The sequence below is a fragment of the Papio anubis genome, chromosome 5 (genome assembly GCF_008728515.1).
Source record: "Papio anubis isolate 15944 chromosome 5, Panubis1.0, whole genome shotgun sequence".
NCBI classification, from domain to species: domain Eukaryota; kingdom Metazoa; phylum Chordata; class Mammalia; order Primates; family Cercopithecidae; genus Papio; species Papio anubis.
Window position 1 is genome coordinate 143,803,578 of NC_044980.1, and position 71,269 is coordinate 143,874,846.

Consider the following 71,269-nt stretch of genomic DNA (forward strand, 5'->3'; position numbering starts at 1 on the left):
GTGGCTCAAGCCTGTAATCCCAGCACTTTGGGAGGCTGAGACGGGTGGATCACGAGGTCAGGAGATCGAGACCATCCTGGCTAACATGGTGAAACCCCGTCTCTACTAAAAAATACAAAAAACTAGCCGGGCGAGGTGGTGGGCGCCTGTAGTCCCAGCTACTCGGGAGGCTGAGGCAGGAGAATGGCGTGAACCCAGGAGACGGAGCTTGCAGTGAGCTGAGATCACGCCGTTGCACTCCAGCCTGGGCGACAGAGCGAGACTCTGTCTCAAAAAAAAAAAAAAAAAAAGAAAACAAACACACGCGCCGGGCACAGTGGCTCACGCCTGTAATCCCAGCACTTTGGGAGGCTGAGGCAGGCAGATCACCTGAGGTCGGGAGTTTGAGACCAGCCTGACCAACATGGAGAAACTCCATCTCTATTAAAAATACAAAATGAGCCAGGCGTGGTAGCGCATGTCTGTAATCCCAGCTACTCGGGGGGCTAAGGCAGGAGAATTGCTTGAAGCCGGGAGGCGGAGGTTGCAGTGAGCCAAATTCGCGCCATTGCACTCCAGCCTGGGCAACAAGAGCGAAACTCTGTCTCAAAAAAAAAAAAAAAAAAAAAAGAAAAGAAACACACACTAACCTTCAATAAACTAGTCTGGTCAGCCAGGGTAGGGAATTGTGCCCTTTGGACAGCAGCCAGCCCCATGCCATGGCCATTGGACAATCTGAGACCGAAACCGCAGACCAGAAGTAGGGCTGGGGGCAGGAAGGCAGAGGAACTGCAGTTGCGCCTACTTGCTTATCAGTGACCTGCATGAAGGAAACTTTCCATGCATCTCTCCAGACCAAGATCGCATCGGGTGCCCTTGCACAGTTCAAAACAGGAAGTTTGGGCTTGGTTGAAATGGATGAGGAGCATACAGAAATGTCCAGGCAGCGAGAGGGGATGAGGGGGGACCTGAGGCCCAGAGCACAGCTGGGCCAGCCTTCCCAGGCTTGCTGCAAACTCAGATTCTCCTGTGCGCTTCCTGGGAAACACCTTGCAAGAACTGAAAGACATGACTCGCTCCTGGACAGACTTTACAACCTCAAGCTCTAATGAGGAAAATCGTGTCTCCTGGACAGACTTTACAACCTCAAGCCCTAATGAGGCTCTAGGCAGAAGACAGAGGCCCTCACTGGAAATGTGTTTATGTGTTTGTGCATCTCTTTTTATTTCTTCCTTAGAAATAAAAAGTGTCAAGGGAATGAATTGGAGGCATACTTTAGGATGTTAATGTTAGAAAGGAAACCAAGATTTTTTTGTCCAACTCTCTCATTGTAGATAAGAAAATAGAGACTCAGGGAGGGAAAGGGGCTGGCCTAAGGTCAGAAAGCAAGTGCATGGCAGATGCAGATTTGAACCCAGGCATCCCAATGCCTGGTCCAGTACTCTAGCGCGGCCTGGAAGGGGATGGGTGGTGAAATGGATGGGAAGATTTGTCAGTTTGCCCCAGCACATTTACTACCCTTTCCACCACCCCGCTTAGCACATTCAACTGGCCCCTGCCACCAACCACATCAAAGTACAGACACAACTCATTTTACAGACAGAGGTTCAGGATGTTTTTGGATCTGACATAGCCCAAATCAGGGCAGAGGCTGTAGCAAGGGGAGGAAGCTGGGAAAGGCTGAGGAGTCCGAGGGGAGTGGAGGTGGACAGGATCTATGGCTACGGTTTTTCAGTCGCTCAGTCGTGCTGGGCCCTCGATGGCCCGTGGGAGTGGGAGCCTTTCCTAAGCTCCACTGAAGATAAGAGCCCAACCCCAACCCCTCCCCCCACCCCTGCCCCTTCCTTAGTCTCTGGAGCTGGAACAATCAAGCTTGGCCGTGGCGGCTGGTGCTGATGACCATTTCTTGGCAGAGGTGCCCACCAAAGCTGTGGCCCTAGTCCTCGCCACCACAGAGAGCCAGCAAGGCCTTCAGGAAGTCTCCGGAGGTGTCACCCTGGCAGAGGCAGAGAGCAGAGTGAGTGAAAACAGTCCTTCCAGCCTCAGTGCCCCCTCCTGCCGGCTGCCCATCTGTCTGGACATCTCCCTCGGCTTCTCTCCATGGCCAGCATAACTGCCACAGGTAGGCCAGAGGGATCTCCCTGACACATAAATGTGACCACATCCCTTTTGTTTATCCCCAGGAAGATGTGCAAGCTCTCGGCCTGGCTTCAAGGGCCTCTGGGATCTGACCTGTGCACAGCTCTGCAGCTTCACCTGTTCCTTTCCCCCAGGAGCATCTCAGTCCTCTCTCCACCTGCCACTCCCCTGTCCAGCACGTCCCTGTGCACCCCCCAATACCGTCTGCCAGCGGGGCCCTCTCCTCTGAGAAGCACCCTGACCACTCTCTTGCCTTGGGAGGCAGAGTGAACTCCTGCCTCCCGTGGTTCCTCTGGCACTCTGCTGATACCCTCCACCTTGGCATATCGTGTTAGGTGATTCCTTATTTGAACAAACACTATTGAGCACTAACTGCCAGGCCATTGCTGGGAATGGGTGCGAACACCATCACGCTCACCACACATCACAATGGTCTGCCATACGTTCAGACTGGGGAGGCCAAACTTCCTGACCCATATGGTATGGATCTCCTTTCTGAGGGACTCCCATCGTTGCTATGAGACATGGTTTTTGGGATTTTGTTTGTTCTGGTATTTTTTGAGTTTTGGGGATTTTGTTTGTTCTGGTATTTTTTGATGTATGATTTTAAAACATAATATAGTATCAAAATGTGCTAACAATTTGCTGACATTCCTACTAAGTCTAAGAGACTGCCTGTGAGATGCCCATAGTCTTGTTAGCCAAGTAGAACCAAGCATCAAACTTTAAGATCTTGGCTGATCTCAAAGAACAAAAATATAAGCTCCATATGTCAAAAAAGTCAGACACAGCCAGGTGTGGTGACTCACACCTGTAATCCCAGCACTTCGGGAGGCCGAGGCAGGTGGATCACTTGAGGTCAGGAGCTAGCAACCAGCCTGGCCAACACAGTGAAACCGTCTCTACTAAAAATACAAAAATTAGCCGGGCGTAGTGACATATGCCTGCAGTCCCAGCTACTCAGGAGGCTGAGGCAGGAGAATCACTTGAACCCAGGAGGCGGAGGTTGCAGTGAGATGAGATGGCACCGCTGCACTCCAGCCTGGGCGACAGAGCAAGACTTCATCTCAAAACAAATAAACAAACAAACAAAACAAAACAAAACAAACAAACAAAAGTCAGACACAAAAGGTCACATATTAGGTGATTCCATTTATATGACATATTGAGAAAAGGCAAATCTACAGAGACACAAAGTAGTTTGGTGTTTGCCTATGGCTGGGGATGGAACTAGATAAACAGGTATGAGAGAGCTTAGTGGGATGATAGAAGTGTTTGGAAACTGGCTGCATTATGGGGATGGTTGTATAACTCAGTAAATGTACTAAAAACTGTTGAATTGTACCCTTAAAATAGGTGAATTTTATGATTTGTAAGTTTTTTGTTTGTCTGCTTTTGAGACGGAGTCTTGCTCTGTTGCCCAGGCCGGAGTGCAGTGGCATTATCTCAGCTCACTGCAACCTCCACCTCCTGGGTTCAAGTGATTCTCCTGCCTCAGCCTCCCGAGTAGCTGGGATTACAGGCATTAGCCAACACACCCGGTTAATTTTTGTATCTTTAGTAGAGACGGGGTTTCACTATGTTGGCCAGGCTGGTCTTGAACTTTTGACCTCAAGTGATCCACCTGCCTTGGCCTCCCAACGTGCTGTGATTACAGATGTGAGCCACTGCACCTACCCATGATATGTAAGTTACACTTCCATAACATTGTTTTAAAAAAAGCAAAAAATGGGCTCTTGTTTTATTTGGAAATCTTTAATTATAAACCTTTGATTCTTCTGGAATTGATTTTGGTATAAACAATGCAATACAGACCCCCTTCATTTCGATATCCTGGCTGTTCTAAGCAGTAACCCACTGGGAGAAAGTCCATGGGAATGAAGACTCCTAATCTTACATTAGGGATCTGACAGTCACCCCCTTCCCGCTAACCTCTAGCCCCTCTGCTTACCTCAATGGCTTGGTGGAGAGACTTGTCGTATTTCTCAATGAATTCCCGCCGGATGTTGAGCAGGTCAATCTCACTGCGGGAGACCATGATCCTGGTGAGAGTCTTCTCATCTGTGCCAGCACCCTGGTGGAGCCAGGCAGGAGGGAGACACAGGCAGAAGGAGAGACAGAGCCCAGTCAGGCAAGAAACAGTGGTATCCCATCTGCCTCTCTCCCTTGTTCCTTCCAACAACAGGGTGTATGTTCTCCCTCTGTCTTCTGCAAATAGTCCTGACCAAAATCCTCCTGTGCCCAGGACTGGCCAGAATGACATGCAAAAAAGACGTGTATGGGTTGAATAGTGTCCCCTCCAAAATTCATGTCCACCTGGAACCTCAGAATATGATGTAATTTAGAAATAAGGTCTTTGCACATGTAATTAGTTAAGATGAAGGCATACTGAATTAGATTGAAGCCTAAACCAATAACCAATATCTTTATAAGAAGAGGGAGAGCACAGACATACAAACAGCAAAGAGACGAGGTGAGGACAGAGGCAGAGACTGGAGTGATGCACTCACAGCCAGGAAACACCAGGGACTTCTGGCAACCACCAGAAGCTAGGAGAGGCAGGGGAGAGTTTCTCCCCCAGAGCCTCCAGGAGGACCCAACCCAGGCAACACCTTGATTTTGGGCTTTTGGCCTCCAGAACTATGAGAGAATAAATTTCTGTTGTCACCCAATTTGTGGAATTTGTTATACCAGCCCTAGGAAATTACCACCGAGCCCAAAGAGTAGGCACAGGGCACGGAATGTGTAGGCAGCCAGAGCTGCCTCTGCCCCCAGGGAGCTACAAGCACCAGCCTAGGAGTCAGAGCTAGGTTCGAGTCCCAGCTCTGCCTCTTAGGAGCTGCGTAAATGTGGGCTACGTTTTACCCTACCTAGGCCTGAGTTTCCTCCTCTATCAAATAAGGATGCTACCACAACTTCACAGGACTGCCATGAGGGTCAACTGTGGTCAGAGAGATGAAGCCCTTAGCACAGGCTTGACACACAGTGAGTGCTCAATGAACGGTTGTCACATTTGGAGACAGTAGGCTGAGAGTCTCAGGCTCCTTCCTACCCTCCTGCCTGCCCAGGCTGTCAGCAGTTGAGACTCCAGTGGCGGAGAGGGTGGTCAGTGTGGCTTGGGCTCTCCCGGAAGGGCAGGCCTAGACTCAGAGGGGAGCACCTGTGACCTCTGATGACTATTTGTCATAGGAGACCCTGTGTCACCTGATAGGCTGTGAGCTCTGAGAGGGCAGAGACTGTGTCCTACCCAGCCCTGTGCAACCAGAGCACATTTCTCAACTTTGGCATTTGGGGCTGGATCATTCTTTGTTGCGCAAGCTAATCCTGTGCGCTGAGGCTGTTTAACAGCATCCCTGTTCTCTCTCCACCAGCATCCCTGTTCTCCCCCCGCCAGCATCCCTATTCTCTCCCCGCCAGCATCCCTGCTCTCTCCCCGCCAGCATCCTGCTCTCTCCCCTTCTAGCATCCTGCTCTCTCTCCCCATGGCATCCTGCTCTCATACACCAGATGCCGGTAGCAACACCCTCCAAGTTGTGATGACCAAAATGTATACAAGATATTGCAAATATCACCTCTGGAGAAGGCAGGGAAATCGCAATGAGGGAAATACCATTCTACAGCCAGAAAAGGGCAGATGCTGATAAATGTCAAATGGGAAGAAACAGCTGCCAGGAATCCTGATCTGGGGGACGGTGCACATCAGTGTGTGTGTACATAAGTCAGTGCTTGAAGGGAAAGGAACGCCAGCACGTTTTCTTACCTTCATGGATTTGTAAAGTTTGTCGGCAAAGAAGAGAGGCTTGTTCTTGACACTTTGAACTGGTAGGAAGAGCAGAGAGATGCGGGGAACATGGTCAGAGGCTGTGAACCCAGACTCTGGACTGGCCTCCCCCATCTCCCCACCTCGTCTATCCTTTCATGGGTCTGCAGATCACTGTCAACCCCAGGGTCATGCTCAGGCAACACCTTCGCTCCCCTTCCCCATGCTTCCTCCTCTGGCTCATCCCTAGGCCTGGCTCTCACTTGGCTGCAACTCTCTTCCTTCTAAGGTGCTTAGAGCTAACCAAGGTTAGGAGAGGATTCAAAGGTAATTAACTCCTCATGAACCCAAAGCACAGGGCCTCAAAACTTTTAAATGCGTCGGAATCACCCAAGAAGCTTGTTTAAAACTCAGGGTTTAGGCTCCACCCTGAAGACTCAGATTTTAGAAAGATCTTGAGCAGTGGTTCTCAAAGTGTGGTTTCCGGACCAACAACATTAGCATCGCTTGAAAACTTGGAAGAAAGGCAGATTCTCACACGTCACCCCAGATATGCTGAATATGAAACTCTGGAGGTGAGTGACCAGCTTGTCCTAGTTTGCCTGGGACATTCCAGCTTTTGTTAGGTTGGTGCCAAAGTAATTCCAATTTTTGCCATCACTTTCAATGGCAAAACTGCAATGACTTTTGCACCAACCTAATAGCACTGAAAGCCTTGTGCGAATCAGGATGGCTGGCCAACCTGCGTTGGTGCAGCCTAATGCTTGAGAGTTACTGATGTAGAGACATACTGCTCCAAAGAATGGCTGTCCGCTGGTAAAACTTAAGGGACCATGTAAATCCCTGGGGCTGAGTGTTGCCCCAGGGCCTGAACAATCTTGCAGTATTGGCAGCCACTGCTCCCTACCCTGACCCCAGATAATGCCTGCCTGGTTTCACCAACCCCGCCCTTTCTCAAGGCCTAGGGTTCTCTAGCCCTTCACAGCTGCTTGACTGCAAGGCTCCAGAGCCCATGCACGCGTGTCTCAGACAGCTTAAAAAGGAGAAACCAGACACCAGTACTATAGCTGGAATGACTCTGGATATAACGAGAAGAGATGGCAAGAGGCTGGAGTTGTGTAGTCCAGTGGCAGAGTCAAGCAAGAGACTCCTCTGCCACAGGCTCAGGAATCCCGTGGGAAAGATCACATCACACATCTCCCATCTCCAGCTCCTTACATATCTCCCTACTACCTCCCAAACAAATCCCAAGCTCCTTGGCTTGAACGTCAAAGCTCCTGGCCTCCTTTGCAACCTCATGGCCCTTGCTCCTCCATTCCCAGAACTGCAAATTCCTGTGTCCCTCTGTCCTTCCTGGATAGATGCATTTCCTATCTGCCCTTCACTACACTCTCTCTCTAAATCAAGTCCCATCCTGCAAGGCTGTACTTGATGTCCACGTCCCCAGTCATGACACCACCTCCAGGAAGCCTCCCCTGACTTCAGACCTAGGGCTTTATCAGTCTGGCTAAGAAGCACGCTGGGCAGAAACTTCTCTCCTTTGTAACCAACCCCACAAGCCATCCTAAGAACTGAGCCTGTCCATCTGTCACAGGGGACCCTGATGCCTGACACTAGATGGAGGGGTGTGAAATGGTGTTGTGGTATGTGTTTGCATGTGTAGACCTGTTAAAGGTGGGAGGAGAAAGGAAAGAGGGAAATACACGAGGAGGGTAGGAATCTCAAAGTGTCTCCAAAGGCTACAGAACATGAGCTTTGGATGTAGGCAGCCTGTGGTTTGAGGCCTGGTTCTACTACTACAAACCTCTCTGAATGCAGTGTCCTCTTTGTAAGATAAGCTGGTAAGAGCACCTGGTGAGAATGCAACTAAACCTGTGTGCAACTAACTTTGCACAGGGCTTGACGTGAAACAACAATAACAACTAACCCTTGCCCAGTGAGTATTACATGCCAAGAGGCACCGTTCCAAGTGCTTTACGTATAATTAGCTAATTTCAGCCTTACAAAATCCACCCTATGGGCTGGGCACTATTGTTATCTCCACTTTACAAAGGAGGAAATTGAGACACAGAGGTTTCGTGACCTGCCCAAGGATACACAGTGAGGAAGTGGCAGAGCAGAGATTCAACCTGGAGTCCATGCTTTTACCCACTGGGCTATCCCGCCTCCTAGATATTGGTCCTGGGTGGTAAAGGCCCATCACATGCTAAACAACCCCCTACCACCATCTCTACTTCACCCAATCTAACACACCTTTCCCCCACATTTTAGTGTCTCTGAAATCAAGATGTGTTTTATAATTGATGGCAATTATGTGAAAATCTTCCCCCGACACCTCTTGGTAAGATTTTTAAAAAGTGCATTGATGCAATGCGTTTTATAGTAAATGAAACAAGATACCACTAATGATGAATACTAATGAGAATAACTTCAGCCCCAACCCATATCCACTCATCCATATTTATACACGGTGAAATTAAGATCCAAAAGGAAAAAACCTTTTCAAAGTCAAGAGCTCAAATTATATAAGTGTAACCAAAAAGCCAGGTACTGAGAGGAGACGAGGGTGTGTGTGTGTGTCGTCTGCATCAAACGTGTATGTGTCTTGTATGTGTGTGCATGTGTGGTGTGTATATGTGGTGTGCGTGGGTCATGTGTGCATAGTGTGTGAGTGGTGTGTGTGTGCAGGTGTAGTGTCTTGTGGGGGCATAGCATGTATGTGTATGTATAATGTGTTCTGTGTGTGAAGTATATGTGTATGTGATGTGTGTTTGTGTGGTATGCACCTGTCACATGCATATGTAACGTGTTTTATGTATAAGTCACATGTGAGAATGTGTGTATGTACAGTATGTGTCTTGTACATGTTAAGTGTGTGTGTCAAGTGTGTGTATGGTGTGTGTGTGTACACACCCTAGTTGTGCAGGACAGCGTGCCCCTCCCCTGCCTGCCCCAGTCTTCCTGGTCCTTCCCCAGCGACAGCTATTTTCTCACCTTCTCCTGCAGCCTGGAACAGACCTCATGACACTCCTGCACAATCACACATTTGGCAGCACCCCTGGAGGTGAACTGTGGCAGTGTTTACTTTCCAGTACTAGCTTCGGAGGCTGCCAAGGTTCTATTCTTCCAGAGAATCTGGGCAAGTTGCCAGTGCCCCCAGCCCTTCCCTTAGTCCCTGCCAGTTACCAATGGCCACGAATGCGTCCCTGACATCCCCAGACATCTCCTTCTTGATGGTGTGCTCCACGTCATAGTTGGTCATCTTGATGAACTCCTGGAAGACTGGCCACAAGAGAAGCCCCAGAGGTGGGGATGAGCTTCAGTGCAGGAGGGGGAGGACCCCTCCTCAGCCCCACCCAGTGCCTCCCACAGGCTGTGCCTGAGAAAGTGGAAGGGCAGCAGATATGGCCACAGCCCAGGCCTAAATGCACTGGGCAAGATCATCCTGATAGAGAAGCTCTGACATCAAGGCTGCTGTGGGCTCAGAGCCAAATCTGTCCCAAGTCAGTCCCCGTGCCTGGCCAATGGCCTCAGAACCTCGGCCAAGTTCTGGCAACCCAGGCTGGGGTAGTAAAAGGAGCATGGGTCCTAGTCATGGTTCTGCCCCAGCTCATTGAGGGACCTTGGGTGAATCCTCTCCTTTCTGGGCCTCTCTTCCTCCCATGTCCGGTTGGGATAAAGACACATCGATAACACTCAGGAAACACTCACTGAGTCAGGCATTGTGCCAGTGCTTTATGTGTGTTGTTTTTTGTATCTTCACAACCGTCATGTGAGGTGGAACTAAAACCCTGATTCCTACGTAAGGGAGCTCAAGCACAGAGATTCGGTAACTTGCCTAAGGTCACATGGCTGTTAAGTGGGTATTCAAATCAAGGCGGTCCAGTGCCCAAGTCCATTCTTTTAGCCACTATGCTAAAGCACCTTAAATACTGCGAAGTGCCAGACAAATGCATGTTAAAATGTACATGTCTCAGTGCAAGACACTTCATGATCACTGAGCACCAGGGTCACTGCATACAGGTGTGCCCTGTGCATGTGGCAGTCTGTGGTTCAAAGACGTCTATGTGGGTCTTGTGTCGCCACCACCTCTCACTGCCTTGCTCCTGGCAGGCATCACCAGTGAATCATGACGCGGGGTCCCAGAATCCTTCTCAACCCAGCATTCTAGGCAGCTGCTACCAATCTGTCAGAGTTGGCCTTTGAGGTGAAATCCAGTTGCTATCCCTAATCCCCGCCATCCCACCTGCTTCCTTAAGGAGGAGAAGGAAGGTGAGGTATAAGCGGTAGAGCCAGGACTAGAATCCAGGGCTCCAGAGTCGCCGTCACCCATGATACACTACTGCTGGGTTAAGGAGGGGGTGGGTGGGAAACTGGCTCCTCTTGCCACAGAGAGATGAGAGGCTCTCATCAGATTCTGGCATCTTCCTGCTGAGCTGGGAAGGGAGGAGGTCAGGCCTCACCTCTCCGGAGGTGCGGATAGCTCCGGGTACACAGGATCGTCATGAACCGTGTCTCCAAGGAAGTTTTGTCTCCGCTGGGTGTGTCTGCTATTTCCTGCAGAGCCCCAATTGGAGCAAGGATTTGGGAGGGGAGACATGAGAAAGCCTTGGTTATTATTCACTTTCATGTCTTTGCCTGGGCTGAGGGCAATCAGAAGCTGGGCTCACACAGCCATCCAAGGGGGCTAAGACTGGTCCCCTCTTCCTTCCTCAAGCACAATGGCTTCTACATTCCCCTCTCCAGTTCACAAGGACCCTGTGATCTGACACAGATGGGCTTAGCACTGGGAACTTCCATCCTAGCCTCGGGGCCATGGGACCGGGGCTCCTGGGAGGACCCGCACAGGCCCTGAGCGTAGCAACTGGGAGTTCCCCTTCCATCCCTCAACCTTTCCGCAAGGCCCTCTGGGAAGTGTGTATGGGGTCATATGCAGGGAAGATGGCCTGGCCAGTGTTTCCCCAAGCGGCGTCAAGGGCAAACATACCCGATCACACTGCATATTAGTGTTTCCACGGTTGTCTTCTAGCCAGCTACTAGTTCTATTTATACTGATACTAAATTCCCCTTAACTCATTTTGGGTTTAAAAGTGAGTCGATTTAAAGATCAGTATTAACAGTTGGTGGTTACACAGCACAAATCATGCCAGAGATGATTAGCTGAAGTTTGGGAAACACTTGCCTGGCCTATCTTTTACCAAGCAGGGTCCTTAAGGCGCCCTGAAGGGGAGAGAGAGAAGCCGCACAGCAAGCTCCCAAATCACTGCTTGATACTGCCCCGCTTGGCCCAGTAAAGGCGGACTTTACTCAGAGGCCGTTAAAACCCAAATGAAGAACAGGACACTCACCAAGATCTCAGCAGCCACCTGAGAGCAGGGAGGGGAGAGAGGAGGGAGAGAAGGGAGGCAAGAGTCAGAGGAGGCCGGGGAGGCTGGTGCTGGGGCCCTGGGGTGCAGGGTGAGGGGCCTGGCTGGGAGTGGGAGATGTCCCAAGAGACTGGAGAGAACCTGGGATGCGATGGGAAGTGGGGCAGGGACAACAGAAAAATACCTTCCTATGACCTTTTGGGCTAGAGCTCAGAATGGGGAAAGGCCTGGCAATAACTAAAAACGTGTTCACCTGAGGGATAAGAGAAAGACACAGAAACGGGGAACACTCTGCTCTTCGCACCCCAAAACCTAGAGCAGATTCCAGGCCTCGGTTTCTTTGTCTGAAAGTGGAAAGAAATAATCGCTGCCACTTCCTTACAGAACCACTGAGATGTAAATGTGAGCAGTGCAAAGTTCTCCGCACCCTTTAGCATATTCAGAGTTCCAAGGCAAGAGACATGTAATTTTAGCTTTCATGTTAAAGACAGGAAAGACCAGACAGCTGAGGCCTTGAGGGGAGCTGACCTGCCTGGGGACAAACAGCAAACAGTGATGGGAAAGTCATTTTACAAGGGTTACTTTTAATCACTGGACTATGCAGAGCGCAGAATTCTGTGGTTAGGACACAATTTTGCTAGGCAAATAGCTGTGACTTGGAGAGCCTGGGAACAAAATACCCAGGCTCGTGTACCCAAGCTGCGTATTGCTTTCGCCTTTCCCCCAGAAACTTGGCTGACTTTATTCTGTTGGATAGGCTGAACTCTTTATAAACTTCACTACAGCCTATGCTCTGGAAACCTTCCTCTTCTTTTCATTGCATAATTGGCAATGTCCATTAAAAGTTAAAAGGCCTATGACATTTGATCAAGCAATTATATTGCTAGGAATTTGCCCTACAGATATTCTGGCAAAAGTCTTCCATGATAGAATACAAGACTATTCACTGCAGCATTCTTTCTTCTTTTTGGAGACAGGGTCTTGCTTGCTCTATTGCCCAGGCTGGAGTATGGTGGCACAATCACAGCTCACTGCAACCTTGACCTCCTAGGCTCAAGTGATTCTCCTGCCTCAGCCTCGTGAGTAGCTGGGACTACAGGTGTGTGCCACCACACCCAGCTAATTTTTTTATTTTTTGTAGAGAAGGGGTGTCACTTTGTTGTCCAGTCTAGCCTCAAGCGATCCTCCTGCGTTGGTCTCCCAAAGTGGAGATCATAGGCATGAGACACCGCACCTGGCCCATAGCAGCATCTTTCTCTTCTCTTCTCTCCCCTTCCTCCCTTTCTCCCTCCCTCCCTCCCTCCCTTCCTTCCTTCCCATGGCAGCATCTTTCTTTCCTTCCTTCTCCTTCCTTCCATTCTTTCCCTTTCTCTTTCTCTCTCTTTCTTTCGTCTCACTCTGTTGCCCAGACTGGAGTGCAGTGGCACGATCTCGGCTCACTGCAACCTCCACCTCCCAGGTTCAAGCGATTCTCCTGCCTCAGCCTGTAGCTGGGATTACAGGCATGTGCCACCACGTCCAGTTAATTTTTTTTTGTATTTTTAGTAGAGATGGGGTTTCACAATGCTGACCAGGATGGTCTCCAACTCCTGACCTTAGGTGGTCCACCCGCCTCGGCCTCCCAAAGTGCTGGGATTACAGGCTTGAGCCACCACGCCCGGTCAGCATTTTTTGTTAACAGAGAAAAACTGTAAACCATCCTGAGATTGACCTGTTCAACAGGCTATGGATTATCTAATCAATGGTAACAATCCATGCAATTCTTACAAAGGATGAGATTAATCTACAATGCTGATAACGAGAGTTTCCATTTAAATTAAGTGAAGAAGTAAAGTATAGCATATTTTTGTGTAAAACAGTGTTTCTTTCATCTAGATTCAAAAATAAATAAATAAATAAACACTCACTTTCTCATACTTCCTGGGAAGTACTAAGAAACTGTCAAGACACCTTCGAGGAGAGGTACTATGCAGGAAAGCTTTTGCATTTCTTTTTATTCTTCCTGAAGTTTTATTTCTTAAATATGCAAAAATATTATTTCATTTTAAATCTTAAATAAGAGTTATCAAGGCTACTAGGATTATAGGCTGTTTCTGGTTTTTAAAATATTTTTCTGTATTAAAAACAACCTACACCAGGTGCAGTAGCTCACACCTGTTATCCCAGGACTTTGGGAGGCCCAGGTGGGAGGATCACTTGAGCCTATGAGTTTGAGACCAGCCTGGACAACATGGAGAAACCCTGCTCTACCAAAAAATTCGCTGAGCATGGTGGCGCACGCCTGTAATCCCAGCTACTTGGGGCACTGAGGTAGGAGGATTGCTTGAGCCTAGAAGGCGGAGGTTGCAGTGAGCCAAGATTGCACCTCTGCACTCCAACCTGTGTGACAGTGTGAGAACCTGTCACCCCGTTATGGCTCAAACGTCACAAAACAAAAACCTAGTTGAACCCCGAGGACATCATACTAGGTAAAGGAAGCCAGTCATAAAAGCATAAATACTGTATAATTCCACTTACATGAAGTCCCTAGAGTGGTCAAATTCACAGACATAGGAAGAATGGTGGTTGCCAGGGGCTGGGGGAAGGGAGAATGGGAAGTGACTGTTGAATGGGTCCAGAGTTTTGGTTTTGCACGATGAAAACAGTTTTCGAGATGGCTGGTGGTGATGGCTGCCCAACATGTGAATGTACTTAATGCCACTGAACTGTATACTTTAAAATGATTGGCCAGGCATGATGACTCATGCCTGTAATCCCAGCACTTTGGGAGGCTGAGGCAGGTGGATCACCTGAGGTCAGGAGTTTGAGACCAGTCTGGCCAACATGGTGAAACCCTGTCTCTACTAAAACTACAAAAAAATTAGCCAGGCGTGGTCGTGGGTGCCTGTAATCCCAGCTACTCAGGAGGGTGAGGCAGGAGAATCGCTTGAACCCGGGAGGCAGAGGTTGTAGTGAGCCAAATTGCGACATTGCACTCCAGCCTGGGCAACAAGAGGAAAACTCCATCTCCAAAAATAAATAAATAAAATGATTAATATGGTAAAGTTTATATCTATTTTATTAAAAATTTGTAAATCTTACGCTACATAAAACTGTATCATTTTTAAGAAGAGAGGGAGAGGGACACGTTTTTAAAGATTTAACAGAAAAGACTCAAAAGTCCCAATCCTCACTTACACAGGTCAGAAAACCCTAGACGTATTAGGTTTTTCAAAGCATCTTTAAGATAATAGTATCTGTAATGTAAAAAAAAAAAAAAAAGTGGTGGGCACTAAATTAATATTCACCACAAAAGCTTGTTCTTATTAGCCTAGCTACTTCATGCAAAAATTAATCTGGACAGTTCCTCAAATGGTTAAACTTAGAGTTCTCATATGACCCAGCAATTCTATCTAAGAGAAATGAAAACATATGTGCACACAAAAACTGGTACACAAACTTGTACACAAATGTTTAGAGCAGTATTAGTCATAATAGTCAAAAGGTGGAAATAACCCAAATGTGCAACAGCTGATGAATGGATAATAGAATATTATTTGGCAATGAAAAGGGAGTCCCAACATGCTACAACATGGGTGACCCTTGAAAACACTGTTAAGTGTTTAACACAGTGTTTAAATTAGTGTTTTCTTAAGTGAAGAAGCCAGTCCAAAAGGCACGTATTATATCACTGTATTTACATGAGATGTTTGGAAGAGGCACATCTGGAGACACAGAAAGTAGATTAGCGGTTGCTTAGGGCTGGGGGGTTAGGAGGACATAAGGAGTGACAGCTAATGTGTATGGAGTTTCTTTTGGGGGTGATGAAATGTTCTAAAATTGATTGTGGTGATGGTTGCATTAAGTCTGTGAAGATACTAAAAACCACTGAATTGCACACTTTAAATGGGTCAATAGTATTGTAGATGAATTCTATTTCAATAAAGCTGGTCAATAGTATGGTAAGTGAATTCTATTTCAATAAAGCTGGTCAATAGTATGGTAGGTGAACTCTATTTCAATAAAGCTGGTCAATAGTATGGTAGATTAATTCTATTTCAAGAAAGCTGTTATATTTTTAAAAGTCTGGTCCGAGCACGGTGGCTCACACCTGTAATCCTAGCACTTTGGGAGGCTTAGGCGGGTGGATCACTTGAAGTCAGGAGTTCGAGACCAGCCTGGCCAATATGGTAAAACCCCATCTCTACTAAAAATACAAAAAAATTAGCTGGGCATGGTGGTGGGCGCCTGTAATTCCAGCTAATTGGGAGGCTGAGGCAGGAGAATTGCTTGAACCCAGGAGGCAGAGGTTGCAGTGCGCTGAGATTGCACCACTGCACTCCAGCCTGGGTGACAGAGCAAGACTCCATCTAAAAAAAATAAAAAAGAAAAGAAAAAAGAAAAAAAAAAAAAAAAAAAAGGTCTGAGTACTGATTATCTAAAAATGACCACAATCCTTCATTTCATGGTGGGTCTATAATACTTAGTTATCTATAATTTATTGCTCAAATTGGATGACAGAGTGAAAGGGGAAGCTATTAACAATTACTGTGGGGCCACAGGTGGAAACTGGACATATGTTCAACTGGTTAATAACAGACCCAGACTTCTAAGAGCTTGAGGGTATTCTAGACATCCAGAGTGAGAGACCGCCAGGGAGGCAGTATAAAACAGGCAAATACAAACTGCCAAGTACTCATGTGCATTATCTAAGGAGGAGCTTGACTCAGCCCTATCAAATGCCCTTAATTTTTATATACATTTTGCTCCCGCATTTCCATTTCATCTCTGGAAATTCATTCTAAGGAATAATTCATGAATGTGATAAAAGAGTTTGCTACTAGGAAGAAGCCTGGTTAAATAACATGATAGATTCAGATATGAACAGTATACAGCCATTAAATGATATTGTTGATTAAAAAGTACAACAATATTCACATAGTATTAATTTTTAACTGTCAGAAATAAAGAATCCACTTTTTTTTTTTTTTTTTTGAGACGGAGTCTTGCTCTGTGGCCGGGGCTGGAGTGCAGTGGCCGGATCTCAGCTCACTGCAAGCTCCGCCTCCCGGGTTCACACCATTCTCCTGCCTCAGCCTCCAGAGTAGCTGGGACTACAGGTGCCCGCCACCTCACCTGGCTAGTTTTTTGTATTTTTTAGTAGAGACGGGGTTTCACTGTGTTAGCCAGGATGGTCTCGATCTCCTGACCTCGTGATCCGCCTGCCTCAGCCTCCCAAAGTGCTGGGATTACAGGCTTGAGCCACCGCGCCCAGCCAAGAATCCACTTTTATATATACATAGAGAAACAACTACAATAATGTATACTACAATACTGACAATGGTTATTACTATTAGGTTATGGAGTCTTTTTTGGCTTCTCTTTATTTTCTAGTTTCTATAAAAGAATGTACTGCTAGTTATAACAAAATGAGCTGGGGTCTAGCATCCTAAATCTGGAGAAGTAGCCGAGTTGGGCAGGGATCTGGCTCAAGGGTCCCTTAGCTATTTCCACCCGGGTTCTCTCTCTCCACTTCTCTCCTTTTGCGAAGCAGCTATCAGCAAGGCCCACCACTGCCCCCTGCTAGCGGCAATTGGAAGCACAGCCTCATTGGCAAACCAGGCACAGGCAGAAACATTCCCCGGAAGATCAATTTAGGGTTGGAGGACAGATTTGGGGTGAGAGCTGAGATTAAAAAAAAAAAACTCTCAGCAGCACACAAGGCTGTTCACAGTAATACTTAATAAACATCCGTTGAATGAGTGAATGAAATGTGGTCTCAGCAAGCCCCCCTAGTATCTGGCTGGGTTCTCAGTCTAGCCCCCATCCATGTGCCCACAATGCAGCTGAAATACCATACATTTAAATGTAACCCTGCAGCTTTTGACAATCATATTCCAAAGCAAGGGTTGGACAACTGGACAACAACAGCTACTTGATGTGGAAGCTGCAGGGGACCTTAACTGTACTGGGTCTTGGAGGATATTACTGTAAATGGAATTAAGCATAGACTCTGGAGTCAGGCAAGCCTGAGTTCAGATCAAACCACCACCACTTAGAAACTGTATCCTTCAATAGGTTAAGGAGTTTCATTTTCCTCTAGTAAAAAGGGGGAACATAAAAACATATAGAATAATCTTGGCATCGCAGTATGCATTCTAATAATTATAATTACAGTTCTGTAACTGTCAGGTTCCAGCTCAGATGCTGTTGTAATATACCACACTTCTGTTATGGGACCTGGGAACAGAAAAGTTGGTTCCCTCTCAATCCATCAGTGCTCTTTTTAACTCACCAACTATAAAATATGGGGGCTGGATTCACAGTCGGTGGTATCTGTTCCCCAACATCTCCGGACACAGCTTTTGGGGGCGGGAGGATGAGGCAGGCAGAAGAGATGGAGACATGGACCTGGGTCAAGCTACTGGGTGCTGGGATCAAGGTGCAGGTCAGTGGGGGACAATGCACTGGCCTCAGTAGGGACTGCCCAGCCACAGGAACCCTCAGGGAAAATGAATTTGGGGTTGTCCAACTTCCGTAAGAAGCCATTTCCAAACCTCAAGCTCACTAGGCTAAGGAGCAGGGCAGAAGCAGAGCAGCCAAGAGACTCCTAGAGAACCCTTTTCCCTGCTATTCATTCAACAAATATTTATTGAGTACTGATCATGTGTTACTTTGGATATATTAGTGAACAAAATGAAGAGTCCAGCCCTTGAGGAACTTACTTTCTAGGCTTGTCCCAGGACACTCCCTCCAATCTCAGTCCCATTTTACAGATAATAAACCAAGACCTTTAGCCCCCTTCTCAGCAAGTTCCCAGACCAGCTCTCTAGGGGTCAATTCTACTGGGGCCACTGACTTGTGTGACTTTCAGAAGTCATTTGTCCTTTCTGGACCTCCATTTTCCCACTGTAACATCAGGGCTTTGACCTGGGTGATCTGCAGGTCCCTGCCAGCTCTGAAGGTCCTGCTATTCCCCTAGGAAATGTCAGTAATACCAGCACCACACTCCTAAACCTCATTTCTGCAGTCTAAGTATCAGCCAATCAAACCAACCACGCCCCTGCCAGGAGCCTTCACTTGCAGACAGGGCCTGGTGTAGACACGCATAAGCTGGACCTACTTCTCAGGGACACCCAGCAGAGGTGACTGGGGTGGGCTGGGGGTCTTACCTGGGCATCTTCCCGTGCCTGGTCCAGGTTTTCTCCTCCCTCCTCACGATTCCCCTGCAGCAGAAGCAGCAAGAAAGGTCAGTCCCCAAGCATCGACCCATCTCCATCTCTGCACCACCACACACCCTGCTCATTTTCACCTCTCTGAATGCTCTTCCTCATCAGTTACACAGGGATGAAAATCCTGCCTCCATAAGTAGGCTGTTGTGGTCATTAACTGAGAATGTGTGCAAGGCGCTCAGCACCAATGCCCGACACACAGGAAGCTCTCAGTAACCATCAATGAGGGCCTGCCATTTTTGTTATGGGAATTCAAGAGATGGTGACAGAAGCTCCCAGGTAACAACACAGGAGAGGGTCACCCACATGGCTTTGTTGTGTGAGCTGGGGGCCCAAAAACCCAGGCCAAGGGCCACCAGGGAGGACTGTCTGGAGAAGGTGGCACCACGCCAGCTCTGACAAGTCAACACCAGGGGTAGGTGGTGGGACTCTAAGGAGGCAAGTGGGGAGACACTCCCTCTCCATCAACTCCTTCTCACTCCCCTGTACCCTCCACTCAGTGAACCTTCCCTTCCTCCCAGGCCTCCAGATGGGCAAGCAGACCTGAGGCCCATGAATTCACTCACCGTGGCCAGAGAAATGAGGATCCTCCTGAAGTGGCCGGATGTGTCTGAGCTCAGAGCATCCTCCAGGGACTTGTGATAGTCTGAGACAGAGAAAGGAGGTGTGGGTAGCTGCTGGCCAAGAAGGATTTCGTTGTGGGGAGGGAGGTCCAGGAAACTCAGGCTTGAGCCAAGGCAGTATTGGCAGGGGGAGGTGGGAATGAAAGGGTTTGTAACTGGCTCAGGGGGGCATCCAGCCATCCTCCTGCTAATTTTGTAAGACAATGGGCATTCTCATCAACCCATCACCTCCCCTCCATCCCCTCGGCGCTGTGCCACTTGAGGTCCCGTTGCATCTCGCCTTTAATATTTAACAGCCTCTTAAGTCACCTCCCTGTTGTCATTCTCTCTTCCATCTTCCCTCCTGCATGGCAGTTGCTAAACCCAAAAGCAGAGCTCTGACTATGTCACTCATGTACTCAAAAATTCTACCATTTTAAAGCTGCTTATAAGATAAAAAATTTAAATTTTTTTTTTTTTTTTTTTTTTTTTTGAGACAGGGTCTCACTCTGTCACCCAGGCTGGAGTGTGGTTGGTATGATCAAGGCTCACTACAGCCTCAACCTCCTTGGGCTCAGGTGATCCTCCCACCTCAGTCTCCTGAGTAGCTGGGACTATAGGCATGTGCCGCCACACTTAGCTAACTTTTTTTTTTTTTGAGGCCGAGTCTCGTTCTGTCACCCAGGTTGGAGTGCAGTGGCGTGATCTTGGCTCACTGCAACCTCTGCTTCCCAGGTTCAAGTGATCCTCCTGCCTCAGCCTCCTGAGTAGCTGGGGCTACAGGCGCATGCCACCACGCCTGGCTAATTTTTGCATTTTTAGTAGAGATTGGGTCTCACCATGTTAGCCAAGTTGGTCTCGAACTCCTGACCTCAAGTGATACACCCACCCTGGCCTCCCAAAGTGCTGGGATTAACGGAGTGAGTCACTGCACCCAGCCAATTTTTATATTTTTTGTAGAGATGGGGTTTTGCCATGTTGCCCAGGCTGGTCTCGAACTCCTGGGCTCAAGCTATCCACCTGCCTCAGACTCCCAAAGTGCTGGGATTACAGGTGTAAGCCACTGCACCTAGCCAATTTAAACATTTTTGACCGGTACTCAAGATTCTTCAGAATGAAAATATGGGGCCACTTGCTTAAAAATTAAGAATTTCTGGACAGTGAGAGCATAGCATGCAACCAAGTGTGGGGCCCTTCTGGCTGTGGGGCCATGTAGAACTGCATGGACTACACACCCCTAAAGTTGCCCTCCCTCTCTGGAATGTTCTCTCCTCCCACTTCCAGCCAAGCCTTCTTATACCTCCAGGCCTTTGTCCTTCCAGGACACCTGTCTTTCCCTAGACATAGGAATGGGCACACCCAAGGGGCTTATCAAATCCTCAAGGACTGAAGGAAAGGAGACAGGCCAGAGTCCTGGGCAGAGCTGGGGTTGGAAGCTGGGGGGCCTGGCTCTTCTCCCAGCATCTGGGCCAGGCCTCCCAAACTCACCCTCCTTATAGGCCTCATTGATGGCCCGAATTTCGGCATTGGTCCGAGTGGCCAGGATTTCAATAAGAGCCTTTTCATCTGTGCCGGCTCCCTGGAATGTCAAGACAAAGATGATCTCAGCCATAGTTCTGACCACCTGTGCAGAGGTCCATGGGGCCCGGATGGCTAAAGCTCAGGCCAGGCCTTCCTGGATTTTCTCCTCACCTCCAGACATGGCCCCCAGGCCCGAGACCGTGGCACAACCAAGGCTGACTGTGCCAGCCTCTCAAGATTCCCAGAACCTCCCAAGGGAACTGCTTTGCCTTCCAGCCCCCCAAAAAGAAAAGGTATATAGCCGTGTGTGTATAACTCCACATACACACATGAACATCTGAATGGAAATATCCACATGTTAGTATCTGAAGAGAACAGAAGGACACGCACATGCTCACGGTGTTAACTAGTGGTATGCTCTCTGCTTGAGTGAAGGATCACAGACGATTGCTATTTTCTTCTTTTTTACTCTATATTTCTTCAAGTCTTCACAGTGGACATGTATTATTTTGTTAGAAGAAAAAAAGTTTTGTGCTTAAGATAAAATGCTACATTATTTTTTCTTTTGAGACAGAGTCTTGCTCTGTTGCCCAGGCTGGAGTGCAGTGGCATGATTACTGCAGCCTCAACCTCCCAGACTCAGGTGATCCTCCTACTTCAGCCTCCCAAGTAGCTGGGGCCACAGAAGTGTGCCACCATGCTTGGCTCATTTTTATATTTTTTGTAGAGACAGGGCTTCACCATATTGCCCAGGCTGGTCTGGAACTTCTGGACTCAAGCCCAAAGTTTTAAGAATACAGGCGTGAGCCACCATGGCTGGCTTACATGTTTATTCTTGTATTTGAGGAGTGATTTGTGAATTGAGACATTACACGCCCTGGACTACGGCAGGCTGGGGACCTGTTATGCAAATATCTGCATACAGGGAAGTGGGGAAAACTATCAGGGAGGAGAGAAGGCAGGCAAGATTGATTGATTGATTGAGTCAATGACTAATTCACTCATTCAAATACCTGTTAAGGCACCTATTATGTGTTAGCCACTGTGCAAGGTGCTGGGGCTACAGCTACCAAAAAGGAAAAAAAAAAAAAAGTCCAGGCATGGTGGCTAACGCCTGTAATCCCAGCGCTTTGGGAAGCTGAGGCGGGTAGATCACCTGAGGTCAGGAGTTCAAGACCATCCTGGCAAACATGGTGAAACCCCTTCTCTACTAGAAAGACAAAAAAATTAGCTGGGCATGGTGGCAGGCGCCTGTAATCACAACTACTCAGGAGGCTGAGGGCAGGAGAATCACTTGAACCTGGGAGGCAGAGGTTGCAGTGAGCCGAGATCACACCATTACACTCCAGCCTGGGTGAAAGAGCGAGACTCCATCTCAAAAAAAAAAAAAAAAAAAAAAAAAGGGCAAGAGGCAAGACATGTTCTCTGTCCTCAAAGAGGTTACTAATGGTCCTGCCTTCTCAGATCCTAGGAGACTCATCCTGACTGAGATCTTCAATCATTTCTTTGTTAGAAGCAGGTGTGTAGTGAGGGAACAAGAAAGTCCCGAGACTAGGGTCTAGCCCTGGTCTCCCCCTAACTCACTGACTCTCTGAGCCTCTGTTTCCCACTTGGAAACTTTGAAAATGGAAAGGATTGAGTTGGGTTAGCTCATTGATCTCTTCTATTTCTGAACCCCATGTCTTTAGATCATTTGCTTTTTGGCTTAGGTATTTTAAAAAACAATCACCTTAATCTGCTCAGCCTAGGCAACGTTTTTATAAAGTCCTCTAGCTCCCCATTGCTGCCTTCCTCTTAATGCTCAAGGGGCCAAAAGCACTACTGGTTTTATGTGGTTGTCAAGACAGGCTCTAGAGTCAGACAGACTGGTCTGAACCTCAGCTTTGCTACTTCATAGCTCTATGACCGTGACCAAGCAACCTAACCTCCAAGTCTCAGTTTCCTCATCTGTAAAATGGGGACAAAATAAGAGCCTCGCCTTGTGGCTTGAGGAGGCAACTAATTGAACTAATGTACCTAGCCTGGGATAGTTACCATATGCTCCTTATAAACAGTATCCACTAGTACAGCTGGTACCTTGGGAAGCAAAGCAGCAGTTCTAGCAACTTCTGGGCCAGGACATAATGCTTTCTTGTTTAATGTAGGGTCAGGTCTTCAGAGTTAACAATGCCCTTCATACCTGTGACTTTGATTGACCTGTCCTAGTTTGAAGGGCAGAGGTGACCATTTCCATTTCCCAGATGAAGGCACAGAGGATTGGGAAATGTAAGGAATGGCCCAGTCACACAATGAATGAGTGGCAGGGCTGGGCTGGAGTACAGACTCCAACTGCTGCTGCTTTCCTTTGAGACCCACCCCACTTCCTCCAGCGGCTCCACGAGACTTCTGACACCAGTGGGCGTGTGACTCAAGTTGAATCAACTTGGAGTAAATGCCAAGACTGTTGTTGGAACTCCTAGGAAGAAGGAACTCTTTCTGCTGGAGCTGCTAGCTGGCAGGACGGACATAAGCCACCCTGCCACCATGGGGAGAAAGGCTGCCTGAGAGTGAAGCCGTAAGAGAGGACAGCAGATCCAAGACAGGGGTGAGCAGAACATCATTTGAGTCTCTGGACTCAGATCTAGTCCTGTAGTTTTCAGTTATAGGAGCCAACATCTCCTTCTGTGTTTATGCCAGTTTGAACTGAGTGTGGGAGGAGTTCTACCAAGAAGCTATGGCTAATCCACCTGGGCTTCTGAGGACCACCTGTATCCCCATCGGCACCCGCAGACACTAGACCCTCTGGTGCCAACTGTACCTCCATGGCCTTCTTCAACTGCTTGGCATCGTAATGGGCCGGTGGCATCATGAGCCCCAGAATCAGCCTTGCCAGGTCTCCAGAGATCTCAGACTTCAGGTCACTCATTAAGTCCTGCAAAGGGCAGAGCCCCAGTCATGCCAACATCAACACTTGCCCACACATGACCCAGGATGGGGGAGATGGAGAGAGAAAACAGGGGTTCCACATGAGGGATCGTGGAAGCTTGTGTCTGTCTTTGCTGATGTTGCGCTTATTATTTAGATGAAGCCAAAGAGGGTAGGGAAAAAACAACCAGGAGGAAGACCCGCTCTCCTTGACACAGGAGACAGGAACAGGAAGGGAGCAGTGCTGAAGGACACTGTTTCCATCCAGGGGGAAACGCACCCACCTAAGCCAGATGCCACCAATGTGCAATAATCACTGACACTCAGTTGGGGCCTTGAAGCCAGCTCTCTCTGTGCAGAGGAACTGCAAGACGCCCAAAGCACATTGAAAACAACTCATAGCCCTGATCTTGGCCCCACGCTGCACCTCTGAGACCACTGAGCATCTCACACACGTGTTGCCCATCACAAGGAACTGGGGGAATGGAAAGATACGTCTGCCCAAACCCAGTGCTGGAGACACTCTGAGATCACGTGACCACACAGGGTCCCACTGCCATGAAGACCCTGGTGCCCAACTGTGCAGAACCGATGGGGACAGGCTGAGCTCAGTCAGGCAAGGCGCATGCATGTCGCACCCAGAGCCCAGGAGGAGGTCCTTACCCGGCCAAAGTGAGACTTGAAGGTCTGCCGGATCTGCTGCCGCTGGGCATTGCTGCGGTGTGTGATGATATCGATGATTGTATCTTCGTCAGTCCCTGAGTCACCAAAGCCACATGCCTCAGAAGAAGGCCCATGGCTCTCGGCTTTCCCCATACACCGCCCGCTGATGGTCCCTCGTCAATCTTGGTCAGGGTAGAAGCCTGGCTAGGCGGCCATGTGCTTCTGAGTCCCTGCAGTCTGCTTGCCTATGGCTCAGGTCACTGATTTCTGCTGGGCTCCTCCCTCCCTTTCCTGTTGACACGCTAAGGAACAAGGACAGCTGGGAGGTAGAGAGTACTGGGTTGGGAGTCAGGGCCTCTGAGTTCTAGTTCTGGCTCTGGCAATGGCTACCCACCCTGGGCAAGTCCCCTTCCCTTGATGGGACTTGGTTTCCACATCTGTAACATGAAGAGGCTGGAGTAGTTACCAACGGATCCTTCCAACCCTGACAGTCCAAGTCCTGTTAGCGACTCTATGTCCTTTCTCTTCAACTCTCTGGGAGCTGGACCCTGAGTCCCTCTAACCACAGCAGGTTGACTCTGGAAGGCATTAGGATACCACTTCCGGCTTCTCAGATTAATGCCATCAACCGCAGACCCAGCACGGGGGTCCTTCACGGCATTTTTACCTCTATCATCCTACAGTCCCAGGCGAGCTTGGCAGATATCATCATTCCCATGAGACACGTGGAAAGGAAGCCCAGGAGGTGATGGACTTAACCTAAAGCCTCCTGGGAGTTGCTGTCAGACAGACAGGGCAGAAAAGGCAAAGAAAGCCAAACCCTACATGGCCAGTCCCAGGCTGGACTTTCTGAGCACAGGCCCAGCTGATCTGAACCTGTGGGTGCAGTACTCCTCCCATTGGTGCCAAATGTAGGTCTGAAAGACCTGCCCAGCAGGGCACACTCCCACCATAGAACTCGGGCTCTGGGGTTCCAGGGTCCACAGTCCTATTTTACACGTGGGGAAATTCAGACCCAGAGTGGCTGAGAGGCTCACCCAGAGTCACACGGTGAGTCGGCAGCAGAGCCGGGGCACCACACCAATTCTATAATCTGGTACTTTCTTCAGTGCCAGAATACTGCTCCCAGGAGGCTGGGGGACACCTTGGTCCCTGGGAAGGGCTTCTGTCAAGTTCCTTATGAACCCTCTCCTGCCCCTCCTCCTTATACTCTAGAAGCCAGGAGGGTGGAAACTTGAGATCAAGTCTTCCTCATCCTGCAGACTCTAATTTGAAACCTCGCTCTGTCCTCTGCCAGCCCATGGCCGAACCCACCAAACCTGCTGACCCAAGACCAACCCTGCTCCCTTCCCATCCCCCGTACCGAGTCCCTTCATGGCTTTCCGCAGCGCTTTGGCATCTGCATCAGGGTTGAAGTCATTGGCTGGGCGCACAGTTCCCTTCAGCTGTGAGAAGCAGAAAGAGACTCAGCAGGTGTCTGAAGGCCCCCCTGGGGGCCAGGCTGAGAGACAGCATGCGAGGGTGGGAAGCTCTCCCCACGAGCCCAAACCAAGCAGCGTGGGTGGGGAAAGAGGCAGAGGTGAAGCCACAGCAGACAGACCCTGCACAAGAGCTGAGAGAGAGAGAGAGACAGAAAGATAGAGAGAGGGAGAGAGGGACTCAGGGCTGGGAGAAGGGCAAGTCCTGGTCAAGGGAAATTGGCTAGGCTCCTGCCTGCCACAGGATCTGCCTCGGTTCTAGTGCCACTTGGCTACTTATTCCACCAGAGCCTCCCCAATTCTTCTGAATCCTACCCTGCCCCCGAGACCCCCTCTGCCCCTTAAAGAGTCATTCCCCCTGAAAAGGCAGCAGAAATGTTCTGAAATACCAGAACAGAGTTTCCCAAATTTCAGTCACTCCTGAAGGACTTTCACTTTTCCAAATCAGCACACACACTATGCCATCTCTTAATGGTTTTATGTAATTCAACTTCTTTTCTGACTTACTTAAATACATCCATTTTTGAAGTGCATTTAAAATTACTCCCAAAGGGCAAGGAATTGTATCCGTTTTATCCTGTTATATATCCCGGGTGCCTACAACAGTGTCTGACATATAATAGGCACGCTTAAAAAACAATTGTTAAGTCAATTAATGAGGCTTGGCACAATGGCCCATGCCTGTAATCTCAGCACTTTGGGAAGCCAAGGCAGGAGAATCGCTTGAGCCCATGAGTTCAAGACCAGCCTGGGCAACACGGTGAAACCCTGTCTCTACAAAAATTAGCCAGGTGTGGTGGTGTCCACCTGAAGTCCCAGCTACTTGGGAGGCTAAGGTAGAACGATCACCTGAGCCTGGGGAGGCTGCAGTGAGCCATGATCGTGCCCCTGTACTCCAGCCTGGGTAACAGAGTGAGACTCTATCTCAAAAAAAAAAAAAAAAAAAAAAAGGATGAAATTACTTTTATATTACTACCATGAATTAGGAAGTTGATGCTATGTATCATAAACTGACAATTTACCACAAAAATCAATGTAATAAAAACAAAAGAGGTGAAATACCATGAAATTGAACATGATGCCTCTGCTTGCCAGAAGCTCTGAAACTTAAAGCGAGCTCTCTCAGCTTTCTCTTTGTGAAATAGAAAAATCAGCAAGTGTTGCAGAGATGGTGGCACCAAACCAAGACTTCCTCTTTGACATAATCAGAAACACTGATGAAATTGAAAAGGAGTGCCTTTCTCATTCACTATGTGGAGTTCTGCGTTATTCAACCCTGCCAAACTAAATTCACTTTTCACATCACCTATGATCATCTGCAAAGATCTCTTGACTTATCATTTGGGGAACGCTGTCCTAGAACATCAGAGCTCAAGAGCCCTAAGAGATCACCGAGATTGCCATGTTAACCCCTCACTTTAAAGATGGAGACATAGAGGCCCAGAGGGAGGGGGCATCTTCCAAAGGTCGCACAGTGAGTAAGTAACAGAGAGCTCTAAGGTCCTGCACATTTTTGTGTGGGCCAAGCGTTGCAGTCTCTGGAATGGTTTGCCTAAAGTACTTTAGTGAAACCTCCCATTCCTGTCCTTTGTGGACCCCCAGTCTGAGGATGCTCAGGAGGACAACCTGAAATCCTCCAGTGCACCCAGGGACGCCCATCTGTTCTCAGCTTTCGTGTCTCTGAGGCCAACTCTTTGGACCCCGGGCGGGACAGGCCCCTCCATGGAACCAGCCAGGTCTCCATTTCACCAAGCCTTGTTAGTAAGTGGGCCAGAACCCTTTCCAGCGTGTCAGAAGCTAATGCAGAAACCAGGTGCGCCCCTCCACCGATTCATCCCTCCAAGGGAGAAAAGGAAGCTTCAGATGTGAGAATCAACGTGTCGGGTTGGCCGCCAGGGGGCAGCTGGGTGCCAACCAGAGCAGCAGGAAGGCGCAAGCAGAAAAGCTGTGGTCAAGAGGTCAAGCAGGAGGAGGGGAAGGTCTGACCTCTACTCGGGCCACTGCACTAAGTTCCCACATCTGATAGGCCACCTGCGCTGCCTCCGGGAAGAACTGGCCAGCAGCACTGGAATGGAGGGGTTTAGGGAGAGGACAGGAAGGAATGTCATCACGGGCAACGCTCCACACCACACACACACACACACACCCCAACACATACACACACGTGCACACACCACACACACGTTAAGCTTTCTTTCTCTCCAGGCTATGCCTCCTCCATTCACCAGGGTCCTCCCTCTATTTCTGAGAACCTTCCATCTCTCGACACCCCCTGCAATGCTGCCTCTTTTTTTGAGACGGAGTTTCGCTCTTGTCACCCAGGCTGGAGTGCAGTGGTGCGATCTCAGCTCACTGAGACCTCTCCCCCCCGGGTTCAAGCGATTCTCCTGCCTCAGCCTCCTGAGTAGCTGGGATTACAGGCCACACGCCTGGCTAATTCTTGTATTTTTAGTAGAGACGGGGTTTCATCATGTTGGCCAGGCTGGTCTTGAACTCCTGACCTCAGGTGATCCTCCTGCCTCAGCCTCTCAAAGTGTTGGGATTACAGGCGTGAGCCACTGCGCCCGACCAATGCTGGCTTTTAAGGGCAGCCTTCCTGGCTGCAGGGTCCAAGCAGGATAAGATTTTTCCAATCTTTCAGCCTCCCCTTTCTTCCTTAGAATTTGAGTGTCTTCTATCCAACTCTCCCCTCTCAAACAGGCCAATGAGCAGGTTATGGCCATGCAAGCCCTACATCTCCTCCTGCAAAGTGCCTGGATGTATCAACTCAGTAATATCTGCTGAACTGCATCAATCTATATGGTCCTTACCAAAGGTTCACAGGAAATTCTTGCATCCCTTCCGTAACTGGATCTTTATAAGTCCCAGAGAAAGGAAATCAGAGTGCCTCCTGTTCCCTTTCCAGCACACAAATTTGGTCAAGTAATGCCCCAATTTAATACTCTGGGAAGAGGCCCCCAGGTCCTCCCACTTCTCTGCCTTATTTCTCTCCCTAGTACTCCATAAATGCGTGACCTGGGACATATGAATGAATCAGGCTGCTCCTTCTCACTCCTAGGCTTTTCTATAGGTGATTTCCTCCACCCAAACACTGTCCCCAGACCCTCTCTTCACCTGGCTCTTCCCCTTCCTCCTTGGGTCTCACCGTGTATCTCCAAAGAGCCTCCCCTTGGTCTGGGCTAGGGCATCTCTGTGTGCTTTTATATACGCTTTCTACATGGCACAGCCAGTTCTCCCCAGCACAGGACTGCTCCCTTCTGGAAACTGGTCTGTATCCCCTTCTGGGCTATGGCCTTCATCAGGGGCTTCCTCACAGGGTCTGCACCCAGAAGGCACTTAACACATATATGCTGCATAAATGAATATGCAGAGCAGGAATGTTTCCTTTTCCCATTTAACAGGTGATGAAACCGAAAAACGGCTAGGAAATAGCAGGGCTTGGACGCTCATAATCTGGTTCCTGGTCCACAACCCCAGACTGACTTTCCAGGTTCACAAGAGCAGACATCTCCATATACAGGAGACCACGCTCACGTTCAGACCACCACACGCTCAGACACACAGATCCACAAGCACAAAAGGTACCAGCAAAGGCCGCCTTTCACTTTTGCGACGCTCCTGGCTCAGGGGAATCCCCAGCTCATCCAATTCACCCATCAGGATGTGAGCCAGGAGAGTCCCTGCCTGCCACCCCAAGGCCATGCCCTCCAGCCGGGGGCCAAGAAGCCACTTACTCATCATCTCCCCCACACAGCTTCAGTAGAGACTTCTTGTACTCGCCAGAGGTGTCATTCTGGAGAGAAAGAAAGAAAGGTTACCTCTCACCCAGCCCTGGGCTCCTCTCAGGCAAGGAGGTGAAGGTTCTGCACAGCCTAAAAGAGGGGAAGGCTGAATGAACACTTATTCATAGCAGCCCTGGCCCTCCTGTGCTGGTTAATATTGAGTAACTGGTTCTTAGCGGGAGGTTGGGGGAAGCCCTAATTTATAGCATTTGCCAATTTCTGTGGTGTAAATACTTCTAGCAATGGACAGTTTCAAGTTACCAATATGACTTCACTACCAATATGCGGAGTTGAGAGGAGACGCTAGCTGCCCTTTCAAGCCAGTGCCCCAGCACAGCAGTGCCACCAGACAGTCCCCAGCCCAGCCCTTCCACATGAAATATGCATAGGAATGGGGTTCCATGAGCAAAAACATTGGGAAATGCAAAAAATCAAACAAATATATATATTACACAGATGCACATATCCATAGAGATGCATATTCCATATCCCTCTTGGGGCTTCATAATGGACTTCAAAACATGAAAGGCTGTGAGAAGCTCGCTCTGAGGTAAAGAAACTGGCTTATTTATCTTTGCTTATTCTGGTTTGTTATGAACTTATTTTTCCATAGAACATTTTGCACATAATACCTAAAAAAATTACCCTTTGGAAACATACTTTGGAGAACACAACTTGGATCTCTTTCTCTGTCACCCCATAAAGCTTTATTTCAGTCATCCAAAAAAAAAGGGAAAACTTCTCTAACTTTACATATGTCTCCTGATAAAGCCTCAGGGGCTGGATGTCCCAGGATCATCACCAATCACCCGGCCCAGGCCAAAGGTTCCCCGTTAACCCTCATTTGTGTTCTTCGGTGTTTCCCAGCCTTCCTCCAGGAGACTGTGAACTCTCACTGCCCTTGGGGCAGAGTCCTCGCCCTTAATTCAGCTTGTGTGTCCTTCATGACCCAGCCTCTGCCTCCGTCTGTAGCCTTACCACTCACAAACACCCCCAACAGTTGCTTTTCTGTTGAATATACTTAAATTCCTTGAATGAGCCACAAGACAGGGGCTCCTGGAATGTCCAAGAGACTCCCACTTCCTGGGACATTTCCTTTTCCTGGGAATAGTCCCTAAGTCCTCTGTCTTGGCGAAAAGCTCTTGCTCCCTTCTCTGCCCCCATGAGCTCTGCTGACCTTGATCATGCTGTAGAGGGACTTCTCATACTTGGTCCGGAAGATCTCCCGAATGTCAAGCATGTCCAGCTCACTACGGGAGACCATGATGCGGATGAGGGTGTTGTCCCGAGTCCCCAGGCCCTGTAAGACAAGTGGGTTTGGGGAACATCGACTTGAGAGGAGGCTAGAGTGCCAATAGCTCCCAGCTTAGTTGAAAATCCTATTTTCATAATAAAAAGTTAAAAATTAGAGCAAAAGAAGCAGACATTGCCTTTCCCATCATTGAAGCTCTCTCTATGCTCCTCTTACTGTTTTTTGTTTTTGTTTTTTTCTGAGATAGGGTCTCACTCTGTTGCCCAGGCTGGAGTGCAGTGGTATGATCTCAGCTTACTACAGCCTCTGCCTTCCGGGCTCAAGCAATTCTCCTGCCTCAGCTTCCCGAGCAGCTGGGAGTACAGGTACCTGCCACTACGCCTAGGTAATTTTTGTACTTTTAGTAAAGATGGGGTCTTGCCATGTTGGCCAGGCTGGTCTTGAACTCCTGGCCTCAAGGGCTGCCTTAGCCTCCCAAAATGCTACGATTACACATGTGAGCCACCGTGCCCAGCCCTCTCACTGTTATAAACCTCTTCTTCTCTCTTCATGCATAATTTTCACACTTGATTTTCCTTATAATTTTACCATAGCTTTGTAACTCTAAGCAATACACTTAGATTTACACATTTTGGAACTTTGCAAATATACCGCTGTGCATTTATTTTTTTTGCCATGCTATTCTTGATGGTCACTCACCGGGTTGTTTCTAGCTTTTTCCTAATATAGGCAATACTGTTATAAGTATTCTTTTTTTTTTTTTTTTGAAGAGACAGGGCCTCACTCTGTTTTCCAGGCTGGAGTACAGTGATGCGATCACATGGCACACTGCGTCCACTGAAGCCTCAAACCTAGGGGCCCTGTGCTCCAGAAATCCTCCTGCCTCAGCCTCTCGAGTAGTTAGGACTACAGGTATGTGCCACAGCCCCTGGCTAGTTCTAGTTTTCATTTTTGTAGAGACAAAGGTCTTACTATGTTGCCCAGGCTGCTCTTGAACTTTGGGCCTCAAGGGATCCTCCGACTTTGGCCTCCCAGAGTGCTGAGATTACAGGTGTGAGCCACTGCATGCACGCAGCCTGTGACGGGCATTCTTATAAATTCATGCATATAGGCAAACATCTCTCTAGGGCTGAGCTGCCCCACCTCATTATGGCACACTGGTGGGCAGAGAATGGCCGACAGTCTACTTTGCACTTTTGGAATGGCCAACCAGGGCCAGGAAGGCCCAAGCTCCTGGGTCTCGGGCCTCTGGCCTCTGGCAGCAAATGACTATATTCATTTCCTCCAGTGCATCACAAAAATACCAGTTTCTCTGTGTGTCATATGTGTAAAAGCCTGGGAAGCTTTCTCAGAAACACACCCAGAGTGGAACTGTCATGGGGTGAACATGATGAGTCTTAGCAGGCAAGGCCAAAGTGGTCGTGCCTACATACGCTGTATATGAACATTCTGGTTAATACTTTTTCAAAGTCAGAACCGCCAACCCATTTGGCTGGAGGGATCAGGTGCAGGCTGCCACCCTAAGTCCATCTGTTGACTCATGACATCAGCCAGGTATGCAGATGGAAGGACATGTGACCAGCAGCATTCCTGGCCCTAGAGCTCGCCTGGGATGCAGCACCTTCACCAGGGTCAGCCCTGTGGCCATCCCTGAAGGGCTCTCTTTGGCCACTGGATCCCAAGGACTTGTCAAAGAGGCCAATAGTCCTCTCCCCAAACCTCATTCACATGAGCCCTGCCACGCACCTTCATAGCCTTGAAGAGCCTTTCAGCAAAATATTCTGGGGTGCTCCGGATACATTTCACTGTGAAGAGGGAGGAAGACGTAGAGTTATTCCGGCTTCCTCTGAAGGGGGATGGGATGGCCTGACTCCCTCTTTGTTTCTGTTCCTTGAGGACCATCTAGCTCAATACAGGAAGAACCGTGGTTCCTGATAGCTCACAGTCCCAGAGCCCCCCAGACCACTCCACTTTCACCGCAAACCCAGGGAATAAACAGGAAATAATCTTGTTGAAATAATCCTGTTGAAGTCCATCACAGAGACAGACCCCCTTTATCTTTCTAGTCCTTTTGGTTTTCACAGGGAATTGAGCTGGGGTGGGGGAAGGGTCTGGGGTGAAGGAAGAAAAGGCATTTGTTTAGACCTGCTACACCAGAAAGGTACTGGCAGCTGAGTCATTGTGAATCCCACTGAATCACTGTGAGTCCCACTGGCCGACTACTTCAAACATGGAGGGCAGGGGATGGCTCTGGGAGGGACAATAAAGGAGCTGCAGGTTTCTCCCAAGAAATACAAACACACAACATATTCCTGACTCAGACATGCTAACTGCTGGAATGCTGGAATTGCAAGGGCTTCTGGGGAGGCAATTAAGGCAGTCCATCCTTCCTGCCCACCCCCCACCCCACTTAACAGACGAGCAAACTGAGCCCAGTAAGCAGAAGTGACTTGCTCCAAGCCAATTTGGGAGAAGCCCTGGTTTGAATCTTGGCTCCACCACTGACTAGCCAGCTCCTCACATCCTCACATTCTCAGTACCCTCAACTCATTACAAAACTACCCCTCAGCAAATGATGAGCCTTGGTGAGACTCAGTTTCCTCATCTGTGAAATAGAGATCGTGGCAGTGGCCACTCCTGGGTCTTTTTTAAAGATTACACACTCAGCACAGTGCCTGGCACGCAGCAGACGCTCCACAAAAGTCAACTATTATAATCATTATCCTCAGCCCAAGTTCAGAGCTCTTTGTCACCTGCCATGGTGGAGAAGGGAGCTGGAGGAAGTCAGTACCTGAGGCTCAAACCCCTTTCCCTTCCCCAGCCTCAGCTGCGCTGCCCTGGAGAAACTTTTAGAATTCACGGCCCACCTGGTTTTCTCCTTCCCAATTCTATACCATGTAATTCCCCTTTCCATTCTCAGCTCCTTGTTCCTAGGCCAGTGTTCCAGAATCCCCTAAAACCCGCAGGAATCCAATGTCAGGACATACCTACGGCCAGCATCAGCTTCTCAAAGTCCCCAGACAGCTCCCCTCGGATGCTGGCTTCGATCGGCTTCCCTGTGGTCTTCAGGTACTCATCGAACACTGCGTCAGACAGAGAGACAGGGAGGTTTGAGAGTGCCTCTGTAACCCCGAGAAGAAATGAGGACTTCAAGAGCAGGGGGGCGCAGTGGCCAGGACCTGACTGTCCACCATGAAACTAGGGCTGGTGCTCTGATGGAGGCGACTGGGAGATCACGCACATCACCAGCGTTGTGCAGATGAGCTTCACAGCTGGTGAGGGACTGCACCTCATCCCCTAACACGGAGACAGGACTGGCACTGGAGATGGAAGGCCAAGCATCCTGTTAATGACTTTGCTGAGGGACTGTACAAACCACTGTCTTAATATTAGGTTGCTGCAAAAGTAATTGCGGTTTTTGCCATTTTTAAAAGTAATGGTAAAAACCACAATTACTTTCGCAACAACCTAATAAACTCAGGACTAGAGTTTGAATTGGGACTGAAGTAGCTGTCATGTTCCATCAGTGGTAAAGAAAAGAGATAAAGAAAGGAATTCTTGGCATAAACCCAAGGGAGCAGCTTTAGGTCTTCTCTGCAGCTTACCCAACCGAAGATGCTGCTTGCTGCGATTTCCCAAGATGTAAATGAACTGGGCTTCATCTGTTCCCCATTTCAGTTCCCCTGCCTCGTATAGGTCCTAAAGGGGAAGAGGTGGCACTTGACTGAAAGAGGAAACCTCAGGAGACAGGACACGCTGATCAGGCCACTCAGAACTGCTGCCTGATCCCTGAACACACCAGTAATTGGTAGCCTGAGGACCTCTGCATATAAAACAGTCATGCATCTTTTAATGATAGGGATACATTCTGAGAACTGCCATTGTTAGGCGACTCTCCCATTGTGTGAGGATCGTAGAGCACGTACACATACCTAGATGGCATAGTCTACTGCATACCCAGACTTCATGGTATAGCCTATCGCTCCTAGTCAGCACACCTGTTTGGCGTGTTACCTTACCGAATACCATAGGCAACTGCAACACAATGGCAAGAATTTGTGTACCTAGACACATACAATCATAGAAAAGGCACAGTAAAAATATGGGGTTATAATCTCATAGGACTAGCATCATATATGTGGTCCATAATCTATTGGGACTAGCATCATATATGTGGTCCATCATTAACCAAAATGTCATTACGTGGTATATGACTATACCTATATGCCTTTCTTCCTTTCTTTCTGGAGAAACTCCTACTCAACCTTCAAGGCCCAGATTAAGTATTCCATTTTTTCTCAAAGTACTTCCCGATGCTCCCAGGCAGAGTTCTGTTTCCCTCCTTTCCTCCCTCTCCTAGGCTCCCATAGCTTTCTGCTTCTTTATCACTTTGATCTACTGTATATGATAATGACTTCTTCACATGTCTATCTCCACACTATTGTATGAGCTCCTTAACAGGGACTCTGTCATAACATTCTCTGTATCTGCCCCTGTAGTGCTGCTGGCATGTACTGGGTACTCAAAATGCCTGCAATGTACAATATATTGATAGAGAAGGTGTTTGTGTGATTAATGCATACCTGTCTCTCCTGGTACCACTTGATTTTGTTCATTAGTGATTTCCCAACGCTTGGCAGAGTGCCTAGCACATACTAGGTATTTAACTTCAATAATATTAAATAACTGAATGAATAAAGAAAGCTCCAAAGTACATCTCACCAATATTACATATGGGATATACCTTTGAAAGATAACTTATATCTTTTCTTCAACAAAGCACCAGTATACATGATAGCTGTGGCTGGGTTATTTCTGGTATTTGATGCAAAGGACTTCACCTCCAGCCCTTCCCAGGGCCCCAACCTCTCCCCTCCCGAGGCTCTTCTGCTGTGCCTCAGGGACTTTCAACAGTGCTTGTTTACCTGGACATCCTGTTGTACCAGGTCCTCGCTCACTACATCATCCTCCTCCCTGGTTCCCTGGGCAGAGAGACAAAGAATATGTGTTTCAAACACTGCAAAGCCAAGCCAGGAGGGAGGCCTGAATGCCAGTGGTGGAGACAGGGAAAGCAGGAAAACCTGGTGGCCCAGGTGTGTCCAGAAGCAGTGACTGCTATTGCATGAAGACCACAGTATCTGTTTTGTGAGGCAATGAAAGGGTCCCTCCCTCTGGCCTTTCCCTTCATCCTCAGGGCTGGGTCCACACAGGAGAGTCCCAAGAACAACCGAGGTTCTTCCAGGTGTCCCCAGCCCAGAGGTAGGCAGAGCCTTGTCCTGAGGACATCTCTGAGGACAGGGCCCCAGGTTCCTGAGGGTCCCTGCCACAGATCCTGGCATGGCCCATGACACTCCTCCAGCAATGATTCCACAGGGGCAAAGGATCTGAACATTTGCATTCTATTAGGAGCTCTTATGCCTAACTTAAAGAATTCACCAATAAGGATTTGGGCCCAAGATCTGAGCTCACAAGCTACAAAGTCACCAAATCCTAACGGTGCTTCTGTTGTTCTGCCCAAGCCCTTTGCCCCACCTGATAAGGAGGCTTACAAATAGAGGAGGATGCACGAAGGAAACAGGGGAGAGCAGTACTCAACTCCTTCTTACATGGGCAGAGGTCTGCAGGTGGCCTGGAGAGGTCTACAGCCACCCCTTCTTCGCCCTGGATTATGCATTCTAGGATCTCAAATCCCCTGGGTTCTCTTTGGGACTGAGCAGAAGACAGGGCTGGCAAGCTTACAACGTGTGTCACGCTGCTGCTTACTGTCAGACCTTGAGGATACAAAATGCTTGACTCCAAGATACAGGGATACAACGCTCCTTTCCAGAAGCAGCAACTTTGAAAATGGGGCACAGGTCACACTATCTCACTCCTGAGGTTTCTCCTGATCACCCGCCAGCTGGTTAATATGGTATTGTTACGGCAATGAGAGGAACAGAGTTGGGAGGAGCTGGTATAAAATGGGAAATGGGGGAGAGAGGAAACATAGTGGTGGCTTAATTTATACACAAAGTTTCATAACCATCTGGTCCTTGGAGCTGAGCTTGAGACATCTCAATGCCTGTTCCCACCGTGCCTGTGGTCACAGAGATACCTAGAGGGCCAGGTAGACAACATTCGTGGTGAAGCGGGCAGGAGGCATATGATCTCCAGCCCACTGCAGTCACGCAGAATGCAGGTCTGCTGCTACCCCAACTTTCAATACATCAAAATGATACAGAAATTTGGTTTTTAAGCAAAATCTCACAATTTCCAAATGTTAGCAACTAACTCAAACTTGTTTTGCTTTGCTTCTTAAAACACATTGCATGGGGAAAAAAAATCCAACTTGGCAGGTTGAAGTCAGCCACAGACACCAATTTGTAGCCTCCTAATAGTCTCTTTGTGATATACTTTGGGCGGGCTGTGAGGAGACAATAAGGCTCAGACGTGGGAGACTCCACACAGCAGCCCCAGGAATGCTGGGGTCCAGAAATGCGGCATGTGCAGCTGCAGAAGCCATGGCAGGAAGGAGGCCCAGAGGGGAGCGGGAGGAGTGAGTGTGGAGAGAGGAAGAAAGTTACAGCAGAAGACGCTCCTGGGCAAGAGAGGACTGTGTGCCAGAGGGAAAGTGCGTTAGCCAAATACACCTGCCTGTGCAAACCAGAGGAAGCTGACCAGACCGCTGGACATTCAGCTCTACACCCAGGTGAGCCAGACAGAAGCCATCCCAAACTCCAGAGGAAAAAAACAGGCTGTGAACCAACCTGGAGCAGGACCACAAGCATCTTCTGGAAGTGGCCAGAGGTGTCGCCGATGATGTCAGCCTCCAGGTCCCGCTCGTAGGCTGCAGAAAGGAACGCAAGCTCTAGTCTCATCCCCAGAGACCTCAGGGATCCAGGATAAAGGCCCCTGATGCCCCCAAAATGATCAGATATTTTAAAAAATTCCCAAACCCAGTCTACGCGACCATCATGGCAAGACCCGGGTGTATTTTCACGGCTCTTCGTACTGACCATGATGTGATGAAATGGAATCTGTCCACTCTCTCTACCCCACCTGTACCATGATGGTCCACCTGGACAGTGGCTATAGTTTTCTGATGGTTCTCTCCTCCCCTATTCTCAATGCCTTTACAATTCATGGCAACAAGGGTGGCTGTCTTAAAACCCATAACTGATCATGATACTCCTCAACTTCTCATTAGACTCAGAATAAAACACCATCTGTCCCTTGGCCTGCAGGCCCTGTGTGATCCTGCCCTGTCCTCTACCCGTCTAGCCTCGTACCAGCTACCAGGCTCATTTCTATTTCAGGGCCTTGGCACTTGCCATGCCTTTTGTTGGAAAGATCTTCTCTCTATTCTGTATATAATTGGTTCCTCATTTCTCCCAAGACCTCACTGGTAAAAGTTTGATTCTTGTTACCTTGTTTCCTTCATAACACTTAGCTAAAATACATCATCATTGTGTTTATCTGTTTACCTGTTTATTGTCTGTCTCCTCCATTATCTCATTATCTCATTGGTCTAAGAGAGAGGGACCCCTTTGGTTTTATCCACCACCATATCCTGAGAACCTAGCACATCACCCAGCACAAAGCAAGTACTTATTGGATAGATGAATGGGTGGACAAATGGATCAGAAGAAAGGAGGAGAGAAGGTAGATGGCTAGAATCTTAGCGTCTCCACCCTTGCAATCATCTTCATTTCATATCTGAAGATCCTAAGTGGCCCCTCCTGCCCATCTCACCATCTTTGTATGCTGCCACCAGCTGGTGCATCTGCTCATTGGTCCGGGAAGCCAAGATCTCAATGAGGCACTTTTCATCAGTGCCAATGCCCTGGGAGAAGAAAAGGAGCGCATGAGTTAAGGGCAGGGATGGGAGGCCACTGGACACAGGCTGAGACCAGGTCATAGCCAGGGCTATGACACCCCAGCACTCAGGAGGCTCCTCTCAAGCTCTTAGGCACCGATTGGGAACTGCTGCCCTGAGACTCCTAAGACACGGTTATATGATTTGGATGTGTATCCCCACCAAATCTCATGTCGAATTGTAGACCTGAATGTTGGAAGTGGGGCCTGGTGGGAGGTGATTGGACCATGGGGGCGCTTTCTCATGAAGAGTTAGCACCATCCCCTTGGTGCTGTTCTCACGATCATAAGTTCTTGTGAGATCTGGTTGTTTAAAAGTATGTAGCACTTCCCCACCTCCCCACTTGCTCCTGCTCCCACCGTGTGAGATGCCCGCTCCCTCTTTGCCTTCTACCAAGATTGGAAGCTTCTTGAGGCTTCCCCAGAAGCAGAAGCCACGATGCTTCCTGTTCAGCCTGTAGAACCATGAGCCAATTCAACCTCTTTTCTTTATAAATTACCCAATCTCAGGTGTTTCTTTATAGCAACAAGAATGGACTTATGAATAAGAATGGACTATGAGAATGGACTAAAACACATAGGTTCTAGTTCTGCCTCTTCCAGCTCTGTGAATTCTCTTCAGAAACTATCTTTTTGGGCCTCAGTTTTCTCATCTGTAAAATGTAGATGATATTAGTTGCTCTGCCAAACTCACAGGGAGAAGGAGAAGATAATAATCTCACATTGCTAAGTTCATCAGTTTATAAAATGAACTCATGCTTAATAGCTCATAGAAGACAAAGATCATAGCACTTTATAGACTGTAAAGTGCTAGATATACCTAAAGGGCTTTGTCTCTTCTTTCTAGGGGGCAATTCTTTACCTCTACCTCAACCAGGCTGAGCTACTCCTCGTACCCTAAACACAGGACCACAACTTCTCCTGCCATTTTTACCCCCTGCAATGACCTTGACACTCCTATCCACCAAATCCTCTCTGGGATTTGGGGCTTACCTTGATCCTATTATCCTTTAAGATGCTCTCTCAAACAACCCTTGGCCCAGGGTCGTGTTGATTACCTTTAGTGTGCCCTTGGCCTCAGGAGTGTTAGACACAATTTGTCTTCATGTCCCTATAACCTGTATCCTTGGACTACAAGCTCCTGGTAAGGGGGTCTGCGCCAAGGGCCCCTTTCATGGGGTGTGCATCACGCTGACATTGGTCTGCATCTGTCTGTGTGAAGACCGGGATGCTCCTCTGGGATAAACTGAGATGTGTCTGTGAAGCAGGACACATCTCACATCTGCTGGGTGGCTATGGGGCTCACCAGCTGCTTTTGGAAGAGCCCAGAATCTTCCCATTCACCACATCCCCACCCCAGCACACACATACACCCCCCACTTCTTACCGAGATGGCATCTTTAATTTCTTTGGCATCGCAATAGGCAGGTGGTCTCATCAGGCCCACAATCAGCCGTTCAAACTTGCCCGTCAATTCATACTTTAAATCAGCAATGAGGTCCTGGCGGGTGGGGAGGAAGAGGAGAGAGAAGAGGAAACAGGAAGAGTAGTTACAATGGTAAGAATTACACTTAATGAGCACCTACTCTGGCAGGTGCTGGGCTAAGTAATCTCATTAAATCGTCACCCTTGGAGGTATGTACTGTTACCAACCCTAAGAGACAGGCTCAGAGACAACAGGGATTTTACTCCAAGTCATGCTGCTCGCAAACGGCGGTGCAGGGCCAAGTCCACAGCCCTGTGCCACTTCCCCACCGCTGTCTGCTTCCTCGTTTACTGTGTATCTCTCTCACTATCTGGCAGTCCGCAGAGTTGATACCTCAACCATCTCATTCACTACTGCAGCCCTAACCCCTAGCATGAGCCCAGCATACAGCAGGTGCTGTGGGTGTATGAAGGGCTGAAAGACCCCAGCTGATGAGAAGAAAAAGAGCAGGGTAAGGTGTCAGCCCACAGGCTGACCTGCAGTGCCATATCCAGGAAATAACCTGAATGAGCACACAGGTGAATGAAATCATTCTTCCACCCCCGCCAACCCCATGGGCCCTCCGGTTGCCATGGTTACCTTGCCGTAGAGGGACTTGTAGCTCTGACAGATCTCCTGTCTCTGCCTGTTGCTCCGGGAGGTGATTATATCCAGTATGGCCTCCTTGTCACTGCCTGGAATAGGAGACAGCAATCATCATCCTACACACCCTGCCTCCAGGAAGCCCACCAGGGCTGCTTCCTTCCCTGGACACAGGCCTAGTAGCTCCCTGCAGGCCTCAGCATGAGCCTTCCACTCATCAGGTGCTGGTGTCAGGGGAGAGGGTCAGTGGGGACTTATTAAGTCACGACTGAAAGCGGACACAGCATACACACTATCTGCGCTCAGAAGACCCCTGATCCAGCTCCTCACTGCACAAGTCAGGGAATTAAGGCCCAGAGAGGGGAAAGAACTTGTCCAAGGTCTCACAATGAACCTGGCTTAGAAAACCCAGGTGTCCTAACACCCAGTACAGGGTTCTTTCCACCACAAGACAAAGAAGAATATAAGCACCACCTTCAGACTGTGGCTATCTCTGAGCAAAGGCAGCAGGCGGCATTACCAGGAGGGGGATCTACCAAGGAAATTTCAGCTACACTAATGAAGCACTAGCTCTTAAGTTGGGTGGTAAATCTATGGGTGAAATTTCTATTACTCTTTATACCGTTTTTTCTGAAACATTTTATTATAACATCATGAAAATTAATAAAAAGAGGAGACCAAAAACAATGAATAAGTGCACTTCACCATTTCACAGATCCTACCACCACCACCAGAAGGGCTCTGGGCTGTGTCTACATTTGGGGGATACCCCCCAAGCTCCCGTGAAGCCTGGCACCCACCAAAGCCCTTCATGGCAGTGTACAGAGCCTCAGCATCCTGGTTGGGCTCAAAGCCTGGGAAGTCATGGATGGAGCCCCGGTATTTGGCACCCTGTGGAGAGAAAAGGAGAGGGTGAGCTGCCAACCCCGGACTGAGACCAAGTACCCAGTCCCCCAACCTCGGGTCAGATCCCTACCCCAGTCCAGGCTGAGCTCCTTTCCCTGCAAAATCGAGTGCTGGCCACATACACCCCGGGTAGCGGTGTGGATGACTCTCTCATACCACCTGCTGCAACCCACCCAAAGGACAGTGCCATTTCCCCAAGGGAGAGGGGCTTGGCCAAGGCCTGCAGCCCTGTACCACCTTCCAAAGCATCCAGGAGAGGGTAAAAAAGCCTGGCTGAGTGTAGGAGATGAAAATGATGCCTGCAAAAATAGCAAGAGTCATATATATATATATATAATTTTTTTTTTTTAAAAGAGATGGGGTCTCACTCTATTGCCCTGGCTAGTTTTGAATACCTGGCCTCAAACATTCCTCCCACCTTGGCCTCCCAAAGTGCTGGGATTACAGGCATGAGCCAGTGCACGCAGCCAGCCCCTCATATTTGTACAGCATTTTATGTTTACACTTTCACCTCTGTGAATGTGATTAGTGTAGCCATTTGTAGATGCTCTTAATTTTATTTCTATTGCGGAAGCCAAGCCCAAAGAAGAGCCACTAGTGGGAGGTCACACAGAACCCAGACCTTTTCCCCCTGCTCTCCAGCTCCAGGAAACTTGCAGATGTCAGCTACTGAGGGTGGGGTCCTGGGCACAGGGGGTCCAGAGACACTCTCAGTTCAATGCCAAGATGAGGTGCTGCCCCTCTGGGCCCAGTAAACTGCGCTGTGAACCGGCATCTGAGGACAAGCTGGCTTGGTCTTTGAGGGGAAGGAGAGAAGCGGCAGAGTGCCAGGGGATCTTAGATATCGAACCTGAACCTGAATGCACAATGGGACTGGTTCACAGAGAAGTCAGATGTGGGTCAGTTACACGGCACTGAGAAGTGGGGGGTCTGGGAGAGCAGCCGAGAGCTGGCAGAGTGGAGGATGCCAGAGCCTGTCACTGAGCACACAGCACAGTGACAAGGCACTTCATCTGTGCTAGGCCCTACGCTAATGGCTGAGGAACTGGGGAAAAAGGGGACCCAATTCCTGTCTTTCACGAGCTCCTGGCCCAGTGGCAGAGACAGACAAGCACATCAATTACTATAAAGCTTGTAGTAAATACACTAAGACAAAAATAAGGTAATGTGGGAAAACAGCAGAGGCTGATCCAGCTGTGGGAAATCAGGAAAGAATCCAAAAAAGAGGGACTTGAGGGTGGTCCACATAGACCTTGCCTTTAGGGAGGCAGAGGTGGAGCAGAACAAGCCCTGGACTTGGACCTGGACTGGACCGCCTCCCCGCCTCCCCGCCTCCCGGTCTCCCGGTCTCTATGCCTCCCAGTGTCTGCACTGCAGGACCCGGGCCAGGCCTCTGCTTGCTCTCTGGTCTCTGTCTGCAGAGGCTGGCTCCTCTGAGGTATGCATGCGTGGGCGTGGAGTTACTATTTAAAGTTCTGACCAGAAAGGAACACAGCTGTCTTCCTGCCACCTGGGAATCCCCTGCAACCTGATCACGCCCCTGGGTAGAGACGTAAAGAGTAACACATACCCAGAGCAGGGCGCCTTGCAAGGAGCTTGGTGAGTGCAGGATGGGGGCTTTACTGCCAGCGCTCTCCTTGGCCTTCCTTCAGACCTCACAACCGGAGCCTGAGACATTCCTGCTGCCTCCTCCACCCCAGCAGGCAGTCTGTTCCAGAAACCTCTGAGAGTAGATACCAGATCCATTCTGCCCACTGCACAGAGACTGACCAAAGGGGACACTCAAGTATTTGCCACATGAATAAATGAACAAGAACACGGAACAACCAGGGTCCTCCAGGAATTTCACTTCTAAATTCTTTTCTCTTTCTTTCTGGACACCTCCAGCCCAGCAACATCAAAAAGGTACAGCAGACAAGATTAGCTTCTCAGATGGATGGGGAAACAAGAGGTGGCTGGACGCAGTGGCTCACGCCTGTAATCCCAGCACTTTGGGAGGCTAGGCGGGAGACCACTTGAGGTCGGGAGTTAGAGACCAGCCTGGCCAACGTAACGAAACCCTGTCTCAGCTAAAAATACAAAAATGAGCCAGTCATGGTGGCAGGCACCTGTAATCCCAGCTACTCGGGAGGCTGGGGCAGGAGAATCACTTGAACCTGGGAGGCAGAAGTTGTAGTGAGCTAAGATCGCATCACTGCACTCCAGCCTGGGCGACAGAATGAGACTGACTCTGTCTCAAAAAAAAAAAAATGAGAGAGAGAGAAACAAGAAGGCTCAGAAGCTCAAAATTATTTCTTTGCAAGGATCCTTAAAGACCTTTTAGTTCAGCTTCCCACTCAGTTATTGAGTCCATGGAGAACGGAGACTGTTGAGAATAAGACAAATCATTCTGCCTAAGAAGAACCGTGGAGCCCCAGCTCTAGCACGGGCTTGGCACAGAGGCTGGAAGGAACTGTGACTGGGCTGAATGAATGGATGGAGACACCCATGACGGCCCAAGCCCTGAGATGGAGGACGCTGAAGGGGAAGACGGTGAAGGGAGACCTCGCTGGCACTGGATCCCTAGCAATGCTGTGTCCAATGCCAGGGCCTCCTGAGACCAGTGTGGAAATATTAAGCTTTGAAAGATGCCACCAGGGGCAGGTTCTCCAGGGTCTGTCCGGGCCCTCTGCAGACTGGCCTGTTGCCATGATTCATGGCTGTTTTTCCTTCCACCTGTCTGCACCAACCTGTCCTAATCCACAGTAGCACCAGCCTGTAATCCACCTCAGTAGTAGGATGTCCCTCCCACGGCTCACTTGGAAAAAGAGAGGGAAAGGACTTTGAGAACCACAAGCTCAGAATTAAATGAGGAAAGTTGGTCTCAATATTACCACCTGTGTCCCAGAAGACCCAGAACAGAGAGGGCAGGTGACATGTCAAGACCACACAGCAAGTCAGAGGCCCACCTAGGAAGGGAATCCAAGGCTCTTTCTAACAGACCAATCTCTCCCTTCCCCTCAGATTCCATCTGGGTGGGAGATGGATCCCACATATCAACCAGAGCTGGAGATAAGAAGGGGCAACCACCACACAGCCCAGTGCTTCCTCCTGGTCAACCACACCAGCCTGCCCCTCTCCTTGAATACTGAAACATCTGAGTTATTGCCCTGTGCTGTTTGCCTGTATGCCATTTTGACCCTATATTCAAGGCTATAAAAAGGCAGTAATGCTGTCCAATCCACAGCATCCTAAGTGCTTCTCACACTCACATACTCACACTTCCAGGGCAGCTAGGGCTACCCTACCATCCATTCAATCAATCAATCAAGCAAGCAAGTGACATTTACTGAGAGTCTACTAAGTAGATGCTTAGGACCAAGGACCACTAAGAGCTCAGAATCTGGTAGAGAGATACATGACAACTTCAACTACAAGACAGTGTGGTGGATACAAGGCTAAGGGCAGCATGGGAGCTAGGAGATATTTCCCTTAGAAGCTCTGGGAGGACAGGGACTGTGTCTCTCTTGCTCACTGATGCATTTCTAGCACCAAGTACAGGGCCTGGAGCAATCAAGCACTCACTGAATATTTTTTCACGAATGGATGGATGAATGACTGTGCATATATTGCAAGCAGATCAGAGAAGGTTTTCTGGAGGTGATGTCTAAGCTGAATCCTGAGGGATGAGCAACAGGCTAGCCCCAAGGAGTAGAGGAGGGAGGGGAAAGGTGAAGAGGAAGAAGGTATCACACAGAGGAGACACATGGCAAAGGCCTGGAGGGAAGCAAGAGGCACTTGGGAAAGCCAGCCCAGAGTCTCCAGAGCTCAGAGCAGACGCTGGGTGTCACTAAGATCATCCACTAGAAGCGGGGAAGGCAAAGGGATGAGGCTGGAGAAGATGATGGGGATAAACAATTCAGACTCTTGTAATGCTGGCAAGGGCAGCTCTAGCCCTGCTGGGCTAGCCTGGGCGCAACACCTAAGCCAGGATCTGGGTAAGGCAAGGCTCTGGCACCCTGGCATTGTTTTCCTTATGTATTAAACAAAGCTGGCCACTCAAAACCCTGTCCCTAGTATTTGGCATTCTTTACTAGGTTGAGCCATGTAACTTGCCTTGTAGGCAGATTAAAAACAGTCAAATAGCAGCAGACTTCAAATGGTTCGAATCAATACCTGTCTGGTTGATATGAAGCATCTAGAAACTATTTTAACTTGTCTTTTGGGGTGGAGGTGTGTTGGTGGTGACAAGCACCAAGATAGAGTGTGAGTCCAGATTCTTCAGAGCTCACAGCCAGATGCCCAGAGTCGCTAAGGTCATGGGATTGTAAGCTGCCGGGAAGGGATGCAGAGAAGAGGGAAGCGTGTCCCCAGGAGGAAGGGCGGGGGATGAGGCAGCACGCAGACCCCCTTTCCTATTGCCGCTCCTCCTCCTCCACTGTTCTCCCCCTCATACAATGTGGGTGGTCACAGCAGTGTCTGGGGAAGGGGCTGAAGTGCCATGCTGAGGGAAGGGCGCCTAATGACCTATACAAGCCTTGATCAAAATGCTCACTTACAGACAAGTTTCTCGAGCAGCAAGCTTGGGCTCCTGCACAGTTCTTTGCACAGGACTAGTAAGATCTTCCAAGTGAGGACCTATTAGATTAGTCGTCCTGGGACCCCCCAGGATCATAGCCACTAGAAGCAAAGGTAAGGGGCTTAGCACTGGTCACATTTGGAGACACAGAGACAGCCCCTCAAATCATCCAGGCCCAGGCTTCCCACCGTGTCATTCTCACACCAGCTTCGTGACTTCTTCATCTCTAAGCGCCACCTGCGCAGCTGCACAGGCTTCTCACCCACCCCACCCCGACTGCCTGTCGCACCTGGTTGCAGGAACCCATGATCAAGGCAGGGGACAGCAGAGAAGGGACTTTCCACCCTGAAATATTCAGCAAGTCCTGGTGCCAGATGGTGAGCAGCCGGGCCCTGGGGCTCTGCGGGGCTGGGCCCCACACAGGCTGCTGCTGGAGCAGGAGTCTTGGTGGCCTCTTGGGAGCAGAGGCGATGTCCCCAGAGAGACAGGTACATGGCCAGGACTCCAGTTGAGAACTGCCTTGGCCGGTCCTGACCCAGGCCTCACCTCCACAGCCCAGAAGTCCCAGGCACAAGCACCTGCCTATCCTGCCCTGTCCTCAAGGTGTTTTTATGTTCATTATTGCATTCAAACCCAGAACGTCCCTGTGAAATGGAGGCCCCAGCGCCATGCCTCCTGGGTCTTCCATGACCCCACCCTATTTCTTCATGTCTTCGGGCCTCAAGTTCTCCTCTTCCGAAAAGAGAGATAGGGAGAACAGCACAATAACCACAGTGGAAGGAACTGGGGGGTGTGACTAGGCCAGAGAAGAGGGAGCAGTTTGCTGTGTGCATGCACATGTGTGTATACATGCATGCATGTGTGCGTGTGTTGGGGTTTTGGAGGACACCAGATTCAAGCTAATAATTAAAAACCCAGCTAAAAACTGGAAGCAACAACTTCAGCTCAATGGCAGGAGGCTTTTCTCACATTCCTCTGTTATTGTCTTCTGCAACCCTCCTCTCCCCCAAACCACTGCACCCCAAGCACACCAAATTACTTTTACTCCCCGGAGCACGCTGCATTTGCTCTCCCTCTAGCCTGTCCCAGTTGTCCCTACCTAGACCACTCTCAGCCCCCTTGTTCTTCCCGAGTAGCTCTCCCTAGGCAACTTCCCCTCTCTCCTCAACCTAGGTGGGATGCCCTCCTGCGTGCCCCAGAGCTCCTTTACTGCCCCACCAGAACACTGTACATGGAGGGTACCAACTCACCCCAAAGGAGGAGGGTTCCCTAAGGCCCTGCCACCCTGGGACTTGCTTGCAGAAGGTCTGCTGGCCCCCGGTCCATGGCAACAAGAAACCATAGATCAGCCGGGCCCAAGAGCACCGGACCAAGGTCCAAAGATCTGCACCCTAGGTCGTGGCCTCTCTGATCTCCCAGGGCCTGTCCTGTCCACTTCGATCATCTAGAATCCTGCAGTTCAAATGCCCTTCAGGAAGTAGCTCTAGTATGACTCCACATAGGAAATGGGGAACAGTGAAAGTTCCACCTTGGATTTTTGCCCATAATCAGTAACAGTCTTTCCTTCTAGGCAGAGAGGCCACTTGTACACACAGTGCACTCGTCAGTGGCTGAGATGAAGGCCATAGCTAGGACTTCTCTGAAGGTACGGATCCTATAACATCCTGTGCTCTTCAGAAACTGTGAATATCCTATAAGCCCAGGTTCACTGGGGGCAGTCATGATGTCAAGGATGGATGGAGTTTTGGTATTACTGAGTTCAACCATTCCGTAAGGGGAACATGAGGCCCAGAGACCTCACAGACAGCTTCTGTCTGTACATTCTGTGGCCAGTAGTTCTGGGTTGGTTGGAGTAAGGGACAACGGGGCCAAGTCCCATGATTTTCTCCAAGATCCCTGAGTTTTTCCTCCCTGCCAATCCCGTCATCACACTGACTGCATCACTTTCTCCAAGACCAGCCAACAGACAGCACCCTCAGGCAAACCCCAACAGAGGGCAGCGGGGTTTTTTGTTTTTTGAGACTTGCTCTGTAACCCAGGCTGGAGTGCAGTGGCATGATCTCGGCTCATCACAGCCTCAATCTCCTGGGCTCAGGTGATTTTCCCACCTTAGCCTCCTAAGCAGCTAGGACTACAAGTACATGCCACCTTCGTATTTTTTCTAGAGATGGAGTTCCGCCATATTGTCCAGGCTGGTGTCGAAATCCTGAGCTCAAGTGATCTGCCCACTTCAGCTTCCCAAAGTGCTGGGATTATAGGTGAGAGACACCGTGCCCAGCCTCAACAGAGTAGAGTCGAGGTCAGAGTCCTACCTCTGACCATGGCCGGAACCCAGTCTCAGCCACATGGGAGTAAAAGTTCTCATGTGCCTCCAATTCTATTGCCCGGCAGAGTGGTCAGACATGAAAGACTGAGGTTAGAGTCTCCCAAGCCAAGGAAATTCAATCCCAAATGGGTGTGACAGAGAACATTTGCATATCCAGAGGAGAGAAACCCCTCTATTGCCTTTTTGCCTGTCAAGTTTCTATTTCCCTTCCTCAGGCCAAATAGTTCAGGTGGGACCAACTCCACTTCCTCCCTCCAAGAAAGAACAGGTTACCCAGGCCCAGCCAATGAGAAGCAGGCCTGGGCCTTCCCCTGGAATCACTGGGCGTGAGTTATGTTGTTTTCTCCCTGGGCTGCCAAGACAGCAGAGTGGAAGCCTGGAGCTGCTGATGACTACCACGTCAATGCGAGGAAGAACCTACCCAAGAATGAAGCCACGAGAAGAAGCCCAGCTCACACAGGCAGAATCTTGACACTATCATTTGAACCCCTGGATTCAACCAGACCTGAAGCCCTGGGCCTCTCTGTCAGGTAAGCCAATATACATCCTTTTCTGCTTAGGATATTGTGGGTGATATTGCATTATGGTGAGCTGCATCTGAAGAGCTGAGACTTGTAACAGGAGCAAGCAAAGCCTAAGAACCTTTCCTCCTTCTTTCAAGCTGAAGGTACCAGGGGTCTCTGCAGCAGGCCTAGTGACTCCAGGAGGATCCCAGGCCCAGAGAAAGCAGAGTACCACCTTCAGGAAAGAGAGGCCCCTCACCTGTGCTGGTTTGGCCATGGTCTCCGGTTCTGCAGCAGAATCCACTGTGGAAAAGAAAGAGAGCATATGAGACTCCCCCCAGATCTTATCAGCCCCTTTCTTTCCCTTACATTTCCTCCCTCTGCTGTTTTCCAGCTGCCCCCAGCCCTTCAGGTTAAATCAGACCCAATGACCCAGCTCAGGACCGATCGCATTTTTTTCAGAAGACAATGGACAGACTAGATGGTGTCCAGACATTCACAGCAGTATGGGAAAGGGCCGTGGCTCCCCGAGGGATGGCGGGCATGGCACTGACCCACCACTGACCCCTTGACTCCTCCAGACTAGGCAGGGTACCTGTCTCACCACCGTCTCAGTTAACACTCACAGAAATCCTTCCACACATCAGATTCTCCTTTTTTATAGAGAGGAAACTGAGGCTGGAGCATCACAATAAATGAGCCAAGATCACACAGCTTAGAACTAAATTCAACAATTTCTAGATCCCAGAGTCTATACTATCTGCACCATGCATGCCCTCTTTTCAAGTCAAAAAGGATGGCTTCAGAACCCAGAGCTTGACTGCCTGCAGATAGGACTCAAAGGGCTTCCAACCACCTGCTGCAGTATCTGAAGGACTGTCATTCCTGAACAAGTCGATATGCACTCATTTAGCACCTACTCCAAGTCAGGCATTGCTCTGGGCACTGTGCATACAGAAATTATGAGAGATTTTTTAAACTCGGTTTCTCTGGAGCTTATGCTGTAATAGGAATGAATAACAAATGCACTCATCAGGCTGAGATAAGAACTACAGAGAAAAGACAAGAGTTGGTGAGGAGAGTGACAAGGGGTGTAGTCCCAGGTGGAGGGGGTCAGAGGATCTCATGAATGCAACTAGGGGCACACCAGGGGGCAGTGCAAGTGAGGAACCACCAGGAGCTCAGTGTGGCTGATGTGGTAGCAGGGAGTGGTGTGGTAGGATGTAGGGTCTGGGACCAGTGCCTGCGGCCACCGTAAAGACTGGATTTTTCAGGCTGGTCATGGTAGCCCATGCCTGTAATCTTGGCTCTTTGGGAAGCTGAGGTGGGAGAATAATTTGAGCTCAGGAGTTCGAGACCAGCCTAGGTAACATACTGAGACCTGATCTCTATTAAAAAAAATGTTTTTTAAATAGCTGGACATGGTGACACATTCCTATAGTCCCAGCTACTTGGGAGGCTGAGGCGGGAGAATTGCTTGAACTCAGGAGGTGGAGGCTGCAGTGAGCCAAGATTGCACCACTGCACTCCAGCCTGAGCAACAGGGCAAGACCCTGTCTCAAAAAAAAAAGACTGGAACACACAGGAAAACAGGACACATATCTCATTGAAAATGGATAAGGAATGGGGGTGGAGGTATCAGGAGACGGGGTCTACAGTGAAGGAACAAAGATATGATATGTAAAAATAAATGCAAAAAGAGATGTAACTGATTTGGGAAGAAGAGAAGGGGGTGGGGAGCTAGCTAATGAGCACTCAGGAGGGCAACAGATGAAAGTTTAACAATCGTCTTAAGACAAGGAGAAGAGAAACAAAGGACCACTACTTTCCACTTTAAGCAGTTCTGGGCAATTTGATCTCTTCTCTTTTTGAGATGGAGTCTCGCTCTGTTACCCAGGCTGGAGTGCAGTGGCGCAATCTCAGCTCCCTGTAACCTCCACCTCCCAGGTTCAAGCAATTCTCCTGCCTCAGCCTCCTGAGTAGCTGGGATTACAGGCGTATGGCACCATGCCTGGCTAATTTTTGTATTTTTAGTAGAGACGGGTTTCACCATGTTGGCCAGGCTGGTCTCGAACTCCTGACCTTGTGATCTGCCTGTCTCAGCCTCCCAAGTGCTGGGATTATAGGTGTGAGCCACCAAGCTCAGCCTGATCTCTTTTAACAATGTCTATGCATTGCTTTTTAAAAGTAAACATAACAGAGTCCACAAGCAGTGGCTTGTGCCTGTAATCCCAGCACTTTGGGAGGCCAAGCAGGGAGGACCACCTGGGACCAGAAGTTTGAGACCAGCCTGGCCAACATGCGAAACCCCGTTTCTATTAAAATATACAAAAATTAGCCAGTTGTGATGGTGTGTGCCTGTAGTCAAGCTAGTCAGGAGGCTGAGGCAGGTGAATCGCTTGAGCTGGGGAGGCAGAGGTTGCAGTGAGCAGAGATGGCACCACTGCACTCCAGGCTAGGCGACTGAGTGAGACTCTGACTCAAAAAAAGAAAAAGAAGGGAGGCCGAGACGGGCGGATCACGAGGTCAGGAGATCAAGACCATCCTGGCTAACACGGTGAAACCCCATCTCTACTAAAAAATACAAAAAAAACTAGCCGGGCGAGGTGGCGGGTGCCTGTAGTCCCAGCTACTCGGGAGGCTGAGGCAGGAGAATGGCGTAAACCCGGGAGGCAGAGCTTGCAGTGAGCTGAGATCCGGCCACTGCACTCCAGCCTGGGCGACAGAGCCAGACTCCCTCTCAAAAAAAAAAAAAAAGAAAAAAAGAAAAAAAGGTAAACATAACAAAGTCAATCAGATTTACCCAGTAAGACCTAAAAGAAACAGAACTAGGAGAGTAGAAATCATGGAGACATTTCAGCTCAATGCCTTCCAGTTCTCCACATAGTCCCTGTTCCCCCAAGACTTAGGGAAAATCTTAGCCATGTGACCATGGGCTTATTGCTCATTTTTGAGTTCAAGGTGATCTCAAGCACAAAACTGAAGCTTTCTCTTTCCTGCTTTGTAGGGTTGTTGGAGGATAAAACCTAAGTTATGTCAAAGGCAGCACATAAGAGGCCCAGGCGCGAGACCCGCTCTTAGTAAATGGTGATATTCACTGTGCTGGTGGGAAGTTGAGGACAGGGGCTCTGTTGTGTTGCCTCTGCGTCCCCACTGGCTGATTATGAGTCCCCCAAGCTGCAGTCAGTAGAGGACAGTCATCAGATGGGGTTGGAAGTGAAAGGCAGAGGACGGATCTGCCTGCAAATAAATGCAGCTCAGCTCAGCTCAGCTCAAGGAAACCCTGCAGTTTCCCTGGCAACCGGGGGCCCGTTGGTACAACTGTGCAGCTCTCACCAGGAAATGGAAACTGTACCCCCTTTCCAGGGTGTGTTGGGGGGAGGAGGGGGCCCACATCTACCCCAGGATATGGCTGGAGGCCAGCTCTGGGTTTCCTCTGACCTGGGGGATGGTAGGGGGAGACAGTGAAGGAAGCCCAAGGCTAGCAGAGAACCAGGGACTGAATGAGACCCAGGAAGTTAGTTGACACAGGCAGAGGGAGGGCTGAGGCCTGTCACCTGCACCTCCAGCCTTGAAGCACTTTCCTCTGGGCTTGTTGCTGGAAATTTCAGCTGCTGGCTGCAGCCCAGGCCCATCTGGAGCAACACCCCTTTCCAAGGAGAGATGGCTCCAAGGAGGTGCTTCCTACTTCTTGGGAAGATATTCTCAGCTCTGAGAGCAGTTTCTATGTGCCTTGTGTGAGTGCACGGTTCATATGTAAAAAGCAAGCTCCTTTCAGAACTAGATGTTCAGACTGCAGTTCTGAGGGCCAGTCCCCCTGCTGATTCCACAGCCCCTCCTCTGAGGGCTCTGGGAAGCTCCTGAGCTAATCATAAATACACCATTTACTCTGGCTTTAAGATGGCTTCTGATCCCTTCCAGAGCAACCCAGACCATACTGCTCACATTGGCTGAATATTTTACATCCAGCATTTCAGAATCCCAGAAAGGCCCTTAATAATCCACGACTCCAAGTCCCTCATTTTCTAGACGGGGTAAAGGCATCTCAGAAAGGCAAAGTGACTTGCCAGGGCCCAGGAAGCAGCCAACATCTCTGCCTAGCAGCCCTCGATCATAACAAGCCACCACACAACTGTGGGTCTTGGCTGCAATGGGACACCAGGAAGAGTTCAAAGAACAAGACCCCGGTTCTGGTTCCCAGTCTGCCCCATGTAACCTCAGGCAAGCCAGATCCCTCTCTGAACCTTAGTTTCTTATCTCTAAAGTGGGAACAATACATCACTCCCTCTCTGGTAGGATCTATAGTTAGAGGCTTTTAGAGATTTCAACCCAGGATTTTCACAGCAGAATATCAGTCCTAGGAGGGTTATCTCCCAGGCCACAGGATTGCTCCCCATCTCCACCTGCCAATATGCAACGTTCATCATCTTGGTTGAAAGAGCTGTTCAAGACTAGTAAACGGGGTCATTCCAGACCTGTGCCTCTTTCCTCCCAGGAACCCTGATTCTCTCAGATCTAGATGAGATTCATTGTGACGACTTATCATGACTGATCATTCCTGAAACCCACACAAGAGCAGAAAGAATGGTCTGGGTGGCTTTGTGCTGCTCTGGCCACCCCTTCCCTCATCCTTTTGCCTGCAATCAATCATGTTTCTTCCTTCCCCTTTGAGAGCTCCAGGCTGACTCTAGAAGGAACGGCTCAACCACAGAGATGTGGATAGGGGAAGGGTTTTGTCCAAGTCATGTGAAGGCATGGGCTTTGAGGCACAGATATTGCAAAGCAGTTTTTTATTTAAGTAAGTTACTTAAACTGAATCTCAATTTCCAATTTCCATGCCTGCAAAATGCAGACAGAAATACCTACAGATACTGAGAAATAAATGAAATAACACATGGAAAACACGTAGCACAGTGCCTGACACACAGTAAAGGCTCAAGAAATGGTGGCTTTTATTATGATAAGCCCAAACATTTACAATGGAGGCAATGTGGCATTAGAATCAATGCAGGCTTTGTGGTCAATGCCCAAGTTCAAATCCTGACCATGCAGATTCTGAGCTCAGTAACTTGGGCAAGTTATGGAATTTCTCTGCCTCAGTTTCTTCATCTCTGAAATGACACTCTTGTTAAGGTTTCTGCGAAGATTCAATGAAATAAGGCAGGTGAAATACTAAGCATGGCCAGGTACAGATTAAGTGTTTAATAAACGGTGACTTCCGTTGTCACAATCATCATTATTACAGCAGCAGTCTCCAAAGTGGGGTAATGGGTATGACAATCCACTGGGGTGCAGAACAAGAATATCACCACTTTCCAAATGTTTTAATCTTGCCCTTTTATGTTCTATTTTTATTTGTTATACATGTATAAAGTTAAAGAAAATATTAGGGGTGCAGGCTGATAGAGGTGCACAGTCAAAATTTGGATTCAATGGAATTGGGGCGGGGCATGCCAGGAAGTATAGTAACACCAGGCTAAGAAAAAGCATTTCTGTCCTTGAAAGGTAGCTTGGGCTGTGGAGGAACAGAGTGCACTTTTGAGGGAAAGGAGATGTTGAGCGTAAGGGGGTGAAACCAGGTGTGGTGGGAGGGTGATTTAAGAAAAAAGAAATAGTATGGAAAATCATGCAAACAAACAAACAAAAAACCCACCCAGACCTCTGCCTCAGGGGAGTGCCTGAGGGGCTACAGCCTGAGCCACAGTACTCCTCTGCTCACAAGTCTCCAATGGTGCCCCTTAACATTGGGCTTCTAAGCTCAGCAGTCAAGGCCCTTGGTTCTCCTTCCTGACTTCTTTGGCATCACCACCTTCCTCTTCGCCCTCTCTCCCCTGCTAAACCAGGAACGCCTTCCACCAATATTTTTAATCCAGCTTTCCAGAATCTATACCAGTGCTTCTCAATTCTAGCTTCACTAATAGAACCTGGGGAATTTTTCAAAATTACCAAAGATTTAAGGTCAGACCTTAGAGATTCTGACTCAACTGCTGGGGTGAGGCCTGGGCTTTGGTAATTTCTAAAAACTTTCCTAGGTGATTTTCATGGCAACCAAGGAGCCGCAGAACCACTGTTATCTGTTGGATTCAAATGCTACCTTTTCTAACAAGCCAGAAGGTATTCCTCCCTAGGGTGCTCTGAAACCACCTTGATTTGACTGGCTTTGGTCAACCACTGTGGACTTATCATTTCTCCATTAGATGAGGGCTGCTAGCCTCCAAGGTATCATGGGAAAAAATCTGTACTTCAAAGGAAAACTCTCCAGGTTGTCTGACTCTAGACTTTCATTGTTTTTGAGCTATTTTACAGGTCAGTAAGTTGCAGATAATTGATAGTAACACAAAGTAATTCTAATATATACTCCTTGCCCTCTCTGGTAAAGGTCCAATTGATTTCCCACCCCCTCAGGTAGAAAAACCAGTTTTGTCTCTAATTGTACATTGCTTTCAGTACGAAGGTGTCTTTTGAGTTGGTTATAACATCTGCCTGGTGCGGTCATTGATTAATAAGTAGAACAGCACATGATCATTTTTGTATCTGTATGAGTCATAATTTTACCGTTTTTAGAAAATTACTGCATATGCCTCTTTCCTGCACCCCTCCCGCAGGGCGTGGCTCCTAGGATGGTTGGGGGTAAAATGCACTAAATGACTTTCATGCTTTCTTTAGTGACCTCAGCAAATGGAACCATCTACTATTGGTTTTCGAACTGTGCTTTACTGCTCTTTCTATAGCCAGGAGATAAACTAGAGAGGTTAAGTCACTTACCCAACATCAGAAGAAAATCAGTCACTAAGCGGGGGCATGTTTTTCCATAAACATTTATTTGAGCACCTCCTGCAGACTAGGCCCACTGGTAGGAGTTGGGGGTTGAACAGAAAATGAGACAGACAAGGCTCCTGGCCCCACAAAGCTGGTGACGTGGTGATGTTATACAGCAGTTTGCAGTATATATATATAGATCCTATACACAACCCATAACCAAGGAAAAATTGAGTATGTACCATGATAAACAGAAATATACTTTTAAAATATGACATTGAAAGTATATTTAATAAGGAGTCCAATAGTTTCTTCCTGTACCCCCAAAAGATCATCTGCAGTGACTCCTGGGGTATATCCATCCCACTTAGAAGGCCCCTAGCCTATAAAATCTAGATCCTTCCCTCTTTCCCCCTTCTTGCTGGCTTCTCCCCCAGTCTGCAGGAAGACACCCAGGACCCGGCTCCATAACCCTCCAGGAGCCTTGATTCTGATGAAGCTGGGGTAAATGCCATCCCCCGGCTCTGTGCGTGCGCACACCCCCCAGCTTGATGCACTCGGCTTTCTTAGAGAGCAATGTCTTTTCCTCTCCTGACCCAGAACCATTGATCCTAGGGCTGGACAAACTAGTCTAGCCTAGGTTTGAACTCCAGCTCAGGTCACTTTTGTGAAAGGCAGCAAAGTAGTGTCTCACAGTGTAGAGGCTGGAGCCAGACTGCCTGAGACTGAAGCCTGAGGGCGATATTTAGTAGCTGTGTAGTGTTGTGCAAGTATTGAGCCTCTCTGTGCCTGTTTCATACTTAAAAAAAAAAAAAAATGATGGGATAAAAATAGCACCTCCCTCATAGGAGTTATGATGAGGATAAAAAAAATTAAGACAAGTCTAGAGCTTAGAAGAGGACCTGGCACACAGGAAGCACTATATTTTATAAGCATTTGTCATTATTATTTCTTCCTTAAACTTTTAAGGGCTGGAGTTTCCACGTCTGCAAAATGGGCATTAATAACAGCATCTAACATATCAAGGCTTCAGCCGGGGCCTGGCAAGTTTAAGGGTTTGAGAGATAATAGTGGTTAGCATTTTTTTGTTGTTGTTAATTAACAGGTATTTAATACAGTTCAAGAAAATTGCACCTTTATAGCTCATTCATCTCTGTTTATATATTTTTCTTTTTTTTTAAATTATACTTTAAGTTCTAGGGTACATGTGCACAACGTGCAAGATTGTTACATATGTACACATGTGCCATGTTGGTGTGCTGCATCCATTAACTTATCGTTTACATTAGGTATATCTCCTAGTGCTATCCCTCCCCCCTCCCCCCTCCCCCCAACCCACGACAGACCCCAGTGTGGGATGTTCCCCAGTGGTTACCATTTTATTGCTATTATTTAAGGACCTCCAGGACATGGGTTTTTCAGAAGAGGAACCCGATCAGGTCACCTGCCTTCTCAAGCATCACACCCTTTTGAGATAACACAGCACTTTCATATCTGCCATCTTACAGCCTCCTGAAGGTATCAATCTCATTCTCATTTTGCAGATAGGCGGGACGTCCAAGGAACCTATGGACAGTCACTCCTCCATGGCCAGTCTCTGTGGGGGGAGCTTCTCAGCTCCAGGAGGAAAAGGAATGAGGCTGGATTCCAAGGCAAGTTTATAGGCATCAAGACACCCCTCCGACTTCCTCTCCTCTACTGGCAGGAGAAGGGGGACATGCAAGCTCAGGAATCATGGTAGAGACCACATCCTGTGCTTTGTCGCCACCCAGGAAGTATGTCGGAGGGGCTGGGTGGGGTGAGGCTGGTGACTCCACTGGGCCTCCCCAGAAAATCCTAGAATGGTAGAGCAAGAACCATTCAGACCCAACCCATTTTATTAATACCAGTGAGGTGTCCTGCGTATATGTCCTATCCCTGTAGAGAGGAAGGGGCTAAGCCCCAGAGGGGTAGTAGGTGTGCCCAGGGCGCCTAGCTGGTTAGTGGCAGGGCAGGGGCTGGGTCTGAGGCTGGATCCTGGCGGCCCAGGGCTCCCTCTGTGTGCTGCAGTGCAGATGTGCCAGTCACTGGCAGCTACCCAACACTGCAGTCTCCCCCGCCTCATCCCAGGAGTCAGTCTCAAGAGGCCAGGCCTTGGGCTTCCCTGGCCCCTCCTCTGCACACTCACGTCTACATTTTGCCCCAGCAACAGCTGGGGCCCTTATCCAGAAACTGCAAATATTTTCTGTATCTCAGCAGATGCCGCCTTAGGAACAAAGGGTTGATAAGGCAAAGAAGGATGGATGAATGATTGTCACAGCTGCAGAGGGGGATGAAAGCCTCTGCCTCCTGCCCTCCCCGGCTCCACCCAACTCCCCGAATCCTAAATTCAAACAGTTGAATCCTAGAATGTCTGCACTGGAAGTAGCAGGCAGTTCAGCAGACTTTGCTCCAGATGGGGCACAAAGGCTTAGAGAAAGGGCTTGCTCAAGAAGCCCCAGCACACCTGGACTGTAACCCGGCTTTCCTCTGACCCCAGGCCAGTGCCCTCTGCATGGCTCAGGGCCTGCTGCTAGAAGGTCAGGGTCCACAGGGGCTGAAACTGGGGCAGCTGTTCACTTCACAATGAAGGGTTAAGCAGGTCAGGATATCCTGTCTGGGTCAGTGGGAGCAATTCCAAGCATGTTTTGGGCAAGGGGAAGGAATAATGGAGAGAAAAGGGCGGACTCTTGGGGGGAAACCAGAGTCCTTTCACAAACCCGGGAGCCATATGTCCAAATTTGGAATTGTCAGAGAAGACCCACTAGAATCTAGGGAAAAGAAGGAGGAGGCAGGAAGCCATGGCCAGATTAATTGTCCCAAAGGACCTCCTGCCCCTTCCCCTTGTAGGGCCTACAAGGGTTGTGCCAGGCTTCCCAAACCTATAATCAAGACTCCCAAACCTGCAATCATTCCATACAGCTGACAAACAAATCAATTTGCAAAGCCATTGTTTCCTTTGAAAGAGACTGGGTTTCTCAACTATGGACTTGGATAAGGAAATCCAGGCTCAGAGAGGGAAAGCCACCGCCCAAGGTCACACTGCAAGAGGGGCTGGGATTCCGATTCAGGGTATTTCGCTCCCATGCTGGTATACGGGGAATCATCTGAAGCCCCCAAACTCTGGGAAGGCCTAGACCTCTTAGGGGAAGCAGAAAGAAGGGGAGTGCCCCTGCCTCACCATAGGAAGCCTCGGAGCCCCGCTGGGGGACTGCATTCATAGACGAGCAGTGGCCCAAAGGGGATGGGGTCCATGAGGCCTTGAGGTATATACGGCCAGACGTTCAGCTGTCTGCACGCAGACAGCCCTCCCCCGACACCACACACAAGCCATTTTATAAGCAGCTGGAGGGTCCAACGCTCCAGCTCTCAGCCTTGGGCCTCAGCCACACCCTTCTCTGCGGGTCCTTTGACTGGCGTCCAGCTGACCCAACCCCGGACCTTCAAAGTCTCTTGAGCTCCCCCAAGTTAAGGCCGGCAGGACCAGCCCCTGGCTTAGCCCCGGCGCCCCCACCCTCAACCAGACCCTCTGCAGCACTAGGACTCCCTCCCTTCCCCTCCCCTCCCCCAGCCAGGGCGCCCTCCGCCCACGCCTCTCCGCCCCGGCCCCAGATTTGCTCCGCTGCGCCCCCCAGACACACCCAGTCCGCGACACTCTCAGGTTACCGCGCCCTCCCGTCCCCGCTCCAGGCGCGGGGCACGGATCAGCCGATGACTGGGCGCTTATTGCTTGTGTCCCTGCAGCCCTGGGGAAGGGGTTCCCAGAGCGACTCCCCTCTATAGCCTCAGCTCACTCACCGCGCAGCGGAGGCCTCGGGTCGCGGACGGACGCACGGGCGCAGGGACTCGAGGACGCAGCGCTCGCTGGATGGGAGCCCGTTAGCCCAGCAGCAGCCGCAGCGCGGGGCGGGCCGGGAGGACAGCCGTGGGCTCCGAGCCGGACACGTGGCGCGCAGAGGCCAATCCAGAGCGCCCGCCTCCCTCCTCCACCCCACCCCTCCAGCTCCTTTGCTCTTGGAATCTTAGAATGTCACTAGCCCGAGGGGCTCGCCGGGAGAACCTCCTCAGTTCCCGGCCCCCGGACCTGAGACCGAGAAGGAGTAGGGGCTTCGGCCAAGGTCACGCGGCCCTTCAGGGCTAAGAAGTCAGGGCTCCTGACTCCCGATTCTGGACACTTCCCCGCAAATCCTTACAACTCGCCAAAGCTTTGTTGAGAAACAGAAAATTGAGGTTTGCCAGGGGCACTTTATCTGCCAGATCAGATTCCCTGCCTCAACAGCTTCATCAGGTCGGTGGCATTATTTACCCACTTTCAAGAGGAGAGCCCAGTCCAGTTCCTGGACCAAGGTCACACAAATAGTGAGTTGCGGAGGCACGCTCCTTCGTGCTCTGGGAAGCAGGGGAAGGCAGGCAGGGAGACCAGCAGTTGTAATTCAGCGCTAGAACAGGAAAAATTGATAAATAGAATACAGAGGAAACAGGATTATTGTCCCCAGGGTATTGGCAAGGCGATGAGGAAGTTAGAAGAATTGGACAGATACCTGTGGAAAGAGTGTTCCAGGCAGAGGAAACTGCTGGAGCAAATGCTCCTAGCAGGGGGCGACCTGGCGCCTCCGAGGATCAGCAGGGGGGCCAGTGTGGCTGGAATGGAGTGAGTGGGAGGGAGAGGAGAGATAAGAGGGACCCAATCAGGTGGGACCTCCGGGGCCCTTGAAGGCACTCTGTCTTTTACTTTGAGTCAACTGGGGAGCCATTGCAGGTTAGCAAAGGAAGGACTTTATATTTGGGCAGATGAAATCCACCTACCCGTTATTTTTGGGTAGGTGAAATCCACATAACATAAAATTAACCATTTTAAAGTCAGTAATTCAGTGGCATTTTGCACAGACACAATGTTGTGCACCCACCACCTCTATCTAGTTCCAAACATTCTCATCACGGAAAAAGAAAACCCTATACCCATTAAGCAGCCACTCCTGACTTCCCCTTACCCCTAGTCTCTGGCAGCCACCAATTTGCTTTCTGCTATGGATGTGCCTGTTCTGGATATTTCATATAAATGGAATCATGTGATATGCAACCTTTCTTGTCTGACTTCTTTCATGTGGCATTTATTTGTTTTGTTTTTTGTTTGTTTTTGTTGTTGTTTTGAGACAGAATTTCACTCTTGTCGCCCAGACTGGAGTGCAGTGGTGTGATCTCGGCTCACCACAACCTCTGCCTCCTGGGTTCAAGCGATTCTCCTGCCTCAGCCTCCCGAGTAGGTGGGATTACAGGCATGCGCCACCGCACCCGGCTAATTTTATATTTTTAGTAGAGATGGGATTTCTCCATATTGGTCAGGCTAGTCTTGAACTCCCGACCTCAGGTGATCCACCTGCCTCGGCCTCCCAAAGTGCTGGGATTACAGGCGCGCCTGGCTTCATGTGGCATTTTTTTGAAGTTCATCCACACTGTAGCATGTATCAGCACTCCATTACTTTTTTTTTTTTCAGTTGGAGTTTCGCTCTCGTTGCCAAGGCTGGAGTGCAGTGGCATGATCTCGGCTCACTACAACCTGCGCTCTCGGATTCAAGGAATTCTCCTGCCTCAGCCTCCGGAGTAGCTGCAATTACAGGCATGCGCCACCGCGCGTAGCTAGTTTATTTTTGTATTTAGTAGAGATGGGGTTTCACCATGTTAGTTAGGCTGGTCTCGAACTCCTGACCTCAGGTGATCTACCTGCCTTTGCCTCCCAAAGTGTTGGGATTACAGGCGCCAGGCCCAGCACGCCATTCCTTTTAATGGCTGAATATTTTTCCATTGTATAAGTACACCGTAGTTTGTTTATCCATCCATCTGTTGACGGATAGTGCATTGTTTCCCCCTTTTGCTCATTGTGAATAGTGCTGCTAATGAACATTTGTATACAAATACTTATTTGAGTACCTGTTTTCAGTTGTCTTTGTGTATTTACCTAGGAATGAAATTGCTGGGTCATATAGTAATTCTACATTTAACTTTTTGAGGAACTGCCAAACATTTTTTTCAGAGTGGCTGCAATATTTTATATTCCAATCAGCCATGTCATGTATGAGGCTTTTAATTTCTCCATGTCCTTGCCAACACTTATATTTTATTTTTTAAAAATTTGTATCCGGCCAGGCACCGTGGCTCATGCCTGTAATGCCAGTACTTTGGGAGGGCCGAGGTGGGTGAATTGCTTGAGCCCAGGAGTTTGAGACTAGCTTGGACAAAATAGCGAAACCTCATCTCTACAAAAAGTTAGCCAGGTGTAGTGGCGCATGCCTGCAATCCCAGCTACTGGAGAGGCTGAGGTGGGAGGATCCCTTGAAGCTGGGAGGTAGAGGCTGCAGTGAGCCATGATCGCACCACTACACCCCAGCCTGGGTGACAGAGTGAGACTGTGTCTCAAAAAACCAAAAATACAAAAAACTTGTGCTCTAGTCATTTTGAAATGGCACCTATAATTGCGTTTTTGATTTTCATTTCCCTTCTGACTAATGATATGGAGCATCTTTTTTGTGTGCTCATTGGCCGCTATTTGTACATCTTCTTTGGAAAAATATCTATTCATGCCTTTTGCTCATTTTTAAATTGGGTTGTTTGTCTTTTTTGTTGTTAAGTTACATGAGTTCTTTATATATTCTGGATAAGACTTTGGCGTTTTTTTGTTTGTTTGAGACAGAGTCTCATTCTGTTGCCCAGGCTGGAGTGCAGTGGTGCCACGTCGGCTCACTGCAACCTTCGCTTCATGGGTTCAAGCAATTCTTTCTGCCTCAGCCTCCCAAATAGCTGGGATTACAGGCACCAGCCACCATGCCCAGTTAATTTTTGTATTTTTTTTTTAGTAGAGACGGGGTTTCCCCATATTGGCCAGGTTGGTCTTGAACTCCTGACCTCAGGTGATCCACCCACCTTGGTCTCCCAAAGTGCTGGGATTACAGGTGTGAGCCACCGCGCTGGCCAAGACGTATTTTTTAAAGCGTCACTGAAGTCTCCTGTGTTGAGAATACCGAATACTCTTAGGGGGAAGAGTAGAAGAAGGGATCTGCTAGGAGATTTTGCAGTAATCCAGGCAAGAGATGATGGTGGCTCAGCCAGCCTGGTATAAATGCAGGTGGGGGAAGTGGTTGGAGATGGGATGTATTTGAAGGTTGAACATGATTTCCGAAGGATCAGTTGGGAGGGGAGAAAGAGTCAAGAATGGCTTCAGGGATCCTGGCCTGAGCCACTGGAAGGATGGAGTTGTTATCAACTGAAATGAGCAAGGCTGCAGGGAAAGCAATTTTGGGAGTTAGAAGTGGGGAAAAGATCAGGAGTTTGGTTTTTGACTAGTTTGTTGAACATTTCTATTAGACAACATTTCTATTAGAACATTTCTATTAGACATTTCTGTTAGAACATTTCTATTAGATACTGACAGGAGATGTCAAGTAGGCAGCTGGCTAGTCAAGTCTGGAGTTCAAGAGATGAGATCCTTAAGGCAGAAGAGAACTAAAAATGGAGTCCTAATTTGGGAAAAGCAATCAGGCTGGTGGGACCAAGGGAAAGCAAAAAGAGAAAGCAGATAAGCTGTAAGTCTGCCTTTCTTCATGGACCAGGATGCATAGCCCTCCTGTGCCAATAACTCACAATCTTATCTACGCCCAGCTATCACCAGACCCTCAGCTGATAGAAAAATGCACACAAGCTCCCTGCACCCTTGATGTTATCGGTACTGCACAAAGCCCTCCAGCACACAGCACAAGCACCATCCTATAAAATCCTTAACCAGACTTTGTTTTCTTGCGGTTAGCTTCTGTTTTGCTAACTTGCCCATTGCACCCTTGCAACGTATTTTCTTTTCTTTTATTTATTTATTTTTTTTAAGATGAAGTCTCACTCTGTCACCCAGGCTGTAGTGCAGTGGCGAAATCTCAGCTCACCACAACCTCCGCCTCCCAGATTCAAGCGATTCTTCTGCCTTAGCCTCCTGAGTAGATGGGATTACAGGTGTATGCCACCACACCTGGCTAATTGTTGTGTTTTTAGTAGAGATGGGGTTTCACCATGTTGGTCAGGCTGGTCTCAAACTCCTGACCTCATGATCCGCCTCGGCCTCCCAAAGTGGTGGGATTACAGGCGTAAGCCACCATGCCTGGCAGCAACGTATTTTCATACCTTCTCTAATAAATCTGCCTTTCTTTACCTACAACTGCCTTGGTGACTGCCTGTACCACCAGCCCCAAGTGGTTGCTGATCACCTATGACACCAAAGACCAAGTCTGAGACATGCTCATGTTACCAGTTGGGGAGAGGCTGGGCCTGGTGACTCATGCCTGAAATTCTAGCGCTTTGGGAGGCTGAGGTGGGTGGATCACTTGAGGCCAGGAGTTCAAGACCAGCCTGACCAACATAGCTAAACCCCATCTCTACTAAAAATACAAAAAATTAGCTGGGTGTGGTGGCGCATGCTGTAATCCCAGCTACTTGGGAGGCTGAGGCAGGAGAGTCACTCCCAGGAGGTGAAGATTGCAGTGAGCTGAGATGGCACCATTGCACTCCAGCCTGAGGGACAGAGTGAGACTCTCAAATAAAATAAAATAAAATAAGTTTAAAAAAAAAAGAGTTGGGGAGAAGAAAAGAATTCAGCAAAGGTGACTGGGAAGGCGATTGTAGTAAGATGGGAGGAAACTACTCTGGGAGAATGTGGTAGCAAAGTGAAAAATAAAGGAGTGATCAGGTGTGTCAAATGCTGCTTTTAGGTAAAGTAGGACAAGGTCTACAAATCTATCATTTGTAACAGTGTGAAAGCCAACATATCTCTTGCTGTGAATTGCAGAATGTTGGGGGTAAAGGCCTGATAGGAACTGGTGTAAGATAATAAGCTTTAACTACTTATTCCAGGAGTTTTGCTGTGAAGGCCAGCAAGGGAATGAGGCAGTGTCTGGCAAGGGAATTGGTGTCAAGAGAAGGGCTTTTGTTTGATTTTTTTAAAGACTGAAGACATAACAGCATATTTGTATGCTGGTGGGAATTATCCGATAGAAAGTAAAAAAAATCGATGGAGGAGAGAGAAGGGAGAATTCCTGCAGCAATGTTTGGAGACAGAATGGGCTGTAGTGTGCAAAGTTAGGGCTATTCTTAATTTGCAATAAAAGTAACTGAAATTTTTGGTCTTTGCCCAAATTCAGCCCACGTGACTGAGGCAGGATTGAAAGCCAGATTCCCTTGACTGCAGAGCCCAGGGCCTTACTTCCTGAGCTGCAGCAGCAGTTAGGACTAAATGCTAATATACTGCTCATTCTCTTTGAGCTAATCATCACTTACTAGAATCAATCCTAAGAGAATAACCTAAAATACAGAGGAAGCCGTAGGCCCAACACTGTTTTATTGTTGTTTTTGGAGACGGGGTCTCGCTCTGTCACTCAGGCTGGACTGCAGTGGTGTGATCATGGCTCAACTGCAGCCTTGGCCTACCTCCCCAGGCTCAGGTGATCCCGTCACCTCAGCCTCCCAAGTAGCTGAGACTACAGGTGTGTGCCACCATGCCAGGCTAATTTTTATATTTTTTGTAGAGATGGTGTGTCACCGTCTTGCCTAGGCTGGTCTCCTGTGCTCAAGCCATCCTCCTGCCTCAGCCTCCCAAAATACTGGGATTACACCAGCATTGGTATAATGTGAGCCACCATGCCCAACTTTTTTTTTTTTTTTGTCTGAAACAGGGTCTCGTTCTGTCCCCCAGGCTGGAGCAGTAGCATGATCTCGGCTCACTTCAGCCTCAACGTCCTGGGCTCAAGCTATCCTGCCACATTAGCCTATGGAGTAGCTGGAACTACAGGTGCGCACCACCACACCCAGCTAATTTTTTTCATTTTTTTTGTAGAGATGAGGTTTCACTATCCAACACTGTATTTTTAACATTGGTTTTTATTTCAATAGTTTTTGGGGAACAGGTAGTTTTTTGTTACATGGATAAGTTCTTTAGTGGTAATTTCTGAGACGTTAGTGCACCTGTCACCCAAGCAGTGTACACTGTACCTAATGTGTAGTTTTTTATTTCTCCCCCATCACCCCAGAGTCCCCAAAGTCCATTATATATCATTCTTATGTATTTGTGTCCTTATAGCTTATCTCCCACTTATAAGTGAGACACATGATATTTGGTTTTCCATTCCTGAGTTGCTTCACTTAGAATAATTGCCTCCAACTCCAATGCAGGTTGTCATGAATGCCATTATTTTGTTCATTTTTTATGGCTGAGTAGTACTCCATGGTGTATATATACTACCTATTCTTTTTTTGTTTGCTTTTTAAGATGGAGTCTTGCTCTGTCGCCCAGGCTGGAGTGCGGTGGTGCAATCTTGGCTCACTGCAACCTCTGCCTCCCGGGTTCAAGTGATTCTCCTGCCTCAGCTCCTGAGTAGCTGGGATTACAGGCACCTGCCACCACTCCCAGCTAAGTTTTGTATTTTTTTTTTTAGTAGAGGCGGGGTTTCACCTTGTTGGCCAGTCTGTTCTCGAACTCCTGACCTCAGGTGTTCCGCCCACCTCGGCCTCCCAAAGTGCTGGGATTACAGGCGTGAGCCACCGCGCTCAGCCCACATTTTCTTTATTTACTCATTGGTCGATGAACATTTAGGCTGGTTCCATATTTTTGCAATCGTAAATTGTGCTGCTATAAATGTGTGTGCAAGTGTCTTTTACATATAATGACTCGTTTTTCTCTAAGTAGATACTCGTAGTGGGATTGCTGGATCAAATGGTAGTTCTATTTTCAGTTCTTTAAGGCATCTCCATACTGTTTTCCATAGTGGTTGTACTAGTTTACCTTCCCTCACCGGCAGCAACACTATATTTTTGAAGTGCAAAAGGGAAGCAGCCTACACATCCAGGAGCTGTGGAATTGCAAGCAAGCCGGGGTCACGCAGCCTTGCTTCCAGCTGGAAACAAATCCTGGAAGGAAGCATATGTGGATTGGAAACACGTGAAGATGACATCATCTTTTTGGCACTTCCCAGGCCCCTTCCTCTGTGGAGTGGCCCGTCTACAGGTGTCTGTAAGGGAGATGGCATGATGCTGTGATTTGGGCTGGAACAATGGACTGAGATTCCAGATTTTCTCACTTCCCTTGTCAGGGCTATAGTTTCTCTGATTATAGGACAAGAAAGTTCAAGATCTCCCAGTTGCCCACTGAGGAAGCTGGAAATGATCAAATATTGCCACCTGCTGGCAAGTTCCAGCTCGGCCTGACTTCCGTCAGAAGAGGGTGTATGTTCCCAGAGATGGGTCTCACTTGAAGCTCACTAGAGGAAGGGGCCCCAGGGGATACTGCTCAAATGACAACCTGGAACACCCGCTTCCTCCACAAAAAGTCCCCTTAAGACCTCTCTTGGTGTCTGGAATTCCTCCATAAGGGTTGAGGATTGTTTGTTTTTATAAGAGAGGAAATAAGAAGATTCTAACCACTTGGCATGAAACAGATTATTTTCTACTATGAGGTCTCAGCAACAGGAGGCCAAATTGTAGGATGGCAGGAGCCCCTGGGAGAAGGATAGGCCTGAAAACAGCTGTAGTTAGAAAAAGCAGGGTAGTACAATGCTTTACAGTACAGCCTTTACATTTAAAAGAAAATGAACGAAAAAGCCCTGGGCTTCTGTTTCCACGACGTCCTAGCTCAGTGACTGTGAACCATTTTTTTTTTTTTTGTCTGAGTTTCTGTTAGCTCAGTTATAATAATGAGTACTATAAAAGTATCCACCTTGTAAGATTGTTATGGAATGCACTGATATGACAACAAATCATTTAGCAGCAACTAGCACATAATAATGAGAATAAATATAAGCGTTACTATTACTATTAATTTAATGGATGAAGTCCTGGCCTATTCATCATAAGAGGTGAGAGCTAGTTCTAACTGGGTTCTATTACATTGCTCTTGAGTTTTGTTTCTATATGTACAGAGAGGGGAATGAGAATGAATTATGTCTTAAGATTCTTTTTGTGTTCAGACATGATGATTCTGAGTCTCTAACCATCTAAGGGTCCATTTCCTGGTTGAAGAGCCTGTTTCAAGACTCTATGACTCTGAGATCCTCCTTCTGGAATTCCAGGGTTCTATAACTCACTCAAAATTCTACTGAAAGGTTCCATTGCACAAGGTATTCCCTCTGCATGGAATGAAAGTTCTTCCAAGCCTGGAAGAGCTTGCCTCACTAGCTCTTACTGCACATTTCGCCTTAAACAGCCCTTCTCAGAAATTCCTTCCTAATTCATCCTCCAATGTCTTTTATTTTTATTTTATTCTGTTTCATTTTTTATGAGACAGAGTCTCATCCTGTTGCCCAGTCTGGAGAGCAGTGGCATGATCAACCTCCATCACCTGGGCTCAAACGATCCTCCTACCTCAGCCTCCTGAGGAGCTGGGACTATAGGCATGTGCCACCATACCCAACTAATTTTTGTATTTTTTGTAGAGATGAGGTTTTGCCATGTTGCCCAGGATGGTCTTGACCTCAGGGGCTCAAATAATCTGCCTGCCTCGGCCTCGCAAAGTGCTGGAATTATAGGTATGAGCCACTGTGCCCAGCCCTCCACTGTCCTTTTTTATTTATTTAACTTTTGTTTATTTATTTACTGGTAGAGATGAGGTTTTGCCACGTTGCCCAGGCTGGTCTTGAACTCCTGAGCTCAAGCGACCCGCCTGCCTCGTCCTCCCAAAGTGTTAGGATTACAGGCGTGAGCCACTGGGCTCAGCCTCTCAATGGTCCTTTACGCACCCCTTCCCATCGTCTCTTCTAAAATTCTGTTTTTTTCCGTGATCGTACAGATCTTAATTGGTAATTATATTTTTATTTATGTGATTTTGGTTAATGCCTGTCTTCTTTATGTTTCCATTACTTGGTAAAGTAGATAATAACTATTAGCTGAATGAAAATGAATGAATGAATGAATTCTTCAATTCAAAGATTCCATGAGTGTTTATTGCCACGGTCTTCCATTTCAAACACTCCACACCACCTGCCCCACCTCAAGGTTGACACCTGGGAAGGGAGTGACCTTTCCAGTTTCATAATGTTGCCTGGACCATGTGTGCCCTGCCCGCTTGGTTTCCCACCCCTCTGTTATTGGCCTCTTTGGGATGCCTTGGATTAGAAGAGAAGGCTGAGCCATGTCTCTGCTATTGAAACCAGCCTGCAGCAGCTATTCATTCACAGCATATATTTGTCTAGTGCCCACAAAGTGCCAGGCACTGTGCTAAGGTACTGGGGACAAAGCATGAGCAAAGCAGACCCAGTCCCAGCTTCTGGAGAGCTCAGAGCCTAGAAGCCCAGAGGCAGACATTCATGACTCAATCTCACGAATTCTCATAAAATTACAAACCATGGTAAGTGCTGTGGGATGGAGAGGAACAGGGTGCTCTGAGAGCATACAACAGTTCACAGTCTAGATCCAGGACCTTGGGCTCAAGGGCACAACGGGGCCTTGGGCGGTTCCTACATGAGCATTATCTGAGACACGTGGATACTCTTCTTGTGGAATCTCTGCCCTGGGAAACCATCAGCTAGAACTTGGGTTCAAGGTGGTGGCCTGCCACGCTCCCAGCACTGTCCTTGAGATTCGTAATCCTGTGAGGCTGGAAGCTAAGCAATCACCTCTCAAAGCCCTTCCCCTCCTTTTCAGTGGACTTGGTCACTGAAAAGAAAATGGTAAAGCCCCGGAAGGCCAGAACTCTAGTTGTCTGACACTCTCCTTGAACAGGCCAGGAAACTGGGGCCTAATGAGAAGAGGCTGTGCAAGGTCACACAGCAAAGGGCAAAGCGATAACGAGAACACAAGCTCCCCAGCGCCCCATTATCTGCTGCTTTCTACCCTACCTCCCTTGTTCCAAGAATGGTCATTGATTTTGTAGAGGGAATACCGTTTCGACCAGAACCTGGGAGGTCTTCCACTGGCTACAAGCAATAGTTAGGATATAGACAACATTCTGCAGGAGGGCAAGAATCTTACAGCTACATTTGGAGGGGTTTGCCCTCTAGTGGTTACTTAGGACACAAACACACATGAGGGAAAATACATCAGGTGACATGTTTGGGTTGAATAGCATTCTTTCATTCAATAAACATTTTCTTCAAGGAAAATGTAGCTATTTGAGCCTTGAAATGCTAGTTCTTGCATTTTGCAGTGTTGTTTCCAGTAGCAAAAAACTGAAACAATCTAAATTTCCTTTTGCAAAGGAATGGATAAACTGTGGTAAAGCCCAGCCTCAGAGTACAACGCAGCCTTTAAAAAATAATGAAAGTTGAGACCAGGAGTTTGAAACCAGCCTGGGCAACATAGTGAGACTCAGTTGCTACAAAAAAAAAAAAAAAAAAAAAAAAAAAAAAGCCAGGCCTGGTGGTGTGCACTTATGGTCCCAATACTCAGGAGGCTGAAGTGGGAGGATTGCTTGAGCTCAGGAGATTGAGGCTGCAGTGAGCTGTGATTGCACCACTGCACTCCAGCCTGGGTAGCATGGTGGTACCCTGTTCAAAAAAAAAAAAAAAAAAAAAAAGGGCAGGGGATGAGAGGGAACAAAGGTAGGTCTATATAGGGCACTAAAGCACATTGTTGAGTAAAAAAATGTAAAATTAAAAAAAAATACAGTGTAAAACCATTTACAGAAAAAAGAACTCATGAAAATACTGTATTTTTCTGTAGATACACGCATACGTCCATAAATGCAGAAAAAAGGTCTGAAAGGAAACACACCAAGGTGCTAACCTCTGAGGAAAGGTGGGGATGGCCACGTGTGTTGGGAGGGGGCTGATGGGTTGGTCAACTGGAACTTAAGCTTTATCTGTATTTTATTTTTTTTTAGAGTGAATTTTATTTCTATGTTATTTAAATGAAATTGTTTTCTAGAAATACCATACTTCAGCACAAGTGTCAACAAACATTTTCTGTAAAAATGTAGACAATAAATTAGACTTGGTGGGCCACACAGTCTCTGTCCCAACTCTTCCATTCTGCTGTTGTAGTGCAAAAGCAGCCATAGACAGGATGTGCAGGAATGAGTGTGGCTGTGTTCCAATAAAACTTTATTTACACACATTGAAATCTGATACAATTTTTACAATTGAATTTCATACAATTTTCACTTGTTACTAAATTTTTTTTTCAACCATTTAAAAATGTTAAAACCATTCTGAGCTCACAGGCTATGCAAAAGCAGACAACCAGCCAGATTTGGCCCGCGGCTTCAAGGTCAGTTTAGGCCTCACCACCTTCCTAGCCCCACTCACCTATTTTGTCCTCTCATCTTCCTGTCCTTCAGTACCCCCATGACCTTCCTGTGACCTTCAGTGGCCCCTCCAGCTGCTGCCCAGCCCTGTCTGTCTGCCCTTGGGGACCCTCTTCTCCTGGCTGCAGGACTGTTTTTTCATGAGCAGGAATCTGAGTAGCTCCATTTGCCTTGGCAGGGGGAATCCAGAGAAAGGAATTTTGTTTGGAGTCCTGGAGAAACCAGGACTCAGGACTTTGATTTGCTTTTGAAATCGGGTCCCCTCCCTTCCCATGCGCAAGGGTCCCTGGCCACTTCCCTGCCCATGCCCCAATAGTCTCTCTCCTACATTCCCTGCTACCAACATCTGTCTCTT

The 71,269-nt window shown here is 48.5% G+C and overlaps 1 protein-coding gene across 3 annotated transcripts; it reads right to left on the minus strand.

Moving 5' to 3' along the window:
* Positions 1-1,570: 1,570 nt before the first annotated feature.
* Positions 1,571-60,256, minus strand: ANXA6 (annexin A6). Of its 3 annotated transcripts, XM_021939878.2 has the most exons (27): positions 60,191-60,256; positions 59,960-60,088; positions 49,132-49,175; positions 41,380-41,470; positions 40,577-40,671; positions 39,899-40,012; positions 38,389-38,479; positions 37,404-37,483; positions 35,583-35,639; positions 34,263-34,356; positions 33,645-33,740; positions 32,404-32,462; positions 30,583-30,705; positions 29,358-29,416; positions 27,610-27,688; positions 25,509-25,590; positions 24,146-24,240; positions 23,376-23,489; positions 20,546-20,636; positions 19,022-19,101; positions 18,396-18,449; positions 11,227-11,244; positions 10,342-10,435; positions 9,065-9,160; positions 5,879-5,937; positions 4,070-4,192; positions 1,571-1,975 (listed from the first exon to the last, which is right to left on the minus strand). In XM_021939878.2, coding segments are annotated over exons 2-27 (2,049 nt in total). In that variant the 5' UTR covers positions 59,961-60,088; positions 60,191-60,256; the 3' UTR covers positions 1,571-1,915. The 3 variants fall into 3 exon arrangements, with proteins under 3 accessions (XP_021795570.2, XP_003900438.2, XP_031522411.1); XM_003900389.4 differs by lacking the exons at positions 59,960-60,088; positions 60,191-60,256 and adding an exon at positions 59,448-59,644; XM_031666551.1 differs by lacking the exons at positions 11,227-11,244; positions 59,960-60,088; positions 60,191-60,256 and adding an exon at positions 59,448-59,644.
* Positions 60,257-71,269: the final 11,013 nt, after the last annotated feature.

Coding starts and splice junctions, on each gene's coding strand:
- ANXA6 (XM_021939878.2), bottom strand. Junction 40,672..41,379: donor CACTGCCATGAAGGGCTTTG/GTGGGTGCCAGG, acceptor CTCCTATTCCAG/GCAGTGACAAGGAGGCCATA. Junction 27,689..29,357: donor CTGTGTGGGGGAGATGATGA/GTAAGTGGCTTC, acceptor CCTCCATTCCAG/TGCTGCTGGCCAGTTCTTCC.